Source organism: Numenius arquata, chromosome 9 (assembly GCF_964106895.1).
Source record: "Numenius arquata chromosome 9, bNumArq3.hap1.1, whole genome shotgun sequence".
Lineage (NCBI taxonomy): Eukaryota > Metazoa > Chordata > Aves > Charadriiformes > Scolopacidae > Numenius > Numenius arquata.
The window spans coordinates 61,629,615-61,693,296 of NC_133584.1; the positions used below are offsets into that span (position 1 = coordinate 61,629,615).

At 68.6% G+C, this 63,682-nt stretch overlaps 5 protein-coding genes and 3 non-coding genes across 10 annotated transcripts in view; 6 read left to right on the forward strand and 2 right to left on the reverse strand.

Annotated features, from left to right (window-relative positions):
- The first annotated feature begins 5,225 nt into the window (after positions 1-5,225).
- On the forward strand, positions 5,226-17,468 carry DPYSL5 (dihydropyrimidinase like 5). Its single transcript, XM_074154099.1, is given in 14 exon segments — positions 5,226-5,266; positions 9,372-9,636; positions 10,618-10,776; positions 11,520-11,699; positions 11,800-11,868; positions 12,112-12,156; positions 12,318-12,393; positions 12,746-12,902; positions 14,095-14,236; positions 14,615-14,757; positions 14,852-14,967; positions 14,970-15,058; positions 16,216-16,384; positions 17,383-17,468. Coding segments are annotated over 13 exon segments (1,692 nt in total). The 5' UTR covers positions 5,226-5,266; positions 9,372-9,375.
- Positions 17,469-21,192: 3,724 nt separating this feature from the next.
- MAPRE3 (microtubule associated protein RP/EB family member 3) lies at positions 21,193-28,205 on the forward strand. Of its 3 annotated transcripts, none has more exons than XM_074154047.1 (7): positions 21,193-21,278; positions 25,963-26,090; positions 26,195-26,340; positions 26,428-26,629; positions 27,262-27,413; positions 27,529-27,681; positions 27,981-28,205. In XM_074154047.1, exons 2-7 carry the CDS (start codon positions 25,970-25,972, stop codon positions 28,047-28,049), a joined length of 843 nt encoding a protein of 280 aa, XP_074010148.1. In that variant the 5' UTR covers positions 21,193-21,278; positions 25,963-25,969; the 3' UTR covers positions 28,050-28,205. The 3 variants fall into 3 exon arrangements, with proteins under 3 accessions (XP_074010148.1, XP_074010147.1, XP_074010149.1); XM_074154046.1 differs by lacking the exon at positions 21,193-21,278 and adding an exon at positions 23,272-23,279 and having other exon boundaries at positions 27,981-28,049; XM_074154048.1 differs by lacking the exon at positions 21,193-21,278 and having other exon boundaries at positions 25,970-26,090; positions 26,428-26,584; positions 27,981-28,049.
- A 991-nt stretch (positions 28,206-29,196) lies between these two features.
- On the reverse strand, positions 29,197-29,360 carry LOC141468932 (U1 spliceosomal RNA). The gene has a single exon (XR_012463385.1). It is a non-coding gene; the product is annotated as a U1 spliceosomal RNA (small nuclear RNA).
- A 1,938-nt stretch (positions 29,361-31,298) lies between these two features.
- On the forward strand, positions 31,299-31,462 carry LOC141468933 (U1 spliceosomal RNA). Its single transcript, XR_012463386.1, has one exon. It is a non-coding gene; the product is annotated as a U1 spliceosomal RNA (small nuclear RNA).
- Positions 31,463-33,496: 2,034 nt separating this feature from the next.
- On the forward strand, positions 33,497-33,660 carry LOC141468935 (U1 spliceosomal RNA). The gene has a single exon (XR_012463388.1). It is a non-coding gene; the product is annotated as a U1 spliceosomal RNA (small nuclear RNA).
- Positions 33,661-34,003: 343 nt separating this feature from the next.
- On the forward strand, positions 34,004-44,451 carry GTF3C2 (general transcription factor IIIC subunit 2). Its single transcript, XM_074153672.1, has 18 exons — positions 34,004-34,118; positions 34,813-35,194; positions 36,077-36,380; positions 36,818-36,912; positions 37,190-37,267; positions 37,666-37,764; positions 37,930-38,157; positions 38,349-38,460; positions 38,602-38,719; positions 40,360-40,391; positions 40,624-40,753; positions 41,054-41,198; positions 41,482-41,643; positions 41,987-42,074; positions 42,334-42,462; positions 42,870-42,983; positions 43,570-43,677; positions 43,761-44,451. The coding sequence occupies exons 1-18, from the start codon at positions 34,004-34,006 to the stop codon at positions 43,965-43,967; spliced, it is 2,646 nt and encodes an 881-aa protein (XP_074009773.1). The 3' UTR covers positions 43,968-44,451.
- An 816-nt stretch (positions 44,452-45,267) lies between these two features.
- SLC30A3 (solute carrier family 30 member 3) lies at positions 45,268-49,310 on the reverse strand. Its single transcript, XM_074154045.1, has 8 exons — positions 49,228-49,310; positions 47,459-47,625; positions 47,242-47,388; positions 47,010-47,163; positions 46,263-46,473; positions 46,006-46,111; positions 45,544-45,678; positions 45,268-45,413 (listed from the first exon to the last, which is right to left on the reverse strand). The coding sequence occupies exons 1-8, from the start codon at positions 49,308-49,310 to the stop codon at positions 45,268-45,270; spliced, it is 1,149 nt and encodes a 382-aa protein (XP_074010146.1).
- Positions 49,311-51,725: 2,415 nt separating this feature from the next.
- LOC141468831 (uridine-cytidine kinase-like 1) overlaps positions 51,726-63,682 on the forward strand; it is a 12,184-nt gene continuing 227 nt past the window's right edge. Inside the window, exons 1-14 of the mRNA XM_074154038.1 lie at positions 51,726-51,969; positions 52,316-52,422; positions 52,506-52,676; positions 53,215-53,286; positions 53,532-53,721; positions 53,829-53,890; positions 54,324-54,340; positions 55,542-55,640; positions 61,706-61,799; positions 61,896-61,958; positions 62,153-62,275; positions 62,424-62,531; positions 62,622-62,778; positions 62,918-63,682. The exon at positions 62,918-63,682 is cut by the window's right edge and continues 227 nt beyond it. Of these exons, the coding sequence (XP_074010139.1) occupies positions 51,726-51,969; positions 52,316-52,422; positions 52,506-52,676; positions 53,215-53,286; positions 53,532-53,721; positions 53,829-53,890; positions 54,324-54,340; positions 55,542-55,640; positions 61,706-61,799; positions 61,896-61,958; positions 62,153-62,275; positions 62,424-62,531; positions 62,622-62,778; positions 62,918-62,991 (1,581 nt within the window). The 3' untranslated portion in view covers positions 62,992-63,682. The remainder of the gene's footprint in view (positions 51,970-52,315; positions 52,423-52,505; positions 52,677-53,214; positions 53,287-53,531; positions 53,722-53,828; positions 53,891-54,323; positions 54,341-55,541; positions 55,641-61,705; positions 61,800-61,895; positions 61,959-62,152; positions 62,276-62,423; positions 62,532-62,621; positions 62,779-62,917) is intronic.

Here is a 63,682-nt window from a genome sequence, read left to right on the forward strand (position 1 = left end):
GCTGGCTGCGGATGCTGCGTGGCGCTGCAGCGCCGGGCGTAGGTGCTACGTGACCCTGCAGCTCTGTCTGCGGGTCCTGCACGGCCCTGCAGCGTCGCATGCGAGTCTCACGCAGCCCTGCAGCGCTGGGTGCGGGTTCTGGATGGCTCTGCGGCACCGGCTGCAACTCTTGCGTGGCCCTTCAGTGCCGTCTGCAGGTCCTGCGTGGCCTTGCAGCATCTCGTGCAAGTCTTGCAGAGCCCTGCGGCGCTGGCTGCAACTCTTGTGTGGCCCTGCGGCGCTGGCTGCGGGTCCTGCGCAGCCCTGCAGTGCTTGCTGCAGGTTTCGCAGGGCCCTGCAGCGTCGCATGCGAGTCTCGCAGAGCCCTGCGGCGCTGTCTGCAGGTGCTGCGTGGCCCTGCAGCGTCACACACGAGTCTCACCCAGCCCTGCAGCGCTGGCTGCGGGTCCTGCGTGGCCCTGCAGCACCGGCTGCAGCTTGCGTGGCCCTGCAGCGTCGCATGCGGGTCTCGCCCGGCTCTGCAGCGCTGGCTGCGGTGGCTGCATGGCCCTGCGGCGCCGGCTGCAACTTTTGCGTGGCCCTGCGGCACCGGCTGCGGGTCCTGCATGGCCCTGCAGCGTCGCATGCGGGTCTCGCCCGGCCCTGCAGCGCTGGCTGCGGGTCCCGCGTCACCCGCAGCGCCGGGCGCGAGCCCTCCGTGTCCCCGCGGCGCTGGGTGCTGGTGCTGCACCATCCTGCGGCACCCTCTGCGGGTCCCGCATGGAGGGTCTGGGGGTCCCGGCGGACCCCCCCCCACACACACACCCCCCGCACCGGCCCGGTGCTTCCCGGGGCCCCTCTGGGGTCCCCGGTGCCGTCCCCGGTGGGATGCGGTGGGGTCGGTGGGGCAGGGGGTTCCCGTCCCGGCAGAACTGGAAGGGGCTGGGGGGGGGGGGCCGGGCTCCCCGTCACTGGTGGGGACCGTGGGGAAAAAAAAAAAAGAGTTCAGTTTTTAACGTACCCGACTCACATCTTTGCGTTCTGTTTTGTTTTGTTTGTTGTTTTTTTTTTTTTTTTAAAAAAAAAAGAAAAAAAAACCGAATAGAGAAAAAGTTTTGTTGCACAAACCCTGGATGAGGAGGAAAAAAAAAAAAAAAAACAAAAAACACAAACAAAAAAAACCCACACACACACAAAAAAATAAATAAATAGATACACAAATAAATAACTAAATAAATAAACTAAAAGAAGCCTAAATTCCTTAAGATCCGCCGAGGGAGTAGGTGACAAAACACGGTGCTAAAAAAAAAAACAAAAAAACAAAAACAAAAAAAACAACAAAAAAAAAAACAAAAACATTTTATTAAAAATATATATTGTTAAATTAAGTCTGCTGTCTGGACAATGACTGTTTGTTTTGTTTTCTTGTAGTGGAGTTTCAAAGAGCACTATTATTTTACTCTTATATATTATTATTAAAAAAAAAACAAACAAAAAAAAACTTTAAAAAAAAAACAGACAAAAAAAAAAAAAAACCAACGACAAAAAAGGCATTTTAACTTTGTACTTGAAAAAAAAAAAAAAAAAAAAAACCTAAAAGGAGAGATTTCATGTGTTTTAGCCTAGACATTGAAGTAGCTGACGCTTAACTATTTGTGGGGAAATCATGTACTCTCATACCGAGGAATTCAACGCGTAGAGTTCGGTCCCCCCCCCTCTCCGTGTCCCCCCCCGCTATGATTTGCCTCAGCCCCTGCCCCACGGCCCCCCCCCCGCCCCCAGACCTCCCCCCACCCCTCCCTCCACCCCCTTTTTTTTTTAATTTTTCTACTTTATTTTTTTTTTTCCTCCCCCTTTTTTTTCCTCCCCCCCCCCCCCGGTTCGTTCCTTTCGTTTTCTGTCGGTTTGTTTTTGTTTTTGTTTTTTTTTTTTTTAGGGTCGCTTCTCTATTTATTGCCGCTGAAAACTGTGCATTTCACCGTATGGTTCTGGCCCGCGGGGGGGGGCCACCCCCCCCCCCCGGCGCTCGTTGTGTCTGTGTAAGTATTGCTGTGACATAGCTGTGCTCAACTAATTAAAGGTCTGTTCTCAACTAATTAAAGGTCAATGCGTGCAGCAGATGTAGAAAGTCTGTCCGTTCCGCTTCCATCCCATCCTCCTTTTTTTTTTTGGGGTTGGTTTTTTGGGGTTGGGTTTTGGTTTTTTTTTTTTGGGGGGGGGGGGTGTTGGGTTTTTTTTGTTGTTTTGTTTTTGTTTTTAATTTTTATTTTTTAAAAATTTCTTTGGTGCCCAGAAGAGTATAATGCAGACGAGCTCCTTTCTAATGTACTTGTGCTGGAGAACACTTGAATAAATGTACTGTTTTTGTGCAAAAAAAAAAAAAAAAAAGAAAAAAAAAAAGAGGAAAAAAAAAAAAGAGACAAAAAAAAAAAAAACCAAACCCACCTCCGTGCGCTTCTGTGCTCTGTGTCCCCTCCGCGCCCCCCGGGAGGGGAACCAGGGGGCAGAGGGGTCCTGGGGGTGGGAGGTGCGTGAGAGGTGGGGTCCCAAGTGGGTGGTGGGGTCCTGGTGGGTTCGTGATGGGTGATGGGGTCCCAGTGGTTGGTTGGGTCTTGGAAGGAGGTGGGGTCCCCGTGGATTTTGGGGTTCTGGTGCGGGTGGGTGATGGGTCCCAGTGGGTGGGGGGGTCCAGGTGATGGTGGGGTCTTGGTGGTTGGTGCGGTCCCGGCAGGCGCTGGGGGCCCAGAAAGTGGTGGGGTCCTGGTGGGTGATGGGCTCCTGATGGGTGATGGGGTCCCAGTGGGTGGTGGGGGGCTCCTGGTGGGGTCCCAGAGGGTGGTGGGGTCTTAGCAGGTGATATGGCTTCAGTGGGTGGTAGGATCCCAGTGCAGGTGGTGGTGTCCAGGTGATGATGGGGTCCCAGCAGGCATTGGGGGCCCAGAGAGTGGTGGGGTCCTGGTGGGTGATGGGTTCATGATGGGTGGTGGGATCCCACTAGGGTTCCAATGGTTGGTGGGGTCCCAGTGGGTGGTGGGGTCTTGGCAGGAAGTGGGGTCCTCATGGATGGTGAGGTCCTGGTGCAGGTGGTGGGGTTCCAGTGGGTGATGGGTTCCTGATGGGTGATGGGGTCCCAGTGGGTGGTGGTGGGGTCCTGGTGGGGTCCCAGATGGTAGTGGGGTCCAGATGATGGTGGGGTCTTGATGGTTGGTGGGGTTCCAGCAGGCACTGGGGGCCCAGAAAGTGGTGGGGTCCTGGTGGATGATGGGTTCCTGATGAGTGATGGGGTCCCAATTGGTGGTGGGGTCCCAGTGGGTGGTGGGCTCTTGGCAGGAGGTGGGGTCCCAGTGCAGGTGATGGGATCTCTGTGGATGGTGGGTTCATAATGGGTACTGGGGTCCCAATGGGTCCTGGTGTAGGTGGTGGGGTCCCAGTGGGTGACGGGTTCCTGCTGGGTGGTGAGGTTGCAGCAGGCACTGGGGTCCCGGTGAGTGGTGGGGTCCAGCTGATGGTGGGGTACCGGTGGGCACTGGATCCCAGTGCAAGTGGTGGGGTCCCAGTCGGTGATGGGGTCTCAGTGGGTGGTGCGGTCCCAGTCCCGGGTGTGGGGGGTCCATGGGCTGAGCCCAGCTCCCGGGGCAGGTCACTGGGGGCATCGCTGGCGCAGCACCGGGCTGTGGGGGTGCAGAGCCCCCAGCAAAGTGGGGACACCCCCCCCGTTTCTGCCCCATGGTGGGTCAGGAAACTGCCTCAGTTTCCCCTCCAGCTGGGCGGCGCCGGGTTGGGGTGTCGAGGGACCCCCAGGACCAGGGACACCCCCCGCCCCCCACACTCGGGGGCTGCCCCGGGGATGGAGAGAGCCCCCCCCCCCCGTCAGGGACACGGGCTGGAGGTGGTCCTGGCAAACACAACCGGAGCCCCCGGTGTCACCGAGGAGACACCAGAGGCGGGGACGAGCCCAGCCCAGGGCCCCCGCGATGCGAGGAGACCCTGGAGGACTGGGGGGGTGCTGTGGGGGTGGGGGGGTGGGGGGAAAGGGACCTGATGGGGTGGCACGGAAGGGGGGGGACAGGGGACGGGATGGGGATGGGCCACCAGATCCCTCCAGCACCCCCGACCCTGCCCCAGGGGGCACCAGTGTGACCAGTGCCACCAGTGCCCTAGGCTGTGCGCGGGGGGGGGGGGGCGAGGGGGAGGACAGCATCGTCTTGTCCTCCTGTGCCCCCTCCCCACAGGCTGGGGGGCTGGGGACAGGGAGATGGGCTGTGGCGGGGGGGGGGGGGAGGTGACTCGGGGGGTCTGAGGATACTGGGCTGTACTGGGCACCACTGGGTGTTACCGGGAGGGGCTCATGGGGCTGTCATGGGTGGCCGTGGGGGGGCGATGTGATGCCATGGGGGGGGGTGTCATGGAGGGGAAATGGATTGTCGGGAGGGGGCACGGTGGGGGGGCTGTGTGGGTGCCCTGGGCAGGCAATGGGGCTGTGCCGGGGGACCATGGGGAGCGGCCGGGGGGGGCCATGGGGCCCGTGGGGAGGTGCCGGGAGGGGTGGGGGGGCCATGAGGAGGTGCCGGTGGACCCGGGGGGGGGGGCCATGGGGAGAAGCCGGGGGGGGGCCATGGGGGGAGTCCATGGGAAGGTGCCGGGGAGGGGCAAGAGGCGTCCCATGGGGGGGTCCGGGGGCACCGGGGGTCGGGGGGTCCGGGGTTACCCGGGGCCGCCCCCGCGCGCCTTTGTGCCGGCTCCCGTCGCCATGGCAACCGCGCGGGCAGGTGGCGGCCGCTGGGCGGGGCCCCGGGCTCAGGCCCCGCCCCCTCCGCCTGTCAGTCAGCCCGCGCGCAGCCCACCCTGCTGGGGGGCGCCCGGCCCCGCCCCCAGCGGGGAAGGCGGGCGGCGATTGGCCGAGGCCGCGGCCGGGCCCCGCCCCCACCGCGCAGGTTTGGGTGAGAGGCGATCGCGCACCGGGCGCAGCCGGAGCGGGAGCGGAGCGGAGCGGGAGGTACCGGGGGGAGCACGGGGGGCGGGAGCGGGGGGGCCGGGATGGGTCTTCCCGCACCTTCCCGCACCGGCGGGACCTGACTTGTGGCGGCCGTATCGCGACGGGTGGGATAATCGCGGCAGGTGCGTGTATCGCGACAGGGCGGTGGTGTCGCGACAGGCGGGGAGGGACCCTCCTCGGCGGGGTGTGGCGGCGGGGCTGCTCCTTGCCCCCCCCCGCCCCCCCACCTCCGCCCGAACGGGCCCCGTCTCCCTCGTCGGCGCCGTGTCGCGACCGGGTGCGGAGCAGCAGGTGCCGCGGGGCGCGGAGCACCGGGAACCCCGGGGCGGTGCGGGGCGCGGGGGGGGGGGGGGGGGAAGGGCGGCGGGGGCGGGCGGGGGGTCCCGCCGGGCCCGGCCCATTGTTTGGCGGGGGCTCCCGGGCGGCCCCGCCCCGGCTCGGAGCATCCTTTGTGCTGGGCGGCACCGGGCTTTGTCTGCGGGGCCGCCCCGGGGCCGTCGGGGCCGGCACCCCCGGCTCCGCGTCTCCCCGGCACCCGGGCACCGGGACCCCCTCCCTCTGAACACCGCCGCCGCCCCCGCACTGGGGTTGCGCCCTGCCCAGCGCCCCCCGCACCGGGGGCGGGCAGCCCGAGGACACCCCCCCCCCCCCGGCAGCTCCGGTTTCTGCCCGGTCTCCCCCCCTCTCCGAGAGGTGCGGGACCCCCGGGCGCGGTGCCCGCCGTGCCGCAGTGCCGGGGACCCCGTGGCGGGGTGGGGGGGGACCAGCCCGGCCCCCCGCCGCGGTGGCGGGTGTGGCCGCGCTGACAAGGTGCCCGCGGGGACCGGGACCGGCTGCTCGCGGGCCCGCAGCACCCCGGGATCGGCGGGACGGGCGGCCCGAGCACCCCCGACCCCTCCGCCCTTGCAGCGTGGTCCCCCCATCACTGCGGGGCATACCGGGCCTCCCCCTCCCAGACCCCATATCCCCCTCCAAACCCCATCCTGACCCCTCCCCCGACCACAAGGCGCTCTCCAGGACCCCCACCAGACCCCCAGCACCCCCATATTCCCCCTCTCAACCCCATCCTGATCCCTCCTCAGACTCCAAGGGTCCCCCCAGACCCCCATATCCCCCCCCAAACCCTACCCTGGAGCTTTTTCAGACCCCAGGACCCCTCCTAGATCCCCATCATCCCCGTATCTCCCCCTAAACACATCCTGACCCCTCCCCAGAGCCCAGGAACCCCCACACACACAGCACCCCTATATCCCCCCTAAACCCCATCCTGACCCCTTCCCAGACCCCAAGGATGCCCCTAGGCCCCCCCCTAAGGCCCCTCCCCAGACCCATCATGGCTGGGGGGGTGGTCGGTGGGACCCCGGCAGCGGGGCAGGGCAGCACGGGAGCAGGACATCGGCCCCCAGCCTGGCTGTGTCCCAAACGGAGCCGGGGAGGGGTCCCGGAGGGTCCCAGGCAGGGCGGGGTGGGTGCTGGGAGGGTGCGTGCCGGGGGTCTCACCAGCAGAGACAAAAGCAGGGGGTGGCGGGGGGGGGCCGAGGGTGCGGGAGCAGCCCCCCGCCTCGCCTCCCCGCACAATGCGGCTCTGCGCCGCAGCCCCGCCACAAAGGCCCAGCATCCCCCCCCCCGCCCCAGACCCAACAGGTGGCCCCCCGGCAGCCCCCCGCCGGGGCAGGGGTCCTTTTGTCCCCACCAGGGTCACAGCTGTCCCCGTGCCCCAGCCCAGCAGCTGGGGGGGCCGCCAGCCCCCCACCATGGCCGCCCTGCTTTGTATGCCGGCGAGCGCCGCCGCGGCCCAGCACCGGCCAGGCCACCGGCAGCGCCCAAGGACGGCCGAGCGGGGGGGGCTGGGCGAGGGGGGCTCCCCGAGGATGATTGTGCACCACCCCCCCACCCCCCCCAGCACTGATGCTGCATTTCTGCCCTGCCCAGGGAACCTGTTGTCCGGCTGTGCCACCGCGGCTGTGCCACCGCATCGCGGCCACTCGCCGGCCAGAGCCCTGGGGGGCTGCCAGGGCTGGGGAGACAGGGGGGGCAGAGCCCCTGGGGGGTGCTGGGTGTGAGGGGTGGGGGGGTACTGGGTGTGAACTGGGAGGCACTGGTGTGCCAGGCAGTCCGCGGTGGGACCAGAGTGGCAGCGATGTCACAGTGCTGGGGTGACAGGGCTCTCCCGGGGCTGGGGGTGGCCGGCAGGGTCCCCGAGGAGGGAAAGGGGGTAGGAAAGAGGGTTGGGTCGGGGGGGCGCGGTGGGGGTGGCGTGGGCTGCTCCATGGTGGCCGCAGCCACGGGCGGCGTGTCCGGCTGCCAGCCCTTGTCTGTCCATGGTGGCCAGCCCACGCCGGGCTCGCCCTCGCCCCTGTCCCCAAGCCATGCTCTGTCCCCTCTGCCACCCTCCCCCTGCCCCCCCCGGGCTGTGGGGGTCCCCAAGGCGGGTCAGGTCCCATCCCCATCTGTGCAGCAACGGGCACGGTGACTTTTGGGGGAGCACAGTCACCCCCTCCCCAATCTGTGGGGGGAGCAGGGCAGGCTGTGGCTGTGGGGGCATGTGCCATCCCCTCCCGTGTCCCACCCATGCCGGGGGGGCCCTGCATGGTAAGGGGGGGCGGGGGGGGCTGCGGCACCGCTGGGAGCCGGCGCTGGATGCCGTGCTCCAGATCTGTCCGTCACAGCAACCCGCTTTCATCTCGGGGTGCCAGGCGCCACCTCCCCCCGACCCCGCACCCCCATTCCTGTGCCACGTGAGCAGCGTTCTGCCCAGCCCAGCCCTGCCCGGGGGTCCTGGGGCGGGTCGGGAGGGGGTGAATGGGGACCACCGTGGCTCCTGCGGTCCCTTACCCCACCAAGGTTGGGCTGAGCCCCGACGTCTTGCCCCCCATCCTCGGGGGCTCAGCAGGTTTCCGGGCTGGGGTTGTCCCCGCCTCGTCCCCCGTGGGGCAGCCGTGGGTCCCGGTGCCCCCCAGTGCAGCCCTTGCAGGGGGCAGCAGCTTCCCCAGGAGCCTGAGGCTGAGCAGGGGGCAGGTATGTGCAGGGGGCCAGTGCCCAGCGTGCCATGGTGGCCCAGCACCCCGCACGAGGGCTCGCTGCCGTCCCACCGTGGCCCCTCTGGGACCCGTTTTCCTCCACTGTCCCTCGCCGGCAGCATTCCCTGCAGGTGGGGGCCGTGCGTCCCATGGGGGCGTCCCCACGGTGTGGGACCACCGGCAGGACCCCCCGGGTGTGAGCAGCAGGACGAGCCATGGGCTAGCACCAAGCTTGCCCACGGCACTGCCATCGTGGAGCCGTGCCGGTGCCGGTGGTGGCCCTGGGGTGGGCACGGCCACCTGCCCCCTTTCCCCCCCACCCCGGGCAGCTCATTCCGGCAGCGCCGGGAATGCTCAGCTGCCGGTGGGGCCTGGCTCGGCCCCACTGGCCACCGCGGCTCCCTGGTGGCCCCGGGAAGCCATTTGCCACCCAGCCGGCGTTCCGATGGGCAGCTGGGAATCGCTGGCACGCGCTGGGGACAATCCCTCCGGACCGTGTCCCCACCGCAGCATCCTCTGCCCCACGGCCTGGTGCTGGCCCCGGTGACACGGCAGGGACAGCCCATCCGGGGGGGCTGGGGACACGGCGGGGGGTGCTGGGGGAAGGGGTGCTGGGGTCCTGATCGCCCCACTGCCCACGCACCTGCCCTGGCCTTTGTCTGCAGGAGGGGAGCCATTCCTGGCCCTGGGGGGGTCCCTGCAGTGGGGGCTCTGGGGTGGGGGCTCTGGTGGGGTCCCAGCCCACCTCATGCCCGGGGGGGGTGGGACACGCAGCCGTCGCGTCCCTGCTCAGACGGGTCGATGGCGCTTGACCTTCATCTCCCAAATTAATTATAGATCGTGTCTGGGGCACCCCTCGCTGCCGGGAAGGGGGGGGGTTGTCGAAGGTGGCACTGGGGCAGCGTGGGGGGGCTCTGGCAGAGCTGGCACCACGTGGGGCAGAGCCCCCGGGGACAAGGCGGGCAGCCGGCCCCAAAGACAGGGGCTCGCACCCCGGGGAGAAGCCCCAGCACCGGCAGCCGGGGCTCGGCCCCCTCCCTCGCCGCGGGGTCCCTGCCCGCAGCCAGCTCAGGTTGGGAGAGCAGGGGGGGGACTCGGGTGCCCCCCCTCTCTGCGGATTTTCCAGGATAATCCAGTGTTGACACGGCCCGGGGTGGGGATGGGCATGGCGGACGCGCAGCCGCGGCGCTGCCCCTCTCCCCGCGCCGGGAAGGGGCGCTCACCCCCCCGCAGCGGCAGCAGCGCCGTGCCAACCCGGGACCCCCGGGGGTGGGAAATGGTGGTGAACACCCCCCGCCCCAGCCATTCCCCGGGGTGCTGCGCGGGACGGGGGCACCCTGCATCCACCCCTGGGGGCTGACGCTCGCCCCTCGCAGCGCCATGCTGGCCAACGCGGCCACCATGCGGATCCTCATCAAGGGGGGGAAGGTGGTGAACGACGACTGCACGCTGGAGGCCGACGTCTACATCGAGAACGGCATCATCCAGCAAGTGGGGCGGGAGCTGATGATCCCCGGGGGGGCCAAGGTCATCGACGCCACCGGCAAGCTGGTCATCCCCGGCGGCATCGACACCAGCACCCACTTCCACCAGACCTTCATGAACGCCACCTGCGTGGATGACTTCTACCACGGCACCAAGGTACACCCCCCCTCCCTGCGCCCCCCGAACCCCCAGAGGGTGGGCTTCTCCTGGCTCGGCGGGGGGGGTGCCGGGGGTCCCCGTGGAGCATCCCCAGCCCAGGGGGGATGCGGGACGGGGCCACAGCGCTCGGTGGCCGGGAGCATGTCACCCTCTGTCTCCACATCCTGTGCCATGCACCGGGTGCCACAGCCCCGGGGGGTGTCGGGGGCTTGTCGCGGGCAGCGCCGGGGCCGGCACCCTGCACAGAGTGGCCATTGTGCCGGCGCTGGCCGTGCCTGGCCCCAGGGTGGCCGGAATCCCTGGGTGGGGGGCTCCGCTCTGCGGCAAAGGGGCTGGGGGGCCGGGGCAGTGGCCACAGACCCCCCCCCATGCCATGCCTGCTCCCCGTCCCACCGTGCCGGCGCCAGCGGCAAAGGCCAATTGGCAAAGGAGCTTTGGGGATTAGCCGGGGCTGGGTGAGCCGGGGACGCCGCCGGCTGCAACAGCGCCCACCCTGCTGCCCACGCCAGCCACGGAGGAGGGGGGGGGTCTCCCTGCAGCCCCCACGCTGCCAGGGCTGGGCAGCCCCATCCTGGACGGGTGGTGCATTTGGGGGGGCTACGGTGCCCAGGCAGGGGGTCCCCCGTGCACCCCAAATCCAGCGGTTGGCACTGGAGGGAGCGGGAGGGGAGGGGGCAATCATTGCCCCGGCCGGCGGCAGGATGGGGGTCTCCAGATGTGTTGTGCGCCCAGATGTGCCGCTGCAAAAGGGTGCTGCGGGGGGGGCTGCTTGCACCCCAGGGTGATGTGGAGGGGGGGGGGTCCCTACCCACCCCAGGGCAACACCCTGCCCCAAATGTGGCTCTCCCAGCCCGGCCGCCCGGTAGCCAGCCGGGATGAGCGGGCAGCACCAGGGGGTCTCGGTTCCCCAGTAGGGTGAATCCTGCCCCCCTCACCCCCAACCCACCCCCCCCCAACAATAACTTGTGCCGCCCGCAGGCAGCCCTGGTGGGAGGGACGACGATGATCATCGGGCACGTCCTGCCGGAGAAGGAGACCTCGCTGGTGGACGCCTACGAGAAGTGCCGCAGCCTGGCCGACCCCAAGGTCTGCTGCGACTACGCCCTGCACATGGGCATCACTTGGTGGGCACCCAAGGTGGGTCCGGCGGCTACGGCGCGGCTACGGCGCGGCCAGCCCCCCGGGAGCATCTGCTGCGGCCGGGGGCTAATTCCTGGCCCCGCTGATCCCATTAGCTGCTTGTGGGGGTGGGCTGGGCTGAGCCCCCAGGCTGCCTTTTGAGCTGCCTTGATCCTGGCTCAGCAGGGCAGGGGGTCTCTGTGGGGCTGAGCCCCCCGGCGGGGTGGGGATGGAGCTGCTGCTCCGTGGGGGGGACCGGGCACAGCGGTCATAGCCTGGGGGGGACACACCCCATCTTGCAGCATGACCCCCATGGGGGCTGGTCCTGTGCGGCGCTCGGACCCCGACCCACGGCACGGCTGAGCTGCAGGGAGACCCCCACACGTGTACCCCGGGCAGAGCAGGGGAGGGATGGGGATGGAGTGGGGGCACCCTGGGGTGCATCCCAGACCCAGCACCCCGGGATCCTGTCAGATCCCAGTGCGATTTGGCTAGTAAAATCCACACACCCCCCGCCCCGGCATCTGTCATTCCCCGGATCCCCCCCAACTCAAATCCCACATCTCACCTCCCAGGGGGAGGGGGGCAAAGTGTCCATCCCTGCCCCGTGGCAGGGGACATCTCACCCCACACCTGCCCCATGGCGGAAGGGAGCACGTCCCACTCCCACCCACGCACCCCAGAGCTGCTGTGTGTGTCCCCCCAGCCATGCTGACACCCACCCCCCCGTGTGTGTGTGTGTGTCCCCCTCCCCGTCGCAGGTGAAGGCGGAGATGGAGACGCTGGTGCGGGAGAAGGGGGTGAACTCCTTCCAGATGTTCATGACCTACAAGGACCTCTACATGCTGCGGGACAGCGAGCTCTACCAGGTCCTGCGCGCCTGCCGCGACATCGGGGCCATCGCCCGCGTCCACGCTGAGAACGGCGAGCTGGTGGCCGAGGTGAGTGGCCCAGGGGGCCACCATCCCCCCGTGTCACCCCCGCCTTCTTCCCAACCCTGACACCCCCCCCCCCCTTCCCCTCTCCATCATTTCCCCCCAGGGAGCCAAGGAAGCGCTGGACCTGGGCATCACGGGGCCGGAGGGCATCGAGATCAGCCGGCCCGAGGAGGTAGGTGGCCACTGGGTGTCCCCAGGTGGCCCCGGTGGCTAGGATCCTCCCCGGGGGGTGGGGTGGGGCATCCTTATAGGCTGGCACCCACCCCTGTGCCCCATTTTCACGCTCATCCTCGCTTCTGGGATATCATGACATCATGTGAGGTGGTATCACCCTCGCATATCATGATGTCATGTGTCATCACGTGTCGTCACGTGTGTCCCACTTGCCCTTCTTCCCCCCCCCCCCCCCCCCAAGCTGGAAGCCGAGGCCACGCATCGTGTCATCACCATTGCCAACAGGGTGAGTGGTCCCCAAATCAGGTCTTACCCCCCCCTCAACAAGCTGGGGGTGGGCGCCCCGGTTCCATGGGGGGTCCCCGTGCCCCCAAAGGGGGCACGGGGACCCCGCCATGGAGCCGGGGCGCCCCAGGAATGGTGGCACTGACCCCTCCCTCCCCGCAGACCCACTGCCCCGTCTACCTGGTGAATGTCTCCAGCATGTCGGCGGGAGACGTCATCGCCGCCGCCAAGATGCAAGGTAGGGGTCCCCCAAACCCCAGAGCGGGATGTGCCCCCCCCTGCCCCTCTTCTTGGGGTGGGATGTGGGGAAAAGTCCTGTCTCCCCTCCCCGCCCTACCCGGGGATTGTGGCTGTGGGGTGGGATTTGTGGCATGGGGCAGGGGTGCAGGGACACACGTGCGACATGGACCTGAGCACGCGTGTGCACAGGGGGCATGCGTGTGGACATGGGGCTCAAGCCCAGATTGGGGGGGAAACACAGCCCACCGAGACACCGACAAGGGCAGAGCTCACGCAGGTGCCCCTTGCACACTCGCCCGTGCACGCCCTTCCCTCCTTGCACGCCCGCCCCACGCGTGTTGCCTCTGCAGGGAAGGTGGTGTACGCGGAGACGACCACGGCGCACGCCACGCTCACGGGGATGCACTACTACCACCAGGACTGGTTCCACGCCGCCGCCTACGTCACCGTGCCCCCCCTGCGCCTGGACACCAACACCTCCGCCTACCTCATGAGCCTGCTCGCCAAGTGAGGCGCCCCCGGGTACCCCCACAACCCCCCCTCCCCGACTGTGGGGTACCCCACACCCAGGGCATGGTGCTGTCCGGGCATCCCTGGTGCCCATCGTGCGTTCCTGGCATCCTGCTGCGCTCCCCAGACACCCCATCCTTCGGGTACCCCCTTCCTCGGGCCAGCCTCTGGGCACCCCATGCCCTGGGCACCCCCCTCTGCAACTGTGGGGTACCCCACATCCAGGGCACGGTGTTCTCCAGGCATCCCTGGTGCCTGTCTTGCATTCCTGGCATCCTGATCCCCTGGTGATACGCTCCCCAGACACCCCATCCCTTGGGTACCTTGCTCCTCAGGCCAGCCCCCCAGGCACCCCCATTCCCTGGGCACTGAGCTCCCTGGGCACCCCACTGCATGGGGACCCCCCATTCCTCAGGTACCCCATTGCTTGGGTGCTCCATTCCCAGGGCACCGCATTCTCCAGGTGCTGAGCTCCTGGGGCACTCCATTCCCCAGGCACCCCATTCCCTGGGTGCTGAGCTCCCTGGGCACCCCACTGCACAGGGACCCCCCATTCCTCAGGCACCCCATTGCTTGGGTGCTCCATTCCCTGGGCACTGAGCTCCCCAGGCACCCCATTCCCAGGGCACCCCATTCCCTGGGTGCTGAGCTCCCTGTGTACCCCACTGCATGGGCACCCCATTCCCAGGGCACCCCCATTCCCTGGGCACTGAGCTCCCTGGACACCCTGCTGCATGGGGACCCCCATTCCCTGGGCACCCCACTGTATGGGGACCTCCCATTCCCCAGACACCCCATTCCCCAGGCACTGAACTCCCTGGGCACCCCATTCCCAGGGCACCCCCATTTCCTGGGCACTGAGCCCCCCAGGCACCCTTCTGCATGGGGACCCCCATTCCCTGGGTGCTGAGCTCCCTGTGTACCCCACTGCATGGGCACCCCATTCCCTGGGCACTGAGCTCCCTGGGAATCCCGCTGCATGGGCACCCCCCCCATTCCTCAGGAACCCCATTCCTGGGGCACCCCACTCCCTGGGCACTGAGCTCCCTGGGCACCCCACTCCCTGAATGCTGAGCTCCCTGAGCACCCCACTGCATGGGGACCCCTCCATTCCCTGGGTGCTGAGCTCCCCGGGCCCCCTGTTGCTGGGTGCCCTGGGCAGCGCCGCCCCCTGTGTCCCCCCCCGCAGCGACACGCTGAACATCGTGGCCTCGGACCACCGGCCCTTCAGCACCAAGCAGAAAGCCATGGGCAAGGAGGACTTCACCAAGATCCCCCACGGCGTCAGCGGGGTGCAGGACCGCATGAACATCATCTGGGAGCGAGGCGTGGTACGGGGGGAGGCCTCCCACACCCCCTCCCCACCCTCAGGGACCCCCGGGATGGGGCTGACCCCTCCATCGCTTTGGGGGACATTGGCAGGGGGTCCCTCTTGGGCTGAGCTGGCTTCAGGTGTGGGGGTGTCCTTTCCCCTCGGCTGTCCTGTGGGGGGTTGCCCTCCAGCATGGGGGTGGGCGGAGGGCTCCCCAGCGGGGGGCATGGCCCAGCAGACTCCCCCCTCCCCCCGAGGTGTTTGGGGGGGTTTAGGGTGGGCAGCATGGGGAGGGAGGGATGGAGGGAAGGGGCACAAGCCCCTGGGCAGGCTGTGGGGAGGGGGCAGGATGTGGCCCCAACACATCCTCACCCCCCCCACCCCGCTCCGTCGGCAGGTGGGGGGCAAGATGGATGAGAACCGCTTCGTGGCCGTGACCAGCTCCAACGCCGCCAAGATCCACAACCTCTACCCCCGCAAGGGCCGCATCATCCCGGGGGCTGACGCCGACGTCGTGGTCTGGGACCCCGAGGCCACCAAGTAGGGCTCGGGGGCCAGCGGGGAGGGGGCTCCCCGTGCCACCGGGCCACCCCCTCACCACCCTGTGTCCGTCCCCCCCACCTCTTCAACCCAGGACCATCTCAGCCAGCACCCAGGTGCAGGGTGGGGACATCAACCTGTACGAGAACATGCGGTGCCACGGGGTGCCCCTGGTGACCATCAGCCGCGGGAGGGTGGTCTACGAGAACGGGTCTTCATGTGTGCTGAGGGCACCGGCAAGTTCTGCCCCCTCCGCTCCTTCCCCGATTCCGTCTACAAGAAGCTGGTCCAGCGGGAGAAGGTACGGGATGGGGGGGGGGGGGATGACATGGGGTGGGCCGTGGGGCAGGGCTGAGGATGGGTCTGTGTCACCCCGGTGGGTACCACCGTGGAGCATCCTGTGGTGGGAGCGCAGGGATGAGGAAGAGGGTGTGAGTGCCGGTGGTGGGTGTCCCTGTGGGTGGGTGTAGGGTGGAGGACACCACCACCACCACCACCCCCCAGCTCCTGCCCGTGCCTGGGTATTGGGGACGGTCGCTGCGGTGGCCCAGGGTGGTCCCCACACGTGTATGAGGTGCGTGCCAAGCGTCAGGACACCCCCCCCCCCCCGACCCGGGGTCTCTGCCTTTTGCCCGGTCCCCACCTCTGCGCCCCCACCTCCGCCGTGGTCCCTCAGCTCCCGGTGACCCCACGTGCACCAGGGGCAGGGACACGGGTGGCTGGGACAGGAGGGGACCCCGGGACACACGACCCCCCTGGGGCTGCAGGGCAGGTCTTGCCTACACTCGGTGGGGGTGCAGAACCCCCCCTCCTCCTCTCTATTCCTCCCCCCCCGCCCCCCATCCACAGTGCTGGCCCAGCACCCCACTGCTGACCCACTGTGGGTGTGGGGCCCAGGTCCCCAGGGCTGTCCTGGTGTGACCCCAGTGCCGGGGACCCCTTGTGCCCCCCCACCTTTCACCAGCCTGGGTCTAGGGGATGCTCTGGGGGGGGCTCAGCATGGTGCTGAGAGGGGAAGGTTCGTCGGGGGGGTCTAGCACCATCCCAGGTGGTCTGGGAGCTGATGCTCAGTGCTGGGGGGGGGCATGGGGCAGGGTCCTGATGCTGTGTCTTGCACCGAGCATCACCTCACTGCGGGGGGGTCAACTTGGCATCGCCGGGGGCGAGGGGCTGCGTCACCGGGGTCACCCGCCTCCCCCCAGCCCCTGCTTCTGTCCTGGCACCACTCCCCACCAGGAACCCTTCAGTACCCCCCTCTCCACACCACAGCCCCCTCCCCACACCACAGCACACCCTTGGCCCCCTCCTTTCTGCCCCCCCTCCCCCCCCAGCCGATCCACACCCCGCTCTAAGGCAGTGACACCCCCAGCCCCGCTCCTCCCACAGGGCACCCCGCTGCAGCCCCCCCAGGCTGACACAACCCCCCCCCCTCTTCTCTTTCTCTCTCCCTCCCGGCAGAGTTTAAAGCTGCGGGGGGTGGATCGCACCCCCTACCTGGGGGACGTGGCCGTGGTTGTGCATGCCGGGAAAAAAGAGACGGGGACGCCCCTGGCCGATACGCCCACCCGCCCGGCCACCCGCCACGGGGGCATGAGGGACCTCCACGAGTCCAGCTTCAGCCTCTCCGGTAAGAGCTGGGGGGCGTCCCCCCAACCCCCCCACAGCCAGCCCCCCATGGGGCTCCCGGTAGCCCCGCATCCGGCGGCTCTCCGGCACCGGCTGTCCACTTGCCCCCCTCAGGGTCTCCCCACCACCCCCCCCCGGGTCTCTCACCACCCCCCCAGGGTGTCCCCACCACCCCCCCGGTGTCTTACCACCCTCCCAGGGTGTCCCCGTGAACCCCCCAGGGTCTTACCACCCCCACAGGGTGTCCTTGCTACCCCAGGGTGTCCCCCTTTCCCTCTCAGAGTGTCCCCATCAGCCCCCCCAGGGTGTCCCCCCGCCACCCCCGCGTGTCTCACCACCCCCTCAGTATCCCCATCACCCCCCCCTCCCAGGGTGCCCCCCTGCCACCCCAGGTTGTCCCAAACCCTTCCTAATGTGTCCCCACCACCTCAGGGTGTCCCCCAGGGAGTAACCCCCCCCTCTCCCGGGCAGGGGGCCGTGCCACCCCAGTGCTCCCACAGCAGAGCAGGGTCCGAACCCCGTCCCCGCAGCCCCCCCAGCCCTCGCCCGCCCCTCCATGCACCGTCCCTCACCGCTGCGCCTGGCCGTGGGGCACACTGTGTCATGCCCGGGGGGACCGTGCCGTGCTGGGGGGGCCGGGGCGGGCAGAACTGAGCCGGTGCATGCGTTGTGTTTGTCCCCGGTGGGTGCCGTTGTCCCCCGGGACCGGGGCTGGAGGGATGGGGGACATCCCCCCCCCCCCCCGGCGCAGCCCCCGTGGCACTGCCCCGTGCCGCACAGGACCGAGCCTCGGGAGTGGGGCTGAGGGGCCGGTCCCGGTACCGGGGGGGTCGTCGGGCACTGGCCGAGGGGGCTGTCGGGGGCCGGTCCTGGTGCTGAGGACGTCGGGCTCTCGCCGCGGGGGCCATCGGGGGCCGGTCCCGGTACCGGGGGGGGGGCCGTCGGGCTGTCACCCCGGTACCGTGGGCCCTGACACCCGTCCGTCCGTCTGTCCGTCAGGTTCTCAGATCGATGACCACGTTCCAAAGCGAGCTTCGGCCCGGATTCTCGCTCCCCCCGGAGGCCGGTCGAGCGGCATTTGGTAGAGCCGGGGACCTGTCCCCCAACTGAGGACCGCCCCCCCGCCCCCGGGACCCCGGCTCCGGCGGGGCTCCCCTCGCCGCGGGGGGCCCCTGCCCGGCCCCCGGGTCTGCCCGCGGGGCCCTGCCGGCAGCGGGAGCCGGTAGCCGGCGTGCCGGGGGTGGGGGGCCGGGGGGGCGGCGGCACGGCCGGCGGGAGGGGGCCAGCCCCGGCCCTTTTCTGTTTGCACGTTGGGTTTGGATCCGTGAATTTTTGACTTGTCTGTGCATCCCGTGGAGGTTCTCTGAAGTGGTTTGTGTCACTAGCGTTAGGGGAGACAGGGACCCCCGCCCCGGCCCCCCCCATCACTGCACCCCCCACCCCTCGCACCCTCCCCACCCACCCCCAGCCCCACACGGGACGCATCAGCCCTTCCCCACACCCCGCAGCATCGCGGCGCCCACACGCCTGCACACACATGTGCGTGGTCCCAGTGAGATGTTCACTACGCACGCATCTGCATCCCTCTGTGCACGGTGCCAGCAGGCTCCTCACTGCCACGTGTGTGTGTGTGCACACGTGTGTCACACCCTGTGTGGTCTCAGTGAGATGTTCATCACACACACGTGTGCACACACGTGTGCGTCCCTCTGTGCAAGGTGCCAGGAGGCTCCTCATTGCCGTGTGTGTGTGTTCACACGTGTGTGTCACACCATGCATGATCTCAGTGAGGTGTTTGTTGCACACACGTGTGCACACCCCCATGCCAAGTGTCAGGAGGCTCCTCTCTGCTCTGTGTGTGTGTGTACACACGTGTGTGTCACACCATGCACGGTCTCAGTGAGGTGTTCGTAGCACACGTGCACACACATGCATCTCTCCATGCCAAGTGCCAGGAGGCTCCTCACTGCTCTGTGCAGTGCACTGCACACGTGTGTCACACCATGCGTGGTCTCAGTGAGGTGTTCATAGCACACATGTGTGCATCTCTCCATGCAAAGTGCCAGGAGGCTTCTCACCGCCATGTGTGTGTGCAGACGTGTGTGTCACACCATGTGTGGCCTCAGTGAGATGTTCACTACACGCACGTGTGCACACACATGTGCATCCCTCTGTGCAAGGTGCCAGGAGGCTCCTCACTGCCACGTCTGTGTGTGTGCACAGTCACACCATGTGTGGTCTCAGAGAGATGTTCATTGCACACACGTGTGCACACACATGTGCATCTCTACATGCAAAGTGCCAGGAGGCTCCTCGCTTCTTTGTGTGTGTTCACACCCTGCGTGGTTTCAGTGAGGTGTTCATTGCACACACGTGTGCAAGGTGGCCTCCTCACGGCCGCGTGTGCAGGCATACATCGCACCCTGCGTGGTCTCAGTGAGATTTTCACTGCACACACGTGTGCACACGTGAACTCGGCATGTGCCCCCGCGTGTGCACGCATGTCCCCATCCCTCCGTGCCCCCCGCCGTGCCGGGAGCACCCCCTCCCTCTGCCGTGGGGGGGGGCGATGCTCCGGAGCACGAGTGGCAGCTGCGTGTCCGTGTGCGTGTCCGGCAGCGTGTCCCCATCCCCGCGGGGTCCCCGTCCCCCCGGCCGCGCACTGGTGCTATCGGGCGGGCACCCCGCTGTCCCGTCCCATCCCGTCACACCCCCCTCCCCCCCCGCCGTCCCCCGGGGTCGTGTCCCCCATGTGAGTTGTTCCCTGTGCACTTTTTTCCCCTGGATGGTCCCTGTAGGTGTGGGGGGGCCGGGGGGGGCGCAGCCCGGCGCGGGGGTCCTGCCCCCCCCCGGGAGGTGCGTTCTGGCCGGTTTAGGACCCCGCAGTTCGTCTCTGTTTGCTCATTAAAGCCCCTTCACCACACCCGGCCTCTGCGCCTGCTTTGGGGGGGGCCAGGGGGGTGGTGGGCTCTGTGTCACCCCCACACCTGATGGGGGACGAGACCATCGCTGTGTGCCCTGACAGCCCCCACCTCGCTGCCCCCCAGGGCAGGGGGTTCAGCCCCCCCCCCCGAGCGTGGCGGGGGGCAAGATGGGGCACGGGGAGAGGGTCACACACGGGTGTGAGGACACGCATGTGTGAGGACACGTGTGTGGGCACAGACATGCCAGGACAGCCCCAACCCCGGCGGGACGCCCTGGGAACACGCGTGGCACCACTGGGTCCAGCGTGTGGCCACCGGGACGGGTCCCCACGGGGACAAGCGGGGGCCCAGGAGGGTGCTGGGGGCAGACACGGGGACACGGGGTGTGGGGACATGAGGGCGTGGGGACATGGGGACATAGGGATGTGGGGGACTTCAGGGCATGGGGACACGGGGACATAGGGGTGTGGGGGACATCAGGATGTGGGGACATAGGGGTGTGGGGTTAATGAGGACATAGGATAACGAGGTTGTTGGGACACAGGGATACAGGGATGTGGGGACCTGAGGACACAGGGGTGTAGGGATGTGGGGACACGGGGTTGTGGGGACAAGGGGACACCAGGGTATGAGGTCATGGGGAGAAGGAGGTGTGGGGACATGGGGACAACGAGGACATGAGGGTGTTGGGACATGGGGGAATGGGGGTGAGGGGACAGGGGGACATAGGGGTGTGGGGGACATCAGGGTGTGGGAACACAGGGACAAGGGGACACCGGGGTATGAAGTCATGGGGACAAGGGGACAAGGAGGTGTGGGGAAACGGGTACAGGGGGACAATGAGGGTGTCAGGACATGGGGACACAGGGTATGGGGACACGGGGGAATGGGGATGTGTGGACATGGGGACATAAGGGTGTGGGGACATGGGAATAATGAGGCCATGGGATAACGAGGTTGTTGGGACACAGGGATACAAGGATGTGGGGACATGGGAATAATGAGGCCATGGGATAACGAGGTTGTTGGGACACAGGGATACAAGGATGTGGGGACATGGGGATGTGGAGACATGGGGAAAACAAGGATGTGAAGTTGTGGGGACATAGGGATGTTGGGGACATGGTGTTGTGGGGACACAGGGACAAGAGGACACCGGGCTATGAGCTCATGGGGACACAGGGACAAGGAGGTGTGGGGACACGGGGACACGGGGGCGTGGGGACATGGAGATATGAGGACACACGTGTGTGGGGACACAGGGGGGGATGGTGGGAATGGGGTGCGGGGGGGGGTGTGGGGAGTGCAGGGGGGTGCAAAGGCTCACAGGGGTCCATGGGGACTGTGGGGGTCCCCAAGCTGCCGGGGGTGGGGGTGTCCCAAATGTCCCAGGAGACTCGGGGGCTGCAGGAGGCCACGGGGGGATCCCAGAGCTCTGGGGGGTCCCAGGGGGTCGGCGGTGTCCCGAGTGGGTCCCGGGTGGATCTCAGGGGGGAGGCCCGGGGAGGGGGTGCTGGAGGTCCCGGGGGCTCCCGAAGGCGGGGCCGGGTGGGGGATCCCCAAGGGGTCCCGGGGGAGGGTCTCGGGGGTGGGGGGTCTGGTAGGGTCCCAAGGGGTGCTGGAGTGGGTCTCGGGGCATGGCGAGGGGTCCGGGGGAGTCCCGGAGGTCTCTGGTGGTCTCGGGGGGCTCTCGGGAGTCCCGGGGGGGTCCCGGTGTGGCGGAGGCCGCCGCCAGGGGGCGCTGTGGGGAGAGGCAGGCCGGCGGCCGGCGTTGCCAGGGTGACGCGAGGGGGGCGTGGCCACGGCGCCGTTGCCATGGCGGCGGGAGCGGGGCGGAGCTTGTCGCGGCCCCGCCCTCGGTGAGCGGGGAGGCGGCGGCGGCGCATGCGCGGGCGGCCCGTGCGGTCCCGGCCCGGTCCCGGCGGTCCCGGCGCGGTGCGGAGGGAGCGGAGCGGCCGCGGGCCGAGCGCGGTGAGTGCGGGGCAAGGCGGGGGGTGGGGGGCGGGGACCGGGTCGCCGACATCGCCCGCATCCCGGCCGGCGCCGCCCCCCGGGACCGGGCTTGATGGAGGTGGGGGGGGGGGGGGGTAACCGGGGGATGGAGCGGTGAGGGGGGAGGACGCCGGGGGGTGATGGAGCGGCCGGGGCGGGGGGAGGGTCGTGCGGTGCTGGGGGTGGTGGGGTCCGGCCTGACTCAGCGGCGGCCGCCTCTGCGTCCCGGTTGCGTCTCCCGTAGGGCCGCGGCCCCGGCACGGCACGGCACGGTACGGTACGGTACGGCACGGCATGGCACGCCGGGAGCTGTAGTCCCGCCACCGCCGGGGCTGCCCGGCACCACGCAGCACCGGTCTGGGCATCAGCGGTTACCGAGCATCGCTGGTTACCGGGCATCGGCGATTACCGGGCATCACCCCGGAGACCCCCGGGCTCAGCGGGCCCCGCGTCGCCGCCGGTGTGGGGTGATGCTCCCGGGGCGGCTTGGGCAGAGGGGTGCGGGCCAGCCCGGTGACCGGCCAAGCCAAGCCCCCCCGTTCCCCATCCTCACGGCGGCGCGGCGGCGGCCCCGGCCCGGAGACGGTGGCCCCGGCCTGGCCCCGGTGGCCCCGGGACGGCGCGGCACGGACGGCCCTTGGCGGGCAGGACGGGAGCGCCCGCACCGAACGGCACCCGCCTCCGTGTGAGTCAGGGTGAGGGGGGACGGTGCCCGTCCCGGTGGTCCCCCCCCTCCCCGCGGGGGGGCGTCCGGTCCCGTCTCCCGCCGGTGACCTCTCAGGTCCCCAAAGTTGGGGCGTGCAGACCCCCCCGGTGCTACCGGGGCTCCCCGGGGACGCCACATGGGGGGGTCCCCACGCACACACATCCCGGGGGGGGGACCCATCTCCTCGGGGGGCTGCGCCGCCACCGCCGCGCTGACACCCCCCCCGCTCGCCCTGGGTGTCCCCGGCCTTGGCGCGGGGGGGGATGGCGAGCGTCTCTCCCTTGCGCCGGCTCCGGTAACCGGCCCGGTTTTGGGTTTGGATGATTAAAAGGCGCCGTCATTAATATTTCAGGGACGCTGATGCAGGATGAGGACGGGGGGGGGGGGGGGGGGGGGGCGCTGCCGGCAGCACCGCGCTCTGCACATGCTCCCGCCGCTGCTTCTCCCGGTTATTTAGGTTATGGAGAGCGGAGCGGGGCGGGGGGGGGACACCCTGCCCGTGTACACCCCCCCCACACACGCCGCACCGGCTCCCCCCGCCGCCGGCCGGACCGGGCGCTGCCGCCCGCGGAAACCGGGAAAGGTGCCGGGGGGGGAGACACGGACCCGGCGAGGGGGGGCTGGGGGGCTGGCCTGCGCCCCCCCAAACCCCTCTGCCACGCAGGAGCTCCGGCGCGGCGTGGGGGCGCTCCCTGGGGACGGGGGAGGGGGACACACACATCTGCAATGGGGGACACGGGGGCGAGTGGCCACCCGGTGGTCCTGCCCGGTTGCCAAATGAGCCGGGCCAGCGCCGCGGCGGCGGCTCCGTGCCACGCTGGGCTCGCCGCCCCCCCCCCGCCCCTCCTCGCGTTTGTCTGCCACCCCCCCTACCCCTCCCACCCCCCCACCCCCCCCTCCCGCGGGATTTGTCACTTGAGAAGCCACCGGGACGGCTCCCAAAAATAGCAGCCGCCAGTCGCAGCAGCCCCAGCTCGCCCCCGGCCACCACGGTGCTTACCCCCCCCCCGGCGCCGCCGCCCGGCCTTGGCACCCGGTGCTGGCACCGCAGACCCCCACACCCCCCCCCGGCGGGGCCACCGGGCTCATTCCCCTCCCGCTTTGTTTGCCCGGAGCGGCGAGGGACGGCCGCCGGTGCCCGCCGTCGGTGCTGGCCGGCCCCCGGGGTGCCCCGGCGGGGGAGGGGGGGGGAGGGGGGGCAGTCGCCCCAGCGCTTTGTTCGCCGGTTGGGGCCGTGATTAACAGCTCGGCGGCCGGACAATTAAAATGCAGCGGTAAGCACCCACCCCCCCCGCCCCCGTCCTGCCCCGTCAGCGCGGCCGGGCACGGGGCGGGGGGGCTGCCCTGCATGGAGTTGGGGGGGGGCACCCCCACATCCCCGGCAGGACCGGTGCCTGACGCCGGAGCCGCCCCCTCTCCCCGCGTTTGGCCGGGAATCGGGGCTAAATGGCTAAATTGGTATTTTTATTAATTTTTTGCGGGGGGGGGGGGGCCGCAGAGGCAGCGTACGAACGTGGGGGGGGGGGGGGGAGGTGCGCCCATCACCCTGGCGTCGGGGCGGGGTGCCCGGGGGGGTGCCGCCAGCCTCCGCGTCCCTGTCATTAGGCCGGGGTGTGCTCGGCGCGGTGGCCCCCAGGGCTTTGAAGCCCCCCGGGCGAGCGTGTGTCGTGTCCCCCCCCCCGCCCCGCTGGCTCCGGTTGCCCCATCTCGGCGCCGGGGGTGCCGCGGTGGTAATGCGGGGTGACAAGGGGTGTGTGGGGGGGGGTCACCTGGGGGTTCACCCAGCCGGGCTTGGGGTGCCGGCAGCGCGGTGGCCCCCTGCGCCGGGATGGCTCCTGCCGGGGCTATTTGGCTAGTGCGTTCCCACATTCCCCCCCCACCCCCCCGGCTTCCCGAGGGTCTGGGGTGCTCCAGCCCCCCCCATCCTGTGCGCCCCACGGGACGGAGGGCTGCCGTGCGGGGTCTGCGCTCAAGCGGCGACTGAAGTGGTAGCCACGGCTCGTGGTGGTGGCCAGCGCCGGCCGCAGCTCCCGGCGATTTCGGGACAGGATGGCTACGGTGGGGGCGAGTGGGGGGGGTCATCTGGCCGCTGGCTCCTCGCTGGGCCAGGCCGGCAGCCCCCCTACCCCTCGGCACCCCCCTGGCCACCCAACCCCGGCAGTGGGCAAGTGCGGCGGCGTTGCCGGTGGCCGCACCGCAGTGCGCGTGGCTCTGGCTCGGTGCCGCGCGTGACTCAGCGCTGCCGGAGGGAGGGGGGGGGGACACCCCCTGCCCGCACCCCCCAACCGCCGCCGGGGGGGGGGGGGGGGGGTGTCGGTGCTCGCCGGCCACCAGGGAGTGGGTCGGTGGCCACCGTGCCGCGCCGGGGGCTGCGGGGGGGACTCGGGGGCTAAAAATACCGACATCCGCTGCGGGGTAGGAGGGGGTGCTGGGGGTCCCGGGGGGGGGTGTGGGCTGGCTCGGCTCCCGGGGGGGGGTCGTACAGCTGTGCCGGGGCCGGCATCGCCGGTGCTGAGTCACGGCAGCACCGAGGCCGGGGGGCGGGGGGGGGCTGCGGTTGCCGGCACCTTCCCCCCCCCCTTCACAAGCCCAAGGAGGTGGCAGCACCCCGGGGTGCAGCCCCCCATGGTCAACCCGCTATTCCCCCCGGGACAGGGGGTCCTGGACCCCCCCCCATGCCCAGGGTGCAGGTGTGGGGCAGGCAATGACATCCCCCCCCGCCCAGCCCCACACAATGTTGGGGGCTGCAGCAGGAGGACAGAGGGACCATGGGGGTCTCGGGGGTGTGGGGATGGGGGGTGCCCGCTGGCCCCCCCCTAGCCCGCTGGCAGCTGGGCTCAGCTGGGCCTGAGCCCCCGGGAGTGGGGAAGCGGATTAACACTGCCGCTGCCGCTGCTGTGCGGGGGGGGGACGGGGAGACGAGGGGGGAACAGGGACCCGGGGAGGGGTGGGGACGCCCCCCTCTTGTGGAGGAGGTGGGGGTGGGGACCCCGCTCTTGCAGCAGGGGACGCCCCTTCTCTTCTGAAGCGGGAGGTGGTGGCGGTGTGTCTGGGTACACACACACCCCCCCCCAGCGCTCAGCCGTGCTGGGGCAGTGGGGAGGGGTCCCCGGTGCCCGGGGAGAGCCCCCCCTGCCATCTGGGAGCGGGCAGATGTTGCCCCTCTAAGCCCTGCTCTAATGGACCCCGATCCCGGCCCCGGCAGATTAGGAAGCCAGCGAGGGCTGCGAGGGGGGGGCCATAAGCCGCTTACGGGCCGGCAATGGCCCCCGGGAGCCCCGTGGCCACTGCCCCCCAGCACGGGGGCAGCACCAGTGTCCCCCCATGTGCCACATCCATGTCCTGTAGTGGGTCCCGCTCCTGGTGGCAGCCCCCAACCCGGCTCCACCGGGGCTGCGTCCCCCCCGCCTTGGGGTGTCTCTGGCCAGTTGGGCCACCACGGGGCCACCAGGGACCCTCATGCCCCCCCTCACTGTATCAGGGGGTGCAGCCAGGGCTGGGGGTCCCCTGTGGCAGCACTGGCACCAGCGTGGGGCTGGGTCGGGGGGCTTATGGTGGCTCTGGCACCAGCGTGGGACTGGGCTGGGGGGCTCATGGCAGCACCAGCACTGGTGTGGGGCTGGGTTGGGGGGCACACGGGGGTGCCAGCACCGGCGTGAGGCTGTGTTGGGGGGCTCACCACAGCCCCAGTGCCAGTGTGGGGCTGGGTTGAGGGGCACACCATGGCACCGGCATGGGGCTGGGCTGGGGGTCTCGTGGCAGCACTGGCACTGGCGTGGGGCTGGGTTGGGGGGCTCATGGGGGTGGCAGCACTGGCATGGGGCTGGGTTGGGGGGCACAGGGGGTGCCAGCACTGGTGTGGGGCTGGGTTGGGGAGCTCATGGGGGTGCCAGCACTGGTGTGGGGCTGGGTTGGGGGTCTCCCTGCGGCCCCGTGGGTGACGCCCCTCTCTGGCAGCTGGGGCATGGCCGTCAATGTGTACTCCACCTCGGTGACCAGCGAGAACCTGAGCCGCCATGACATGCTCGCCTGGGTCAACGACTCCCTCCAGCTCAACTACACCAAGATCGAGCAGCTCTGCTCAGGTGGGGGACACCGGTAGGGGGGGACACAAGGGGGGGAGCGTTGGGGGTGCTGCTATCCTCCCCCCCCGACCCCCCGCTGACGCCGCGGTGTGGGTCGGGCGCAGGGGCTGCCTATTGCCAGTTCATGGACATGCTGTTCCCCGGCTGCGTCCACCTGCGGAAGGTGAAGTTCCAGGCCAAGCTGGAGCACGAGTACATCCACAACTTCAAGGTGCTGCAGGCCGCCTTCAAGAAGATGGGGGTGGACAAGGTAGGGGCCATGTTTTTGGAGGGGGGGGGGGGAAGGCTGCCGGGAGACCCAGCCCCCCCCAACCCTTCCGTCTCCCCCCTTTCCCAGATCATCGCGGTGGAGAGGCTGGTGAAGGGCAAGTTCCAGGACAACTTCGAGTTCATCCAGTGGTTTAAGAAGTTCTTCGACGCCAACTACGACGGGAAGGAGTACAACCCGCTGCTGGCGCGGCAGGGCCAGGACGTGGCGCCCCCCCCAAACCCAGGTGATCACATCTTCAACAAACCCAAGAAACCCATTGGCACTGCAGGTAATGTCGGGGTCCCCCGGCGAGCGCTGACCTCCCACCCCACCCCGTCCTCCTGCCTGGCCTCCTGCACCCCACATTGCTCTGGGTGTCCCCCCCTGGCTCCTGTGCCTCCTGCACCCTGCTCTGCTGCCTGCCTGCCAATGGGGGGGGCGAGGGGGTCTGTGGGGACACCCCCGGGACGACGGAGGGACCTGTGGGGAGCTGGGCAAGGCCCGGCTGCCTCCATCATCCTGCTCACCCTGGGTCTGGGGGTGGTTTGTCCCCCCCAGACCTCCCCTGTGGCTGCCACCCCCCCCCCCATGCTCTGCTACCACGGTGCCCGAGTGCCACCAGGCTGCTCCATGGCCACCGTGGGCTCCCTGTGCCGCCCCCACGGGAGCATCTCGAGGGCTGGACCCCCCCATCCCACCACAAAGGCCCTGAGCACCCCTCATTGTGGGGCTGGGGGTGAGCCCCACCTGGGGAAACCGAGGCAGGGGAGGAGGCTGAGGGCAGGGACAGCCCGGAGCCGCGGCTCAGCCCCCCCCAGTGCTCTGCCCTGCCCTTCCTGCCCCCTGCCCCACGGGGGGGGCCCTGCCAGCAGCCCCCCCAGGCCGGCATTAACCCGTTGGTCCCCGTCTGCTGCTGTCAAGTCCCCCAGAGGACCTCCCCCACCGGCCCCAAGAGCACGTCGAACCCGGCCCGTCTCAGCAACGTCCCCAGCAGCATCCTCCGGAAAAACTCCCCCGCGGCCCGGAACGGGGGCACCGAGGCCGACGCGCAGATCCTGGAGCTCAACCAGCAGGCAAGGGGGGTGATGGGGACCACCCCAGGGGGGTAAAGAGGGGGCTGAGACCCCCAGGAGCATCCCTCTCCCGGCCTGGGGCTGATGGTTCTGTGTGTCCCCCCACCTCCCGCAGCTGATGGACCTGAAGCTGACGGTGGACGGGCTGGAGAAGGAGCGGGATTTCTACTTCAGCAAACTGCGGGACATCGAGCTGATCTGCCAGGAGCACGAGAACGAGAACAGCCCCATCATCACCGGCATCATCAGCGTCCTCTACGCCACGGAGGTGAGGGCTGGGCACCGCTGTTGTGTTCCCCCCCACCCCTGGGGAGCCCCAGGACCCCATCCTGCTCTCTGGGCTTCCATGGGACCCCCCCCTTTTCCTGTGACCGCTCCCATCCTCTGGCTTCGTTCCCTCCCTGGGGTGCCTGGGGGCAGGGTGGTGGGGTGGTGGTGTCTGGGCTTTGCTGAAGCCTTTCCACCATGCCGGGAGGGTCTGTGGGGACAAGGTGGGACCCCCCCCCCCCCACGTGCCCCCCCCCCCCCATGCTGACGGCCTCCTGTCCCATCCCGTCCCCGTGCCAGGAGGGCTTCGCCCCACCGGAGGACGACGAGCTGGAGGAGCAGCAGCCAGAGGAGCAGGACGAGTACTAGCCCCGGCACGCTCCCCTCGCCCCGCGCCGTTCCCCCACCATAGACATTGGAGGCCCGAGCCCTGCACCGTCACACGCCATCGCCGGCTCCGGCGGCCTCGGCCTCCAGCGGCTCCGCTGGGGAGCCACCGTCTCCATAATAAACGGCTGTCCCTCCAGCGCGGAGCACGGCTCTACCTACGCCGGGGGCCGCGGGGGGGGCAGTGGGGACGGGCTCTGGCCCCCGCGCCCGGGCCCCGGCCCTCGCCACCCCCACCCCATATTTATTTCCGTTGTGTCCCCCCCCCAACTCCGGTGCGAGTGCCGCAGCCCCCCCGGTGCCCCCCGCCTGCCCCCGCTGCCTGAGAGACAGAGGGAAGGACAGAGTCCTGGGGAGGGGGGGGGGGTTTGCCCGGGGAGGGGGGGGGGGGGGGAGCGTGCTCGCCTGCTGCCTGCGCTGCCTGCACCCTGCCAGCCCCCGGGATGGGGCCGGTGGTGGCCCCGGGACCACTGCAGGGGGGTCGGTGGCCAGCCGGGGGGATGGGGCATGGAGGAGGGAGGTGTCGCTTCAGGTTCCTGGGAAGATGAAAAATAGCCCCCGGCTGAGGATGCGGCGGAGTTGGGGGGGGGGGGAGGGGGGGGAACCTGGCCACCACAGGCCAGGCCAGAGGAGCCCAGGGTGGGAGCCTGTCCCCGCTGCGGCCCCCTCCCCTCGCCCGTGGCCACCGAGGAGCATCCGCCGGGGAGAGCGGCCCGCAGCGCCAGCCGTCGCCCCCCTACCCCCCCCCCTCCCGTCGCATCGCTTGTCTGGTCCATCACTCCGGTTGCAAAAAAAAAAAAGCCTGCATCTGTGTTAACGTTTTATTTAAAATAAACTCGTGTGGTAAAACCTTGTCCTGCCCTTCTCGGGGGGGCGGGGGGGGGGCGGGGGGAGCTGTGCCCTGAGCCGGGGAGGGGGGAGCGGAGCGTTTTGGGGGGTGACAGCACCCGGGGGGGGGTCGGAGGGTCGGTCCTTGGGCCAGGTTTTTAGGAATCCCCAAACCCAGGAGCGTGAAGGGCGGATGCGAGGAGGGTACGAACCGGGAGTGCGGAGAGATCCCGTACCGGGAGAGGCGGGAGCCGGATCCAACCACCCTCTGCAGCCATCTCTGTCCTTGAACCAGCGTCACCAGGGGAGAGCGCGAACGCAGTCCCCCACTACCACAAATTATGCAGTCGAGTTTCCCGCATTTGGGGAAATCGCAGGGGTCAGCACACCCGGAGTGCAGGGGATGAGCCTCGCCCTGGGAAAACCACCTGCCTGATCATGGTGTCTCCCCTGCCAGGTAAGTATGCTCGCTACAACCCACCCGCACCGACACACACCGCCGCACGCACACATAACGCACGGACAAACGCACCGACACCGACACCCGCACCCGACGCCGCGACGCCTCCCGCGCCCCGCCGTCCCTCGCCCGGTAAGACCCCCGCAGCGCCCGCCTTCCCCCGCGCCCGCCGGCGGCTTGTCGGAACGGGCTCCCGTGATGCCCGGCGCCGCGTCTCATCTGCATGGACACGCCCCTGACGCACCGACGCGCCCCGGAGCGGCTCCGCCGGCCGCGGCGCGCGCTGCATGGCCCCGCCCCCTCCCGACAGGCCCCGCCCCCTCCCTCCCCTGAAATTCCCCGGTTCGAGCCCCGCTCCCGCCGGGGCAAACGCGCGGCCGCCACCGCGGCCGCCGATCCACAGACCCGCACCGGGCGGCGGAGCCCGCGCTGCCGGGACAGGGGTGCCGGGGGGAACCAGCGGCGCTGCCCCGGGACGGCACCGGGGGAAACGTCCAGCCCCGCGGCTCCGGGCCCCAGCGTGGCCATTGCCCCGCGGTCGGTAATTCACGGGCAGCCACGTCCCGGGCCCGGAGCGTCTCCGCCCCCGCCGCGGGGGAGGGCTGCCCCGGACCCGGCCAGCGCCCGCACGGACCGAGGCTCGCTCCGGGCTGGGGGCGCCGGGGCTCTGGGGACACCGGGGCTCGTCTCCCCGCCGGTCCCGGGGCTTCGCGGATATCAAGGCTCGGCCGGTACCAGGGTTCGTCTCCCCGCGGCCCCCGGAATGGCGGCACCGCAGCTGCCCCCTCCCGCGGCAGCCGGGACGAGCAGGTCATGGGAGTCCCGGCGGTGGCTCTGGTGGCGGTCAGTCCCGGTGACAAGCGCCCCGGGGGCCGGCGGGAAGGGGCCCTGCCCGCCCTTCCGCGCCGGGGAAGGGCTCGGGGAGCCGGGGACCGAACCGTCCACGGGGGACCCCGAAAGGGCCGGTGTTCACGTTTTGGGCACAAAGAGCCGCAGGGGCGGCAGCGAGCGGCTCCCCGGGGAGCGAACCTCGAGCTGCTCCGGGACCCCCCGGCAGCGTCCCCGGGGAGCCGCGGGAGCGGGGCGCTTGCGGGAGCCGCCGTTACAAGCCCCGGGGGCCGGTGAGCCCGGGGTGCCCCGAGTCCAGCGGGAGCCCGGCTGGGCTGAGCAGGGGCCTCCTGGCGGGGCTGGGGCCGGAGGAGACGCACGGGCCGAGCGGTGACCCGAGAGACCGGGACGCGCCGCGGCGTGGCCATCAGCCCGGCGGCTTCGCTGCGGCTCCGCCGTGCGCCCGCCCGCCCCGGGAAGGTGGGGAGGGAGAAATGGCCGGGAGAGGCCCCTGGAGCGGAGCGTCCTCCCCGCCAAGAGACCCCTCTCCCCCGAGAGGCATCGGGAACCCCCGCCCTGTCCCCCTGCAATGGCCACGCTCGGGCCCGGAGCCGCGGGGCTGGACGTTTCCCCCGGTGCCGTCCCGGGGCAGCGCCGCTGGTTCCCCCCGGTACCCCCGTCCCGGCAGCGCGGGCTCCGCCGCCCGTTCCCGCCCGGTGCGGCTCTGTGGGTCGGCGGCCGCGCGTTTGCCCCGGCCCGGCGGGAGCGGGGCTCGAACCGGGGAATTTCAGGGGAGGGAGGGGGCGGGGCCTGTCGGGAGGGGGCGCGGCCATGCAGCGCGCGCCGCGGCCGGCGGAGCCGCTCCGGGGCGCGTCGGTGCGTCAGGGGCGTGTCCATGCAGATGAGACACGGCGCCGGGCATCACGGGAGCCCGTTCCGACACGCCGCCGGCGGGCGCGGGGGAAGGCGGGCGCTGCGGGGGTCTTACCGGGCGAGGGACGGCGGGGCGCGGGAGGCGTCGCGGCGTCGGGTGCGGGTGTCGGTGTCGGTGCGTTTGTCCGTGCGTTATGTGTGCGTGCGGCGGTGTGTGTCGGTGCGGGTGGGTTGCAGGGAGCATACTTACCTGGCAGGGGAGACACCATGATCAGGCAGGTGGTTTTCCCAGGGCGAGGCTCATCCCCTGCACTCCGGGTGTGCTGACCCCTGCGATTTCCCCAAATGCGGGAAACTCGACTGCATAATTTGTGGTAGTGGGGGACTGCGTTCGCGCTCTCCCCTGGTGACGCTGGTTCAAGGACAGATTCATGCTATTGATGGGCGTCTAATATCGACTTTTTCTCTCCGCGGCCCTTTTCCACCCCCCGGACCCGGCGCGCTCTGGCCGCTGTCAGTTTGTCCGGTTCGGACAACGATTTGCCGAACTCCCCCCTTTTTGACCTCCGAGTGGATCTCCCGACCCCACCAGTTCCTGGCTGGGGGACGGTGCCAATGGAGGGGCGGCGGCCATCCCCCCCTCCCTGCCCTCTCACCGAGCGCAGACCCGCTCGTGTCATCGCCCCTGTCCCGGCGGCAGCGCGGGGGGGGCCCTTAGCAACGGGGGGGGGGGGGACGGGACCGCGGCGACGGGCACCCCCGCGCCGGGACGAGGGACCTCACCGACGGCAGCAGCGACAGCCCGGTCGCTTCTTTCCTTCGACGACAGACGCCGGCTTTTCGCCGGCTTTGCCGGGGAGGGGGCGAGGGCGGTGCGGACCCTGCTCGGCACAAGTTCAGCCGTTGCTGTCCCCCCCGGTCCCCGCTCTGCTCTGCGGGCGCCGGGGTTTGTCTCTCCGCGCCCCTGAGGCTGGAACGGCATCACCCGCAGCACCCACCCACCCCCCGGCCCGGGGCCGCGGCGGCAGCTCCTCCCGCGGCCGGTGCTCCGTGCGGGGAGGGGGGGCTCCCGCAGGCGGGGGAAGAAGCAGCGTGCCTGAGCCCCCCGACCCTGTGCTTGTCGGGCTCCGTTTCATCAGCCGGCGGGTGCGTGAAACGCCTCCGGGGATGCTTTGGGCTACGAAGGCACCGGGGACGACGCGCCGAGAGTCCCGGGGCGGGGGCGAGGTTCCCCGGCCCAACCAGCCGTGCCCGGGCAGCAGCAGAGGGACGGGAGGGGGGACGCGTTTGCCGAGGGGGCGCGGGGGCCCGTGGGGTTCCGGGCAGGGGTTGGGGGAGCCGGTGGGGCTGCGGTGCCGCCAGCGCCGGCCTTTACCAGCCCCTCTCCTTCCCCGGGGAGGGTGCCCGGGAGATTTCACGGCACCGTGTGCCCGTGGGCCGGCTCCTCGGTGAGGCCCCGCTCTCGCCGTGCCAGCGCCCAGACCCCCCGGTCCAGCACTGGTGTTACCGGGCTGTGAGCGCTTCATAGATTGGTCCAGGCCAGAAGGGACCTCCAAAGGTCATCTAGTCCGACCTCCCCGCAGTCAGCAGGGACACCCCCAACTAGACCAGGTCGCCCAGGGCCTCGTCGAGCTTCACCTTGAATATCTCAAGGGAAGGGGCCTCAACCACCTCCCTGGGCAACCCGTTCCAGTGTTCCACCACCCTCATGGTAAAGAACTTTTTCCTAATATCCAATCTAAATCTCCCCTTCTCCAACTTAAAGCCATTGCCCCTCGTCCTGTCACTGCAGGCCTTTGGAAACAGACCCTCCCCAGCCTTCCTGTAGCCCCCTGCAGGTACTGGAAGGCCGCTATGAGGTCTCCGCGGAGCCTCCTCTTCTCCAGGCTGAACAGTCTGTCCTCGTAGCAGAGGTGCTCCAGCCCCCTGATCATTTTAGTGGCCCTCCTCTGTAGCCCTTGCAGGTGCCGTTGTGTCGGCCCGTACCGGAGCCCAGTACAAACCAGTACCACCCGATAGGGTCCTGCCGGCCACCGGAGCCCAGCCCGACGTGCGGGGACCGGGGTCTCCCCGAGTGGGCGGGGCGGGAGCGGGGCCGGGCGGGGCCTGTTTGAAGGGGGCGTGGCCTAACGGGAGGGGCGGGGCCATGCGGAGAGCGCCGCGGCCGGCAGAGGCCGCTCCGGGGCGGCGGGGGCGCGTCGGTGCGTCAGGGGCGTGTCCATGCAGATGAGACACGGCGCCGGGCATCACGGGAGCCCGTTCCGACAAGCCGCCGGCGGGCGCGGGGGAAGGCGGGCGCTGCGAGGGTCTTACCGGGCGAGGGACGGCGGGGCGCGGGAGGCGTCGCGGCGTCGGGTGCGGGTGGCGGTGTCGGTGCGTTTGTCCGTGCGTTATGTGTGCGTGCGGCGGTGTGTGTCGGTGCGGGTGGGTTGCAGTGAGCATACTTACCTGGCAGGGGAGACACCATGATCAGGCAGGTGGTTTTCCCAGGGCGAGGCTCATCCCCTGCACTCCGGGTGTGCTGACCCCTGCGATTTCCCCAAATGCGGGAAACTCGACTGCATAATTTGTGGTAGTGGGGGACTGCGTTCGCGCTCTCCCCTGATGATGCGTGTTCAAAAACAGCTAAAATCACCCTAAATCCCTGTGTTTGAGTGTCGTTGCTCCCGCGGACCTCACCGTCCCTCCCGCTGCCGCCGCGACGCGCATCAATAATATCCCCGCCGGGTCACATCCCCCTTCCCTCCCCGTCTCCCTCACGCCCCCTCATTTCCTGGGTCCCGCGGAGCCCCTCACCCTCCTTACGCCCCCGTCTCCCCCCCCGCCCCCTCCGCCTCCCGGTAATGACGTTTCCGGCGTGACGACATCACCCCGCGCCTTTCCGCTTCCGCCCTGTCGGCGGCGCGGCTCCGCAGCCGCCCCCCCCACCCCCTACCCCCCTCCGTGGATGGCGTCTAACGCCGCCCGCCGGCCGCGCTGCCGGGAACGGAGCCGCCGGGGCCGGTCGGGACGGGGATCGGTGACCACCGGGCGCAGCCGAGAGCGGGAGTCCCGGGAGCTCCGTACGTACCGGGGGGGGGTGGGTACGGGGCTTTCCTCGGGGCACGATGCGGTGCCGGGGCCCGCAGCCCGGCCAAGGCGGGCTGCGGGCCCCGGCACCGCATCGTACCCCGGGGGGGAGCACATGGGGGGCTGCCGGGCACGGGTGTCCCCACCCCGTGTCTGTGCGTCCCTCACTGTGTCCGTGTCTCCGACCCCACGTCGATGTGTCCCGTCCCCCCCCGTGTCCGTCTGTCCCCACCTGCATCCGTCTGTCCCCCCCCGTGTCCGTGTCCCCCCTCCCCTGTCTGTGTCTCTGACCCCACGTCCATGTGTTCCCCCCACCCCCCATGTCCCTCTGACCCCGTGTCCGTTCTGTCCCCACCTGCATCCGTGTGTCCCACCCCGTGTCTGTGCATCTCCCCTGTGTCCCTCTGTCCCCCCCCCGTGTCCGTGTCTCTGACCCCGTGTCCGTGTGTCCCCCCATGTCTGTATGCCCGGCCCCATATCTATATTTCCCCTTCCCCCCTCCGTGTCCTTATGTCCCCCTCTGTGTCCGTACGTCCCTCTGTGCCGGTCCCCGAGCCCCGCTGTGACCTGGTGCTGCTCCGGGCTGGGCCAGTGCCCGGCTGGGTGTTGGTAGCCCGGTGGGTGGCCACGGCCAGGGCTGGCAGAACCCTGCTGTGTGTTTGTGATGACTCCGTTCTTTTCCAGCAGGAGGAGCGTCGCCGCCGGGAGATGTGGACGCTTCGGGCCACTCTGAGGAGGGAGGCGAAGCCACCAAGTCCCAGAAAAAAGCTGCCCGAAACCAAAAACCGAAAACTAGTCCCAGTGGCCCCAATGGCCCGGCCCCTGCGGAGACCGGGGCTCACGGCGAGCCCTCGAGGACCTCGGAGAACGGGTCCGTGCCGCCTCCGAAGGCACCCGGGAAGCGCGGTCGGAAGTCCAAGACGGAGATGCTGCTGCTGAAACTGTCTCAGGACCTGGAGTGCCCGACCCCGGAGCCCATCTGTGTGCAGAAGATGCTGGGGAGCAGCGAGGCGGCCGAAGGCCTGGAGACCCCCCCCGGTGGGCGCCCCAAGAGGCGGGCAGCCAAAGTGTGAGCAGGGGCGGCGGATTTGGGGGTCGGGGGGGGTTGGAAGGGTGGGCAGATGCCACTCTCCAAGTGGTTCCTCAGGTGGGTTCTCTCTTGTCTTGAGGGGTCTCAGTGTCTTTCCCGAAGGGCTTTGTCCCACATCGGTGGGACAAACTGGTTCCCCAGGGAAGGGTCTTTTCCTGCTTTAGGAGAACGTGTTTGGGTCCCAGAGCGCGGGGCTGTGGGGCAGAGCAGGGGCTGTGGGGCAGAGCAGGGGCTGCAGATGAGCTTGCCTGTGGCCGGTGTTTGATGGCCAAGGGCCGTCTGCGGTGGGTTAGAGGTTCCCTTGTCCCCTGGTGAGGCCGAGAAGGTGCTTCCCTGGGGGGGGAGCTGAAGAAGCCGTGCGAGCCAGGTGCTGCTTAAGGGGCAGCCCGGCTATGGCGCCTCTGGGGGCAGGTCGAGCGGTGGCCACGCTCTCCCAGTGCCCGTGCGAGCCCTGGGTTTGCAGGGGCAGAGCTGGTGGGGTCGTGGTGCCCCGGTCCCCTTGCCCCACAGCGCAGAGGGAGGGCGCCCGGTGCGGGAACCCCCTTTGCTGAGGGCGCTTGCGGGAAGATCTCTGGCTTTGCTGCTTTCTGGCTGGCAAAGGGCCTTGCTCTGCCTGCTGGACACGATCCCCCGCGGGCTGCCAGGGACCGGGGGGGGCTGGTGTTCCCCGGGGAGGGGCAGGGGGTGCTGGCTGTCTGAGGGGCCGAGCTGGAGGCCGGTGGTGCATCCGGACAGGCTCTGCCGCAGCCTGGGCAGGAGCGAATCGCTTACCCAGACCCTGCCTGGTCCTGGATGCGGGGGGCTGGCTGGTCCCTGTGCGCTCCCCCCACTCACCTCCAGGCGATGCCTTTGGTGTCCCAGGGCTTTGCTGTACCTGCAGGAGCTGGCGGAGGAGCTGACGTCCGTGTACCAGCCCCCGGCTCCCACCCAGGGGGCCCAGGAGCCGGAGCTCGAGCCTATCCAGAAGAAGCGTCAGAGCCGGAGGAGGAAGGAGGAGGAAACGGATAGCGATGATCCGGCACGAGACGCTGACTTTGTGCCCTCGAAGGAGGTGCTGCTGCAGGCGGAGGAGGAGGAGGAGGGGAGCGATGCGCCACTCAGCGAAGCGTCAGAGCCAGAGCTGGAGTCTCTCAGAGGACACGGTGGGAAGACGTCATCTGCAGGGGTAAGGGCAGGGTCTCTGCCTTGGCCACTTCTTACCTTTGGCCCCCCATGAGCAACACAAAGCATCTGAGCCGTCGTGTGGTGTCCCCGCCTCCGGCTCTTTGGGACAGGACTCGGTCAGGGATGGCGTGTCAGCGCCTGGCAGCCGTGAATCCAGGCGTGAACTCTTTGCGTTTAACAGCTCGGGGTGAGGGTGGATGGGGACAGGGTCCTGGAGACTGTCCCGGAGTTCACAGAAGTCCCCAGCACGGGACTTTGTGTCTAGCCCAGCGTGACGTGCTCTGTGTGACTGCTGCTGCCGAGGCCCGAGCAGAGCTCTCTGCCGGTGGGCTGCATCGGTGCCGTTGGGGACAGACACGTCCCCCCCCCCGTGGGAGCGTTTGGGCAGGCGGGGGCAGCCCAGGCCAGGTGCTCCTCTCGGTCTGCTCTTGTCCCCAGAGATCCAAGCCCCAGTGCCGAGGCCTCGCTCCCAACGGCTTCCACAACTCCATCATGGCCCCAGTGGAGAAGTGCTCCAGCCTCACCTGCAGCCTGTGAGTGGGGGCGCGGGGCTGCTGGGGGCGGGGGGGTTGCGGTGGGCTGCAGGGACCCTGGGTACCATTGCTGTCACAGGCGTGAGCAGGAAGGAGCATGTGCCGTGGGGAACGTGGGGATTCTGCTGTTTGATGGAGTCCCATGGCCCGCGGGAGGCACGGGGGGTGACAGATGGGGCTGGGCCAGGCCGGGGGGTGAGGGCAGGGGCTGAGAGCCCGCGCCGTGGGGCTGCCCGCGCCGTGGGGCTGTCACTGAGATCCATCGTCTCCACCACAGGCGGGATCAGAAGTACTCGCAGTGGGAGTTCCCTGACTGGATCCCTTTGGTGCACAAGTGGACGTGTCTCTCGGAAAGGTACCGCGGGGGCAGCGCAGGGAGGGGGGGACGCGTGGGTCGGGCTGCGCCATGGGGCAGGTCCTGGCAGCACCGGGCCGAGAGTGAGCTGGGGAGGGGAAAGCGGGTGACCCCAGACATCGGGGGCGAGGGCACGGTCAGTGCTGTACCCCCCTCCCCCCGTCCCTCTGGTGGGATCAGGCCCCAGTAGGAAGGATGGGGCTTTCTTGGCACGGGCTTTGGGGATCTCAGTGGGTTTGGCTGTGGAGTCCTAGTAGCCCCCAGGGTGGCCAGCGGCAGGGCGTGCGGGGCTGTGCGGAGGCTGGGTGGGTGGCTGGGTGCACAGTCCTGTGCCAGGGGGTCACTGGGTGAGGAGTTGGGGTGAGGAGATGTCCTCTCACCTTCTTCTGCCCCCCCAGCGAAGCTGCCCCGTACCTGCCGGCGGAGGAGAAGTCTCCCCTCTTCTCCATCCAGCGGGAGGGCATCGAAGACGACGGTGTCTTGTACAGGGTGAACAGGTCCGTGAGGGACGGCCGGGGTGGCGGGTGTTGTGCCTGGGACAGGCAGTAGCCCCCAGGGCTGCTGTCCCGGCAGGTCTGGGGACCGGGTGGCCGCCCTGGGGCAGCAGGAGCGTCCTGGGGTCCCACCGTCCCCCCGTGCCCTTACCCACGTCCCCGCTGCAGGTTCGACTCCCTGCAGCCCCACGAGGAGCGCCGGGACGTGTCCTTCTTCGTGGGCGGCCCCGTGTGGGCCATGGAGTGGTGCCCGTCCCCGGAGGGCTCGGCGGCCGCTCAGTACGTGGCCGTCTACTGCCACGGCAGCATGGAGGAGACGCACAGCGTGGCCGGGCTCCACGGGGGCCCCGCGCTCCTGCAGCTCTGGGGCCTGGGGACGCTGCAGCCGGAGCAGGGGTGAGTGGCCGGAGGGGACTGTGTCCGGCTCCCGGGGACGGTGGGGGCGGGGGGGGGGGTGTCCGTACCTCTTGTCCCTCCGGGGGCGGCGAGGTTCATCCTCCCCCAGAGCCGCCTCCTGGGCCCCCACGGGGGCCGGGCTGGTGGCCAGCTTGGCTCGCCGTTCCCTCACGGCTCGGCCCTGCCTGCAGCCCCGCCGAGGCAGCCGGGCTGGCCTACGCCATCGCCGCCAACCACGGCTGCGTCTGGGACATGAAGTTCTGCCCCAGCGGGGGCTGGGAGCTGCCCACCGCCCCCAGGAAGGTGGGTGCTGCCCGAGGGGCCGCCTCTGCTCTCCCTGCCCACCCTCCCCGGGGTTCCGAAGTGCGTGCCCCCCCGGGCAGGGGGGGGGGGGTGGGGTGGGTGGTGGTGACCCCGGGGCTGACGCCGCCTGTCGTTCCGCAGCCCCCGCAGATGAGCCGGCTGGGCCTGCTGGCCGTGGCCTTCTCGGACGGGAAAGTGCTGCTGTACGCGCTGCCGCACCCCGGCGCCCTGCGCCGCGCCAGGGACACACAGGTAAAAGGTAGGAAGAGCGGCCGTGCCAGCCCTGGGGACCCTGCTGTGCCGGGGGGAGGGGGGGGCGCCGGGGGGCAGGCGCCGGGGGCCGCGGGACCGTGCCCCGGCTAGCACCCGCCTGCAGCGAGCCCCCGGGCTTGCAGCCTGCCGCCGGCGGAGGCAGGGGAGGGGAGCATGGCTGGTTTTTGATGTCGGAGGGTGCCAAAGCGCCGCCGCCCCTGAGGTTCGGTCTCGGGGGACGCTGCCGCAGCCCCAGCTCCCTGCAGGAGCGGGGACCTCGACTGGGCAGACTGGGAGGGCGCTCTGGGCAGCGCTGCTGTGGCTGGAGAGGGGCCGCGGGGCGAGCTGCGGCCACCATAACGTGTTCCCGAGCCTTCCCCCACCTCCTCGCTGCCGGGAGCGTGTCCTGTTGAGGCGGAGCTGCTTATTCCAGCCCGGCCCGAGCTGCCTGTCGTAGCAGGGACGTGGGGCTCCCAGCTCCCGGGTTAATGGTGCTTGTAATAGCCTCATCTGCCGGGTGCCCAGCGAGATTGATGACCTGTGCGTGCGGCTCGTGGCCGCTCAGCCGTGGCCGGCAGCCTGCGGGTCCGGGGCTGACAATGGGAAATGGGTTCCCTGCACCCCAGCCTGGCTGCCGGCCCCCCACCCGGCACGTCGCTGCCTTTCCCACCCCCGTCTCGGCGTTCCGGCTCCGGCGCCGGATGGTTTGTGCCGGTGCCGCAGCCCCCACGTGGGGAGCTTGCGGCAGGCGCCGGTCCATCCTCCCTCCCTCCCCCCTCTCCCGCGTCGCTCCGGCATCGCCCGGGTCCCGGCTGCGGCTGCTCCTGCCGTCCCTGCGCCTCCCAGCCGGGCTGGGGGTGCTGGTTGGCACTGCAGGATCGGTGCCAGGCTGCGGCTCAGCATGGCCCTGCCAGCAGCTCCCGGCTCAGCGTGGCCGTGCCGGCTTTCCCTGGGGCTCCGGGGACCCCCACCCAGTGTTTCCGTGCCCTGGCTGTCACGGAGGTGCCGGAGAAGACGCATGGCTCCTGCGTATCTCGGCACGGCACCGCCTCCGCCTGCGGCTGCCGCGCTCCGGGCTGCAGACGTGCTTGTCTGGTGCTCGCTGTGCCCCGCGCTGGGGGACTGGGGGGTCCTTCTGGCCCGAGAGGTGGGGAATGGAGGTCCCCGCAGTGTTGTGGGTCGTTGGTGGGGGAGATTCTCCCTGGACACAGCTGATGCGTGGGGTCCTGTGGGCACGGAGATCTCTGCGTGGTCTGCCCTCCCCGCATGGCTGCTCCTTCCCTCCCTGCGGCAGTCACGGTCTGGGCTCTCCTCTGTGTGCCACCGTGTCCCCCTGAGTTTGGTGAGGGCATCCTCCATTGAGGTGGGCAGCTGGTGGTGGTGGGGTGCAGCCTTTCCGGGGGGTGCTCCTGGAGGTCCTGCCGGTGCCTGCCCTTGGCTTTGCTGCCCCATGGGCTCTGTTTTCTGCTGCTGGGTCTGCTCGGCTGCGGTGGGGATGCTGCTCCAGGCGGTGGCAGGATGGACGGGGAGCCCCTGGCCAGGGCGGTGGGGAGCACCGAGCCAGGCTCGGGGCTGCTGAGCAGCTCCCGACGCTGGGGGCTTCTAGGAGAGCTGTGCCCGTCCTCACCCTCCTCTGCTCTCTTCTAGATGGGTCCCTCCACAAGCACGTTATCTGCAAGGTCAGTGTCCTCTTCTGCCGTGGTCCCCGGTTGGGGCTGGCACCCAGCGACCTCCCGGCTGGTGCAGGTGGGAGCGCTGGGGAGGGGGCCAAGACCCCCACAGAGCTCACCGGCCGTGGGGCGCTGGGGTGGCGGAGCAGAGCCGCGCTCCCAGCCCCGGGCGTCCCTGTCTCTCGGGACGTGGATGTCACCAGCCTGGGGCTGTGGCCGATGCCTGTCCCGTGTCCTGCAGGTGCAGTGTGTCGCCACGCTCCAGGTGGGCTCCATCCAGTCAGGGAGCGCCTCCGAGTGCGGCCAATGCTTCAGCCTCTCCTGGATGCCCTCCAAGCCCCACCATCACCTCGCAGCCGGGTTTTATGATGGTGAGTCCCCAGGCGGGGACTGGCACGGAGCGTTGGGCTCCCCTCAGCCTGGGGCAGGGGATGGGGGGCTGAGGATGAGGTGCAGGGGGCAGCAAGTGGCAGACACCGTGCAGGAACCTCTCTGCCCATCCCTGGGATGGGGGGATGGCTTATCATGGGCTGGCCACAGGCAGCCTCACGTGCCTGTGGGTTCCGGGAACTCTGGCTTAGCCCACAGCCCATCCCCAGCCCCATGGGTCCCACGCTGGCCCCGGCACAGCCATGGGGCAGCTCCTGAGGGGCACGGGTCTCGTCCCCCAGGCACGGTGGCTCTCTGGAACCTGCTCACCAAGTCCTTGCTGCAGTGCGTGCACCAGCCCGACGGCTCCCTCAAGCTCTACCCGTTCCGGTGCTTTCTAGCCCACGACCACGCCGTCCGGAGCATCGAGTGGTGCAAGGCCGATAGGTGAGGGGGAGGTCGGTGCTGGTGCGGGGGCTGCCGGGGAGAGCGGGGTGGCAGATCATCGCTCCTGCAGATCAGGCTCCTTTGCCAGGGTGGGCTTAAGAAGGACCCAGTGCTGATGTCCCTCTGAGGCACCGAAGAGCTTGGGTTGGGCTTTCTGAGACGAGGCGGGGGCTTGAGCCACGGCCTGTGCTGTGGGACCAGGGCCAGCCACCCGGTCCCTGCAGCGGGGACGGGGCACAGCCCGGTGTGGGGGTCTCAGCACTGCCTTTCTCCTGGTTCTCAGCAACTTCCTGGTCACGGCAGGGAGCGACCGTAAGATCAAGTTCTGGGACCTGCGGCGGCTCTACGAGCCCATCAACAGCATCAAGCGGTTCCTCAGCACCGAGGTGGCCTGGCTGCTGCCCTACAACGGCGTCACCGTGGCCCAGGACAACTGCTACGCCTCGTGAGTGCCGGGGACCACCCTGCTCCTGGGGTCTGGTCCCATCTCCTGGGTGTCCCCAGGGTCCCCTCTGGCCTGTCTCTCCCTGGGAGCGTCCGGCTGTGCCATGAGGGGTGTCGGGGGGCCGGGAGGATGCTGTTCCCTGGCACGGGGAAGGACGAAGCCCTTGGGCAGTGCAAGGGATCTGGGGTCTTGGTGTCCTCTCAACCTCCGGGAGCAGCCATGTGATGTGACATGCCACCAGGGCGAGGAGAGCCCCCCCTCCATCCCCCGGGGTCTCTGGGGGGATGGGCCGCTGCCTGGCTCTTGCGGAGCTCACTGCTCATCCCTTCCCTTTCCCTTGCAGTTACGGTCTCTGTGGGATCCACTACATCGACGCCGGGTACTTGGGCTTCAAGGCTTATTTTGTGGCCCCTCGCAAGGGCACCGTGTGGGTAAGAGGCTGCTGGGGGGCAGTTCCCTGCTGGGGGGCAGTTCCCTCCTGGGGGGCAGTTCCCTCCTGGGGGGCTGTGTTGGAGGGGTGGGCGCCTGCCTCAAACCTGGTGCCAGCTGGTGGGGCTGATGCCGCCCAGCCGTGTGAGTCCCTGAATCTTGGAGACACCCTCTGAGCAGGATGGTGGGGAGCTGCTGCCTGCCTGGGGGTGGTGGGGAGCCTGCCGGGACCCCCCACCCCACAGCCCTCCATTCCCACAGAGCATCTCCGGCTCGGACTGGCTGAACACAGTGGCCGCAGGAGACATCACAGGCGAGCTGTTGGCTGCGGTGCTGCCCGACCTGGCCGTCAACCCCCTCAACGTCAAGCGTTCCTCCGACCGCAGATTTGTAAGAGCCCGTTGATCTCTCCAGGGACCGTCTGTGGCACACAGGGGTGGGCAGGGCGGGAGCTGAGCTCTTGGGCCACTGGAACAGTGTCCTGAGCCGGCCACGGGTGTCTGCTGCCCCGCACACTCGTGTGTCATGTGTGTGTCATGTGTTGTGTCCGTGTCGTCCCCTTCCCGCCCAGGCGAGGGCTGTGTGGTGGGCAAGGGTGATGGCAGCAGCCTCAGCCCTGGGGTTGGGACCTTCGGGGTCAGGCTCAGGCGTGGGGCAGTCCTGCCCCTCTGTGCCCTGCCCCAGACCCACCGTGCTGCACGGCAGGGCAGGACCCTGGGGGTCCCAGCCCCACTTAGCCCCTGGTGGTCCCTGCGGGGGAGCCCCCGGCCCTGTCCTGAGCCCCATCTTGCCCACAGCCGGTCTACAAAGCCGACCTGCTGCCGGGGGACGGGGAGACGGCGCTGCCGAAGACCAGGCGCTACAGCGAGATGGTGACCAAGAGCTACATCCGATTCCGGGACACGGACCTGGTAGGAGGGTGGGCGGCAGGGCTGGGTGGTCCCGACCCCAGGTGGGACCCATGGGAGCAGGGCCAGGGTGTTGAGGGGGGTTGTGGCAGCGTCAGGGTGATTTTGTGGCAGTGTCAGGGTGACTTTGTGGCAGCCACTCGCCTCTGGTGGAGCCCAGGCTGGCCTCTGGTGCCATACCCGCAGCCTGGGCTGGGTTCCCCCAGGCAGGGACCCCCGTTTGCCTGCTCACGGTGCTCGGTGTCCTGGCTGTGGGAGCCGTCTGGGGTGCCCAGCCCTGGGAAGGAGCCTGGGGGGGTCACAGCCTGCCTGGGCCCGCCTCCCTGCTGTGCCAGGCTGTGTTTGGAGGGGTTGGCATGGGGCGAGTCTGGGTCCCAGCTGCTGGAGAGGCACCGGGGTGGTGGGCTGGGGTCTGCCACGCTCCAGCCACCCTGCCCAGGGGGTCCGGCTCCTGCTCCCCTTTGCCATAGCTCTTTGGTGACCTGTGTCCCCTGGCCAAGTGGCGCCTCCCCCTGCTGCCAGCCTGGTGCTGTCCTGGTGCCCCAGGGCCACCGTGGGCGCAGCTCATGGTGGTGCTGCCGCCCCACAGCGCAGCTTCAAGAACTTCCCCAGCCGGGAGCCCATGCGCAGGATGCACACGCAGGAGGCCAAGGCGGAGCTGAGCCTCGACCGCCTGCAGCTGGAGTCCCTGCACAAGGTGAGGGGGCTGCCCGTGCCCACCCCTGGGGTGCTGCCGCCTCGGCCCCCTCCCTCCCTCCTGACCCCCTTCTCCCCCCCCAGGTGCGCTTCAGCCCCAACCTGGACTCTCACGGCTGGCTGGTGTCAGGCGGGCAGGCAGGCATCGTGCGGGCACACTGCCTGGCCGGGCTGGCTACCGCCGTCAGCCACCGGCTACTCCCCGAGCGCCGTGCCCGCTTCAGCTCCCTCTTCGGGGACCGGCCCGGCAGCCCCAGCCCCAACGGGAGCCCCCCATTGCCCACCGAATAGTGCGGGGGACCCCTCGTGCTGCTGCCACATGTGCTTGCCCCCGGCAGAAGCTTGGGCCAGGCTGCACTGGCCGGGGATCAGGGGGGGCTCTGTGCCCCCTCTTGGTGCTTCTTGCTCCCTGGGCCCCCACTCTGCGGGAGAGATGGCTTCTCCTGGCCGTCACCTGGGACGCTGGGGACACTCGTCCTCGTGCTCCGCGTCCAGGAGGATCCTTTTGCGCTGTTTGGTCTGAGGTGGTGCAGGGAGGGTGGTGGGACCCTGCGTGTCCCTGGGTTGAGCTGTGGGTCTTGGGGCCTGTCGCCGGGGGGAGCATCCCCCTGGGCCCCCACCTGCGTGGGGCTGTGCTTGTTCTCGCCTCCTGCCCCCCGTCGCCGGCTGAGCCCCCCATGGAGGGGACAGACGGGGCTGGCAGAGGTGCCAGGAGCTCTGAAGTCGCTCACATTGAGCCCGTGTTTAACTGTGCATTAAACGTGGTTTGTTTTGTAAAGGCTGGTTGTGGTGCTGGGGCAGGGGCCGGTGCCGGGGGGGTGGTTGTGTCGGTGCTCCCCTCCGCCCATGGCGGGGGGCTGGGGCCGTGTACCCCCTCCCTGCTCCCCTCCTGGCTCCCTGCGCCGCTGCTGCTGTTCTCCAACACGTTTATTGGTGGCTGCGGGCTCTGCCGGGGCCCGCTGGATTCCTTGCACAAAGAGACAGACGGACGGACGGACACTCCACGGGTGCGACAGACACGGACTCACAGCGGTGGGAACGGATCGGGTCCAGGCACGGCGGGGAGCGAGGCCAGGGCAGCCGGCGGTGGGCGCTATGGCCGCCCTGTCCCCCTGCTCCCCATGGGAGCAGCAGCAGCCCCCTGGGACCCCCAGCAGCCCCGGGAGCCCATGGCCATGGGGGTGGCAGGGCAGCCTCTGGGGGCCCAGGAGCACTGGGGGCCAAGGCTGGGTCTGGGCTCCTTGGCCCCCCCGGGACATCCCCTCCCTTAGACTCTTTAGCGGCTCCCTCCTGTCCCCTCTCCTGTGGGGGACAACAGGGCTCCTCCATGGGGGTCTGCATGGTGGGGCAGGGTCCCCCTCCTCTGGGGTTGGTCCCAGCAGCCGGGGGCTGTGGCAGGCCTGGTCCCCTCCCAGGGGTGGGTGTTCCCTGGGGAACCCCTGTGCTGCGGGGGCCGGACTGTGTGTGTCCCCTGGGACCCCGCACGCTCGGGGGCACCGTCCCACCCTGGGGCTCCGCAGCAGCAGGGTGGGTGCAGCACAGGGTTGGGGGCCCAAGGGCTGCAGCTCCTGCTCCCGGCGGGGCCGGGGTCTCAGGCGTGGGGGTCCTGGCAGTGGGGGCAGGCTGCCATCTCCTCCCGGTACCGCTCCACCTGCACCGTGCAGGAGGCGAAGCCGAATTTGCTCTGCAGCTGCCTGGTGGCTTCCCACAGCACCGTCTCGGGGTCGGCGCTGGCCTCTGGGGACAGCAGGACAGCGCGGCTCAGCCCTGGCTGCTGCGTGTCCGTGTCCCCCCCCTCCCGCCCCCTCTCCCCCGGTGCGTGCCGTGCATCCCCCTCCTCGCTGCGTGCCGTGCACCGGGCACTCACCAACGGCCACGTGCACCGACACGGCGTGGTGGCTCAGCGTCAGGGCCCAGAGGTGCAGGTCGTGGGTGCCCTTCACCCCGCTCACCCCCAGCAGCGCCTCCTTCACCGCCTCGAACGCGACGCCCCGCGGCGCCCCTGCCAGCAGTGACCGGTCACGGGGTGGGGGGCTGCCACCCCCACCCGTCCCGGCCCCCTACCAGAGTCAGAGCCCGTGGTGGGAGCAGCTGGAGACGGGGGCTTCCCCAGGCTGTGACCAGGGGACAGTGGCCATGGGCCAGAGGGGAGGGACAGGCTGGGGGGGCTCGGGAGCAAGGGAAAGACAGAGGGGTGGGCTGTGGGGTGGGCTGGGCGAGAGAGGTTGAGCTGCTGCGTGAGAAAGGGACTGTAGCAGCTACAGCCCCCAGGAGCCCCTGTGCCTCCCCCTGCGCCCGTGGTCCCCCACCCTCCTCGCCTGCCGCAAACCTTCCATGAGGACTCTGAAGACATCCTTGAGGATGGTGAAGGTGGAGCCGAGGACGAAGACCGAGAAGAAGAGGGTGCTGATGGGGTCTGCGATCTTGCACTGGGGCTGCAGAGAGCAGGGGACGTGTGGGGCTGGGGGCGACAGACCTGGGCACCAAGGTGTGGGGGTGCCAGAGCCCCGTGCCCACCCGCAGCACCCTGTGTGGGGCTGAGGGAGTCGTTCCCTGGGGCGGCAGAGGGAGGTCCAGCCTGGGCACCTTGAAGTAGATGATGGTGGCAGCCACGAGGACGCCGACGCTCTGCAGGAGGTCACCCACCACGTGGATGAAGGCGGCGCGGACGCTGGTGCTGCCGGGCAGGGGGGCATGGCCGGGCAGGCACCCCCCGCTGCTCTCCAGCTGCTCGTAGCCCCCTGTGCCGTGGCCGTGGCCGTGGCCAGCGGGCGACTGGTGCAGGATGTAGGCCATGCTGGGGAGAGCAGGGGGGGCTCAGCGCTGCGCCAGGTGGGGGCCTCCATGGCGGCCCTGGACCCGCATGCGGGCGAAGGGGGCACGGGCAGGCCCAGGAGGGTGGGGAGGTGTGGGGCAGAGTCTGACAGTGGGGCAGGGCTGGAGGCACAGCAGGGATGGGGCAGCGGCAGCTCTGCAGGGAGGCGTGTGGGGCCAGGGCACGTGTGGGGCTGGGACAGGGATTCGGGCTTGTGCCGGGGCTCAGGCTGGGCAAGGGGGCAGGGCCGTAGGGGTGCTGCTTGTTGGGGGGCAGGGGGTGTGGAGCCAGGGGATGCACGTACACGGGCCGGGAGCATATGGGGGACAGGGAACAGGGGGAGGCAGGGCCTGGGGACACAGGAGCTGGGGATAGAGGGACAGAAGGTGACTGGGGGATCTTGGGGCACCAGGGGCACAGGTGGGGCAGGGGTACAGGAGGCCAGGACTCGGACTGGGGGGTGGGGGGCAACGCGGGGCCAGGGGACACGGGCACACACAGCTCTGTGTGGGACATACACCAGGTTGACGCCGACGGCGCTGGCGGAGGTGGCCAGCATGGCTCGCGCCTCGATCTCGTAGTCATTGCTGACGATGCGGGCGGCCGCCAGGTAGACGAGGGCCCCGGTCACCACCCAGATGGAGAGGACGGAGGCCAGTGCGCCCAGTGTCTCTGTGGGACGGGAGCCATCAGCATCCCCCCCGGCCATGGTGCTCCCGTGGATCTGTGTCCCCCCCCTCCCCGGCTCACCCGAGCGGTGCCAGCCGAAGCTCATGGTCTTGGTGGGCGGTCGGGTGGAGACCCAGAGGGAGAAGAGGCTGACGGACATGCTGCCCACGTCCGTCAGCAGGTGGGCTGCATCCGTCATGATGGCCAGGCTGTGCGCCAGGTACCCCCCTGCGGGCGCAGAGCAGCTGGCACCGCGTGCCCCGCCGGCCCCCCGGCCCCCTCCCCGTCCCCCCGTTACCTATCACCTCCCCGACCATGAAGACGCAGCAGACGGCGCAGGCGACGCTCAGCTGCCGGCGGGCCTGCAGCCCCCCGGGGCCGGGGCTGGGGGCTCGGGGGCTGCAGTGGCAGCGGGGAGCCTGGGGGGGCGGCGGTGCCGGGGTGTCCTGGGACCCTGCAAACAGACTGGGGACGGGGGTCACTGCCGGCCGCACCGGCTCCCGGTGCCCCTGCCCGGCACCCCCGGGGCTCCCGGTAGCCGCAGTCTGGCCCAGCCGCCCGGGGCTCCCGCCGGCCGGGCCACCGCAGAGCACCGGCCACACGCTGCTGCCTTTCCCGGCGCCGGCTCCGGCTCGTCCCGTGCGATGCCGGCGGGGGTGCCCGGGCCGGTCCCGGGGGCCGGCGTCGTGTGCCCGCCCGAGCCCCGCCGCCCCCGGCCCCGCCGCCGGCGGTAACAAAGCCGGGGCACCGGCAGGGTGCGGGGGCGACGGGCCCGCCGCGGCCGAGCGCCCTCGCCGGGACGGGCAGCCACGGGGCTGCGGGCGGCGGCGGGGAGCTCCCGGCGGGCTCGGGGGACCGTCCGGCCCCGGCCCCGCATGGTCGGAGCTGCCCGACTCACCCCGGCTGCGCGGCGGGGCCGAGGGGAGCCCGGACCGGGGCGGGGGTGGCGGGGCCGGGAGCGGTGCGGGAGGCTGCGGCGGAGGTGCCGGTGGGACCGAGGTGTCGCGTCTGGGGCCGGTGCGGGGACGGGAGGGGTGGGGAGCGGGGCTCAGGGCGCTGATGCGTGGAGCACCGGTGCGGGGAGGCGATGGATGGACGGTACCGGTGTGGGTGGGTGGCGTTTGGGCGCCGGTAGCAGCCGGACAGAGCGCCGAGGAGGGAGCGGGGCTGGCGGACGGGGAGGGGGTGCTTGTTCCGCTGGGATGGAGGCGCCGGCCCCGGGGAGGGGGGGTGCCGGTGTCTGGGGGTGCCGGTGTCGGGGGGTGGGTGCCGGTGCACGGACGGTCAGGGCTGGCCCGGGGTCTGCGGGGGTGCCGATGCTCGTGACAGATGGATGAAGGCGCGGGGGCCGGGGGGGGGGGGGGCATGGACGTGCCGGGGGGTGCCGGTGTCGGGGGGGGGTGGGAGCTGGCAGTGCTGGAGGCGTCGGGGGCTTGCAGGACTCGGGGGATGGGAACTGGCGCTGCCGAGGGGTGCCGGGGAAGCGGGGGGAGAACGGGGGGCGATGGGGAGTGATGGGGATGCCGGGGGCGACGGGGGAGGCTTTGCCGGCGCTGCGGGTGCGGGGGGGATCGAGGGTTGCAGATGCAGGGGATGATGGAGGTGGCGGTCCCAGGAGATGCCGGGGGCAGTGGGTGGTGGGGGTGCCAGGGGGTGATGGGGTGCTGGGGGTGGCAGTACTGGGGTGGCGGGGGTGCCGGTGATGGAGGTGCTGGTACCGGGGGTGATGAGGGTGGCGGTGCCAGGGGTGCCGGGGCTGATGGAGGTGCCGGTGCTGGGGTTAATGGAGTTGTGGGTGATGGAGGTGCCGAGGGCGCCCGTGCTGAGGATGCTGGGGTGATGGAGCTGCTGGGGTGCCGGTGCCGGGGTGATGGAGGTGCCGGGGATGGAGGTGCTGAGGGTGCCGGGGTGATGGAGGTGCTGGGGTGCCGGTGCCGGGGGTGATGGAGGTGCCGGTGATGGAGGTGCTGAGGGTGCCGGGGTGATGGAGGTGCTGGGGTGCCGGTGCCGGGGGTGATGGAGGTGCTGAGGGTGCCGGGGTGCTGGTGATGGAGGTGCCGGCGGTACCTCTTGAAGCGCAGGCTGCCGTCGGCACGGCCGCACCGCGGGCTGACCAGGCGGGCGCTCTCGGTGCCGGTCCGGGGCTCCATCGCCGGGGCGAACAGCACCGCGGCCACCGGCCGCCGGCCCCGCCCCCCGTCTAGGCCCCGCCCCCCGCCTAGGCCCCGCCCCCACAGACCCACTGGCCGGAGGGAGAGTGGCGCCGGGGCTCCAGCCACGCCCCCCCCGCGCCTGGCCACGCCCCCTCCGGGCCACGCGCAAGAGCGCGGGCGGGGGGGCTGCAGGGGGAGCGGGGGTTCCGGGTGGCCGGGGGGGAACGGGGGTGAGCAGAGACGGTCCAGGGGTGCTACGGGGGGCCGGGGAGAGCGGGAGGGAGCGGGGCCGGGCCGAGGGGGCTTACGGGGGACGGGGGGAGCGGGGCCGAGCTGGGGGGCCGGACCGGGAGTGCTGCGGGAGGAGCGGGGGGGAGCGGGACCGGGCCAGGAGGAGCAGGGCCGGTCCGGGGGTGCTACCGGGGAGTGGGGCCGATCCGGGGGGCTCGGGCCGGTCCAGGAGCCAGGGCTGTGCGGGGCGCTCTGGTTAACTGGTGCCGGGGGGGGCTGATTGGGTATGGGGGGTCGGTTCAGGTGTGGGAGGGCTGCGTGGACAAGGGGGGGGCTGTTCGGGTACCGGGGGGCTGCTTGGATACATGGGAACTGTGTCTGTAGGGGGGCTGCTCTCACTGGAGGGGGTGGTTGGGGAGGGGGGGCTCATGAGGTCCGGGGGGGGACAGTCTAGGCACGGGAGTCCACCTCGCCTCTGTCCCCGGGAAGGTGATGGGACAACCAATCCCGGGAACCGTTCCTAAACACGTGGAGGAGACGTCAGCGCAGCTCCCGCCATGGGCGGGGGGGGGGGGGGCATCCCCCACCAGCCCGGTGACCCGCGATGGAGTGAGGGGCTGGTAGAGGAGGGGGCGCCCGGACCTCGGGAAGGGCTTTGACTGGGTGTCCCCGGGACCCCCCCGGAGACGCTGTGGCAGCCTGGGCTGGCACCGAGAACTGGCTGCGTGGCCGGGCCCAAAGGGGGGAGATCAGTGACACAGCGTCCAGTTGGAGGCCAGTAACGACCAGTGCACCCCAGGGTTAAATACTGAGTCTGGTCTCATTTAACACCTTCATTAATGATGTGGAGGATGGGGCAGAGCGTACCCTCAGCACGTCTGCAGGGGTCACCGGGCTGGGGGGGCGGCTGTACCCCAGAGGGTTGAGCTGCTCCATCCTGCAGAGGGGTCTGGATGGGATGGAGAAATGGGGTGACAGGGACCTCCTGGAGTTCAGCAAAGTCCTGCCCCTGGGGAGGAACAGCCCTGCAGCACCAGTACCTGCTGGGGGGCACCCAGTTGGAGAGCAGCTCAGCAGAAAAGGCCCCCGGGGGTCCTGGTGGACACCCCGTTGACCACGAACCAGCTGTGGGCCCTTGTGCCCAGCTGGAGCGGTGCCACGTGTTGGGTTTGGGATGGGGTGGTGTTGGAAGCGCACTGGTGGCTTTGGTTGGTGCTGGGTTCTCAAGGGCTTTTCTGCTCCTCACCCCCCCTGCCAGCAAGTACAGTTGGGGGGCACAAAAAGCTATGGGGGACACACAGCCAGGACAGCTGACCCCGACTGACCCAGGGGATATTCCATGCCGTGTAACGTCACGCTCAGCATATAAATCCGGGGAGGAAGGGGGGGGACATTCAGAGCAATGGCGTTTGTCTTCCCAAGTCACCATTTCCCTGACGGAGTCCGGCTGAGCCCCCCCCGCCAAGGGCAGCAGTGAATGAATTCCCTGTTTTGCTCTGCTGGCGTTTGCGGATTCCTCTCCGCCGATTAAACTGCCTTTGTCTCAACCCACCAGTTTTTCCTCACGTTTACTCTTCCGATTCTCTCCCCCCATCCCAAGGCGGGGGGTGAGCGGGCGGCTGCGTGGTCCCGGCTGGGGTTGAACCACGGCGGGTCCCCAGTCCGGGAGGGACACGGACAGGCTGGGGGGGCCACCAGGGCGCTGAGGGGCCGGAGCACCTCTGCTGTGGGGAGAGGCTGGGGCAGCCGGGGCTCGGGGGGGTGAATCCACGCGGATAAACACCCGCAGGGAGGGCGATAAGGGCACGGGGCCCCCGGGGGTGCCCAGTGCCGGGACCAGGGGTCCCTCCGGACCCCGGCACACGCTGCTGGGTGCGAGGGTGACGCGGGCAGGGGCTGCCCAGGGCGGTGCGGGGTGCGGGGGGGTCTCCGTCCCTGGTTGTGCTCCCGGGCAGCGGCTCCGGGGGGCTGGGCCGGGGGGACCCCCGCGGGGCCCGGCCCTCACCGGCTGTCGGTCAGCGGGGCCGCGCTCGGGGTCCCGGGGAGACCCCCCCCCCCCCCCACTCCCCGAGGGGCGGGGCTTCCAGCGGGGCGGGGCCTCCCGCGGGGGCCGCCGGGAGCCGCGCGCGGCCGCGGCCCGTCCCGGCAGCCTCCGCGGCCCGTCCCGCCCGCGGCGGGGAGATGGCGGCGGCGGGGGCCGAGGAGCGCTGGGGCGCGACGGGCCCCGAGCGCGGCCCCGGGCCCGGCCCGCTGGGCTCGCTGCTGAGCCGGCTGCCGCTGGCCCCGTCCCCGCGGCGGCGGACCGCCAGCCAGTGCCAGCCCGAGCCGCCGCTGCTGCGCACCAGCAAGCGGACCATCTACACCGCCGGGCGGCCGCCCTGGTACAGCGAGACCGGCGCGCCCGTGGACGAGGCCTTCGTCATCGGTGAGCGGCGGGGCCGGGCCGGGGCCCGGCTGGGGTCGGGATCGGGACCGGGACCGGGGAAGGGATGGCGCCGGGGCCGGGGAAGGGATGGAACGGGATCCGGGACCGGGGCTGGGCAAGGGGTGGAACGGGAGCCGGGACCGGGGCCGGGGAAGGGGTGGAACGGGAGCCGGGACCGGGGCCGGGGAAGGGATGGAACGGGAGCCGGGACCGGGGCCGGGGAAGGGATGGAACGGGAGCCGGGGCTGGGGCCGGGGAAGGGATGGCACCGGGGCCGGGACTGCAGCTGGAGCCGGGGCAATGACGGAGCCGTGGCCACCGCGGTGCCCCCCCCGCTCGCCCGCAGGCCTGTGCGGCGGCAGCGCCTCAGGCAAGACGACGGTGGCGACGCGGATCATCGAGGCGCTGGACGTGCCCTGGGTCGTGCTGCTCTCCATGGACTCTTTCTACAAGGTGAGGGCCGGGGTGTGGAGCGGTGCCGGTGCCCGCGGGTCGGGGGGCTCCGGGGTGGCGCTGAGCGGTGCTGGTGTCCACAGGTGCTGGATGAGGGGCAGCAGGCGCTGGCGGCTCGCAGCGACTACAACTTCGACCACCCCGACGCCTTTGACTTCGAGCTGCTCGTCAGCGTCCTCCGCAAGCTCAAGAAGGGCAAGAGCGTGAAGGTGCCGGTCTACGACTTCACCACGCACAGCCGCCGCCGCGAGTGGGTGTGTGCCGCAGGGGAGCTGGGATGGGCCTCCAGAGGGCCGGTGGCGGATGCTGCGGGGAGTGCCCCCGGGAAGGGGCAGGGGACACCTGTGGGGCAGGAGCAGGGAGTGGGGGGGCTGTGGGGTCTGGGAGGGCAAAGGGGTGGAGGGGCTGGTGGCCATCAGAGTTGCTCGGGAGGGATTGGGGGTGTAGGGGCAGGGAGGGAGCATGGAGACACGGAGATGGACCTGGACACGGGGGCCAGGTCAGAGTCTAGGGAGAAGCTGCAGTGTGGAGCGTGGGGGGGTGCAGGGAGGACAGGAGCTGGGGGCAGGTAGGAAGGCGTTTGGGGCTCTGGAGCACAGCTCTGGGCTCAGGGTCAGTGCAGGGGTGAGAAAAAGGGCTCCTAAAGGTTGGGTGATGTAGGATGGGTGTGGGGAGTCCCACCCACGGGTGATGAGAGCCCAGCGTGGGTTGAGGGGTTGTGTGTGCCGGGTGCTGGCATTGCTGCAGCGGGTGGGAGGGGGCAGGAGGAGAACGGCTCTTGTCTGCCCACAGAAAACGGTGTATGGGGCCAACGTCATCGTGTTTGAAGGGATACTGGCTTTCGCCAACAAGGAGTTGCTGAAGGTATCGCTGCCTGATGCGGCTGGTGGCCCGTCTTGGCGTGTGGGGTGGGAGGGGGCGCGCGGTGGTGGGACGGGCACTGTCCTGGGGGCGAGGGAGGGGTCACCCACCACTCACTGGCAGAGCCACCTCCGTGTCAGAGGCTTCAGGGGAGGCAGCAGCGCTGGATGCCATCGCTGGGGCTGGGGAGCGAGGCAGGTCTGACGGGGGGACTGCATAGGAGGTGCTCACCCCTCCCAGTTTTCCAGCTCCTGGACATGAAGGTGTTTGTGGACACGGACTCTGACATCCGGCTGGTGCGGCGGCTGCAGCGCGACATCATGGAACGGGGGCGCGACATCGTGGGCGTCATCAAGCAATACAACAAGTTTGTGAAGCCGGCCTTCGAGCAGTACATCGAGCCCACCGTGCAGGTGGCCGACATCGTGGTGCCGCGGGGTGAGACGGGGCAGCGTGCCAGACCTGGCCCAGGCGGTGGGAGCAGGTCTCCTGGGACGGGCTCGGCTCAGCCTGCGCCTCACCCGGCTCCTCCGCTCTCCCCTCAGGTGGGGAGAACTCCGTGGCCCTGGACCTCATCGTGCAGCACGTGCACAGCCAACTGGAGAAGGTGAGGCACGGGCTGGTTGTGGTGAGCGTGGGTGAGGAGGAGGAGGAGGCTGCTCACAGCCTTGGGCTCCTGGAGGACCCCGAAGTGCCCGGGGTCCCCTCTCTCTGTACAAAAGGTCTTAGTACAGCTCTCGGGGCTGTGACACGAGAGCTGAGGAGATGGGGAGGGGTTGGAGCGCAGCGTCCGCCCTGGAAGTGGTGCCTGGCCTCCTTCACCTGCTGTCCCCCTCTGTCCCACTCAGCTCTTTATGGTCTCTGCTGTCCCCACCTCGCTCATCCCTGGCTCTGCCCTGCTGGCCCACCCTTGCCTGTGCGCAGTGGTGGTTTTCCTGCTCGGGTGGGAGCTGGACTGGGTGGCTGTGCCTGGCCAGTGCAGTGACGATGTCCTTTTTTTCCCCTTCTGCCACACCGGATGACCCTGCTCTGCCACCCAGCGCGAGATCACTGTCAGGTAGGTGGGACCCTGCTAGCCGCGGAGGGGCTGGGGGTGCGGGGCTGCCAGCACCCGCTCTTCCCCGGGTCCTGCCTCTTCTCTGTCCCCACTGGATGGAGCTTTGCTGAGATGCCCGAGCGCGGCTACTCTTCCTCCGCTGCCAAGGCGGCTGCCCTGCCCGCCTTCCTCCAGAGATGCTGGGAGGGCTGGAGCCCCTCTGCTGTGAGGACAGGCTGAGAGAGTTGGGGGGGTTCAGCCTGGAGAAGAGGAGGCTTCAGGGAGACCTTCGAGCCCCTTCCAGTCCCTCAAGGGGCTCCAGGAGAGATGGGGAGGGACTCTTGATGAGGGAGGGGAGCCCTAGGAGGAGGGGGAAGGGTTTGACACTGAAAGAGGGGAGATGGAGATGAGATGTGGGGAAGAAGTTCTTTGCTGTGAGGGTGGTGAGAGCCTGGCCCAGGTTGCCCAGAGAAGCTGTGGCTGCCCCATCCCTGGAGGGGTTCAAGGCCAGGTTGGAGGGGGCTTGGAGCAACCTGTTGTGGTGGGAGGTGCCCCTGCCCAGGGCAGGGGATGGCACTAGGGGGGCTTTGAGGTCCCTTCAAACCCAAACCATTCTGTGGTTCTTTAGGGCTGTCTCGCTATGGCTGCAGGTTCCTGTGTGACCTGTCCCATGGCAGCTGTGCCCCATTGGTGTGACGAGCTCCGTGCGCTGCTCCTGCCCCTTTCTGGAGCGTGGCTCCTGCCCCAGGCCTTGGATTGCCCTGTGCTGCTCCCTTCTGTGGGGGAAGTATCCCCCTGGAAGTATCCTCCCTGCCAGGAGGACAGTCCTCCCTGTTCTCTGGCCCTCTACGTAGGGAGTCCTCAGTGGGACAGTCCTCGTACCTCAGTGGGACCCGGCAGCCCTGGCCCAGGTTGCGTGGCAGGGTCTGGCTTGTGCAGAGCCGCTTCTCCCGCTCCCCAGATGTGGGCAGAGGCTGCTGACAGCTGGATTTGGTTTTTTTGGAGGGGTGGGGTGTTTGCCCTGGTTTTACGGTGTGGGATCTCGTACCTGACGCTTTCTGAGGGACCAGGGCAGAAAGGCCAAGCACTTTCTGGTGTCCAGCCTGTGTGGTGGGTTCTCTGGAGCCTTCCTTTGGTCAGGTGCCACGTCCCACTCCGAGGGGATCCAGCCTGGTGGCTCTCCGTGTGCTGCATGGCTCTGATCACCACTTCCCTGTTGTAGGGCAGCCCTGGCCTCTGCACACCAAGGGCAGCCGCTGCCGAAGACGCTGAGTGTCCTGGAGAACACGCCGCAGGTGCGGGGCATGCACACCATCATCAGGTAGGTCGCTGCTCCTCCGGTGGGGAACACTGCTGTGACTGGCCACCAGCTGGGCTGCACTCCACTCACCACCGCTCTCTGGGCATGGCCTCCAGCTGTTTTTTCTCCCAGCCCAGTTTCTCCAGGGGAACGTTGTGGGAAGTGGTGTCAAAGGCCTTACTGAAGTCTAGGTCGGCAACATCCACAGCCTTTCCCTTGTCCACCATCAGGTCACCTTGCCATAGGAGATCAGGTTTGTCAGGCAGGACCTGCCTTTCATAAACCCGTACTGAGGGGATCTGATGGCCTGGTTGTCCTGTGATGGCACTGAGGATGATCTGCTCTGTAACCTTCCCCGGCACCGAGGTCAGACTGACAGCCCTGTCATTCCCTGGATATTTCTTGTGGACGGGCATCACATTTGCTAACCTCTAGTCAACTGGGACCTCCCCAGTGAGCCAGGAGCACTGGTAAATGGTGGAAAGCGGCTCGTTGAGCACTTCCACCAGTTCCCTCCATGTGCTGGGTTGGAGAATGTGACCTTGTGAGCAGGCTGCGCAACCCTTTGTAGGAAGCAAGGTGTTCCTTCTCCAGGCTTCTCCTGTGACTCCTCCCCATCAAAGTGCAGGCTCCGAGGGGATTCCACAGCAGTAAAAAGCCAGGGGATGTGTCTCACCAGGTGCTGTGGCACCTTACGTGCGCTGGGCAGAGCCCTGTGCTCCTGTCTGAAGCCCACCTACCTCACCTGAGCTGTGGACTGCAGTAGTTCTGGGTTCAGGTCCAGCTATGGGACCTTCAGAGCAGATACGGCCAAGTCCCTGCAGTATCTCCTTGCTCCACTGCTCTGGCGGTGCCTTCGTCATGGCCTGAGCCGATTTCTCCGGCTCATCCGCCGTCTGTGCGGTCAGAGGTGGATGAAGGTGGAAGGGAGATCTTGGGGAAGGGCACCTCCAGAGGCTGAGTGGTGTTTGCCCGCACAGGAGCGGTGTTCCCAGTCCGGGGTCATGCAGGGAGAGAAGAATGAGAGTCTTTGTGCCCTGTCTCTGGCAGGGACCTTCTACCTACGGCTCCTCCCGTTCCCTCGGGAGGGCCACCAGCAGCGTGACGAGGGAGGGGTGTGACCAGCCCTTGTCCCCAGGGGAGGGCACTGCGGCTGGCACCAAATCCTCACTTGTCTGTAGCTGCCGTTCCTCTCTTCCTCCTTGCGGTCTGCGTCCTTTTGCCGTGCTGGGAACGGCCCCTTGTGCCTCCGCCCTTATGCCACAAGCCTCTAATCGCCTTAATCTGCTTAGACTTAGGAGTTTGTTCCTTAGCCCTGGGGAGGGGGGTCAGACCCGCGCAGACCCGTCCCGGTGCTGGGCTCGGAGCCGGCCAGGCTGCGGGAGGGCGGACTTTGCCTCCTCCAGCTGGTAAATGAAAAATAACCACATTTATGAGGGGCGTTGACTTGGCCTGTCAGCCACCCCCTCAAATCCCACGGCAGGCTGAGGCGGTGCCGTTACTGACATCTCCCAGCTGAGGAATTCTTCTGGTAAAAAAGTTCCTGGATTCGGTGACAGCGAGGCAGCTTGTATTTCTGGTGCCTGTAGGTGATACTTGGCAGCGCTCGCTTGCTTCTGCGTGACTTCAGGGCAGTGTGGGACTGTTGGTGGCCCTCACGCCTGGCCCTCTGGGCTTCCCTCTGCTCCAGAGGCACCGCTCCCTGCCTGCTGATGCTCCCCTGGGCTCCCCGGGGACATCCAGACTGGCAGGGCATAAAACGTACACCTTTTGCCAACGTTCCTGCACCTCCTTCTGTGAAGTTACAGTGTCTTGGCAAAGTGATCTGTCATCCCTGTTCTATCTACCGCGGTGCCACCAGCCCCTCTCGGCGGTGGCAGCCCTCCTGGCTTGCTGGTGCTCCCGCCGGTACCGCATTCTGGAGTCCCTCGGCATGGCAAACCCCACATCTGTGGGCGCGCCAGGGAGCTGTGAACCAGGATTCTCCTCCTGCCTTTCCCAGAGCAGCTCCCTCGGAGGCAGACGTGCTGGGCTGCTGCCGCCCAACTGCTGTCGTTTCCCTGTTGTTCAACACTGGGGGCTCCTCCGTGCTCCAGCCGTCTGTCTCCGAGGGACCTCCTGGAAGCTGACGTCGTGGCAGCAGATGAGCATCTCGCTGAGCATAGTCATGGCAAATTCCGGCTTGGCATCGTAGGGAGAAGCGGCTTCCAGAGGGATTTTCTGTTGTTGTGGAGAAGCGGAAACTCAAAAATAGTCCCGCGCTGGAGCGGCTGAGTGATTTTGCTCACGGTCAGGCTGAGGATGGATGGTGCAGTTAAGGGCACGGGTTGTATCCTCCAGCTTACAGGAGGCTTCGGTCTCGGGGCTGGATCACCAGAGTCAGTAGGAGCATTTTGTGCCACAGGCGGGGTCTCCGCAGCACCCAAACGGTCCTTTCTGCCCCCTATCACACCAGCTTCTGGCCCCCCATCGCTTATTGCAGGAGGAAAAGGGGTGCAGGGGTCTCCTGTTAGTGTTGAGATAATCAGCATATGGGGGTGTTTCCTCCATCGCCCCCATAAGTGCCACAGCTTACGCTGCCGGTCCCCCGTGCGCGTCGGCAGAGCGGGTCCACTCTGTGGCATCGGTGGGACCTGGTCCTGGAGCGGCGGAGACGAGGAGACCGGCCTTTCCCCGCGTGGCAGTGGATATCTGGCTGTCATTGGAATTGCTTCCAATTCCATGGGGAATGTGGGGACGAGCCTGCCGTGCCTGCGGAGCCCTGCCCTGCTCCCACCGCCACCGGAGCGCCTTGGGTGCTCTCTGCCGCAGGAGAAGAGCCATTCCTCACCTCTGCTTCCCTCTTGGTGCCCACATACTTGTGGGAAGGCTCTGGGATGTCCCCTGGGTCACCTACCTCTCTGAGCAGGTTTGCTTTGGCCTGAGCCTCTGGACTTTGTGCCCTGGCAGGACACGCTGTCCCGCGCTGGGGCTGCCCTTGAGAAGCCTGGGGCTGGTGGAGCTTCAGCGAGGGCAGAGCCAGGTGCTCCCTGCCTGCCGGGAAGGAGCCAGCGCCAGGGAAGGTGGCTCACACAAGAAACCTGTCCTCCTGGCCCTCTGCTGAGGGGGTGGGCAGCGCTTCCACTGGTGGTCGCTTGTCCCCTCAGTGAGGAGAAGTTTCTCTGTTGTCCTCACCCCTGCATGAAAAGAGAGTCAATGCTCAGGCCTTCGTCGCCCACATAGAGGGACTTGGGAGTTCTGGTGGACACCAAGTTGCCCGTGGGCCAGCAATGTGCCCTTGTGGCCAAGAAGGCCAGTGGTCTCCTGGGGGGCATCAAGAAGAGCATGGCCAGCAGGTGGAGGGAGGTCATCCTCCCCCTCTGCTCTGCCCTGGGGAGGCCACAGCTGGAGCACTGGGACCAGTTCTGGGCCCCCCAGTTCCAGAAGGACAGGGAACTGCTGGAGAGAGTCCAGCGGAGGCTGCGAGGATGATGAGGGACTGGAGCACCTCTCTGCTGAGGAAAGGCTGAGGGACCTGGGGCTGCTCAGCTGGAGAAGAGCAGACTGAGAGGGGATCTCATCGATGCTGAGCAATAGCTAAAGGGCAAGAGGATGGGGCCAGACTCTTCTCAGTGGTGCCCGGTGACAGGACAAGGGGCAACGGACACAAACTGGGACACGGGACATTCCATCTCAACATGAGGAAGAACTTCTTTCCTGTGAGGGTGGCAGAGCCCTGGAAGAGGCTGCCCAGACAGGTGGTGGAGTCTCCTTCTCTGGAGACATTCAAACCCCACCTGAATTTCACTTCACTGAATTTCACTGAATTTTTAGAGTTGGAAGGGACCATAAAGATCATCTGGTCCAACTCCCCTGCCGAAGCAGGGTTGCCCAGAGCATGTTACTCAGGGCTGCATCCAGGTGGGTCTTGAAAATCTCCAAAGAAGGGGACTCCGCACCCTCCCTGGGCAGCCTGTTCCAGGGCTCTGCCACCCTCACAGGAAAGAAGTTTCTTCTCATATTTGAGTGGAACCTCCTATGTTCCAGCTTGTGCCCGTTGCCCCTCGTCCTCTCCCTGGCAACCACTGAAAAGAGTCTGGCTCCCTCCTCCTTCAACCCACCCTTTAGATACTTATAAGCATTGATAAGGTTCCCCTCAGCCTTCTCTTCTCCAGACTAAAGAGTCCCAGCTCTCTCAGCCTTTCTTCATAAGGGAGATGCTCCAATCCTTGAATCATCCTCGTTGCCCTTCGCTGGACCCTTTCCAGTAGTTCCCTATCCCTCTTGAATTGGGGAGCCCAGAACTGGATGCAGTATTCCAGTTGTGGCCTCACCAGTGCAGAGTAGAGGGGGAGAATGACTTCCCTCACCTGGACACGTTCCTGTGGGATCTGCTCTGGGTGACCCTGCCTTGGCAGGGGGCTGGAGGGGGGGGGGGTCTCCAGAGGTCCCTGCTGACCCCTGCCAGGCTGGGATCCTGTGGCACAGGGACCGAGGATGCTCCTCCACCCTTGGGACACCTTTGGGGAGGCTGTGGAGGAACCTGCCCCTGTGGCAGCACCCACGGGCTCATCCCACCCAGGTCAGGGACTGGCTGGGATGGGCGACTGTCCCTGCCCATGGCACAGTGGCCCTGGGGCTAAAGGCCGCTGTGGGGCTTGTCGGGCGGCCCGTGGAGTCAGAGCTGCTGCCAGGCTTGTGTGCCTGGAGCTGGGGCTTCCAAAGCTGCAGTGGGTGGTTGCGTGGGTGAAGCCCACCCGTGGGGGAGCACACGTACTGACAGCCCACGCTAGAGGCAGCAACGCCTGTCCCTCCTGGACCAGAACTGATTTTTCGACTGTCTCTGGGTGTCCCCCCCTGTCCCCAGGCTTGTTGGAGATGTCCACGTCAGTCGGGTGCTCTGGTCCCTGCAGAGCACTCGGGGGCAAGGTCTGGCTGCAAAAACACCTCGGGACAGTAGGGGCTGTTTATCCTTCTCCTGAGAGCTGTTGACTGTCTGTCATCGTGGTGAGATGCGAGAAGCGGCAGATGATGTCCTAAAATACAGAGTAAAAATACTCAATATCCTTCTGCCTCTTCTGGAGTGGTGCCAGTTCCACCCCTTCCATCTGGTAGCTGGCAAATGTCTGCGGGGTTCCTTTGTTCCTGGCGTTCTCCTGAGAATACGGGGGGGTGCACTCAGGAGAACACTGATTTCAGCCGCGGCTTGTTAACCGCCGTCCCCCGGTGTCAGGCGGCCTCGGTGGTGGGGAGCAGGAGCTTGTTCTTGACGGTTCTCCAGTAAAACGGCACGTACGTTACAACCTTGTGCTCCAGACCCCTCACGACCCTCATGGTCCTTCTCTGGCCATGTTCCAGACCCTCAATGTCCCTCCTGTCGTGAGGGGCCCAAAACTGAACGTAATAGTCCAGGTGTGGCCTCACCAGTGCCGAGAGCGGCCATGGAGCGTGAAGGGAATAGCGGGACATCGGGGGATTCTTTGTGGTCGCCTTTTAAACGACAAGGAAGTCTCAGAGACCCCTCCTGGCAGCAGTTTCATGAGCTGGTGGTCAAAACGTTCCCCGTAAGAACGGGCAGCCCCTGGGACCAGCTCCCGGCGCCTACAGTCGGCTCCGCTCCCCTGAGGGAGAAGGGTTGTTTCCCGTGAATTACAACCCCCGTTGTGGTTTTACTCTGTTTATTTTGCTTCCTGCTGCCCTGTCAGCACTTCAGCGTGGCGATGAGGTAACGCCAGGTATTTCAAAGTCTGCCTGGTTCCTGGCAGCTCCTCACGGTGCTGCTCTGGCTGCCCACCGGCAGAGCCAGCGCTGAGCTGTCCCCTGTGTCCCTGGGGACCCAGCGGCGCTGAGGGGTCTCCTGTCATGTCATCCCCCCTGCACGATGTGCTGCAGCCCGGTGTCCCCCTCCCAGGGAGCTGAACACCGTTCTCCTCCATGTGGTCCTTTCTAGACAAGGCCCTAGGTCTCAGCAAGTCCTGGCAGGGTGGTGGGTGGAAACCATCGCCTCCCCAAGGGCTTCCAGGTTCCCACGCGCTGTTCCTTCCTTCGGAGCCCCATTTGCTGCGGGGACTCCGCTCTCCTCTCATGCTTGTCTCCTCCCTCAACAGGAACAAGGACACGACCAGGGACGAATTCATCTTCTACTCCAAGCGCCTGATGAGGCTGTTGATCGAACATGCCCTCTCCTTCCTGCCGCTGAAGGTGAGCCACCGCTCCTCCGCTGCGGCCACGGCCGCATCTCCCCCTCCCTGAGCCCCCAGGGCTTCCCCCACACTCCTCCTCCTCCCCTTTCTGCAGTCAGTCACAGTGGAGACCCCCCAGGGGACAACCTATGAAGGAAAGCGGTTCCACAGGCAGCGGGTGAGATGTTCTCCTGGTCCCTTTCTCCCCACAAGCACGTGGTGGCACAGGCTGGGAAAACCTGCTGGCCCCGGGGTCTGTCCCAGCGCAGACGAGCTGCCCGCTGGGGCTTGTCCCCCCTCCCGCGGTGCGGGACCCTCGGGAGCTCACCGGGGGGGCTGCAAACCCGGCAAACGTTGTCATCCCTTCCCCAGATCACGGGGGTGTCCATCCTGCGGGCAGGGGAGACCATGGAGCAGGCCCTCACTGCGGTCTGCAAGGACATCCGCCTGGGCAAGATCCTCATCCAGACCAACCACGACACGGGGGAGCCCGAGGTGAGCGGGCCGAGACCCCCGGCACCATGGGGCGGGGACCCCCTCCTTCCCCAGAGCCCCCCCAGCACCATGGGGTGGGGACCTCCTCCCCTTCCCTGGAGCCCCCCTGCACCACAGGATGGTGACACCCCCCCCCTTGCCTCCCCAGCTCCACTACCTGCGCCTTCCCAAGGAGATCAGCGAGGACTACGTCATCCTCATGGACAGCACCGTCTCCACCGGAGCCGCCGCCATGATGGCCGTGCGGGTGCTGCTGGTAAGGGCCGGGGGGGTGCTGGTGGCGGGGGTGGGGGTACTGACCCCCCCCCACGGCCGGCCGGGCTCTCAGGGCGCTGTGTTGGCACAGGACCACGACGTGCAGGAGGACAGGATCTTCCTGCTGTCGCTGCTGATGGCCGAGATGGGGGTGCACTCGGTGGCCTACGCCTTTCCCCGTGTCCGCATCATCACCACCGCCGTGGACAAGAGGGTCAACGAGGAGTTCCACATCATCCCCGGCATCGGTAGGGGGGGGCTGTGCCCCATGGAGCCCCCAGACCCCCGCTGGCTGCCCCATGGCCGTGCTGAGGGACCCCCAGCAGGGGGGGGAATGGTGGCGGGGCCGTCATGGCCGTCGCCTCACTCTGCCCCCTCGTCCTTCAGGGAACTTCGGGGACAGATACTTCGGCACCGATGGCCCCTCCGCCTGGTGTGAGAGCGACGGCACGGACTGCTGAGCCGGCTGGCCACTGGGCCACCAGCCAGGCTGGCCACGGGGCCGGACCCCCACCTCCGCCCCCAGGAGGGGCTCCGAGCTGCCAGCCTCTGCTCCCCTCCCCGCAGGATGAGCCCCCCGCTGCCAGCCTGTCCCCCCCCGGCAGGACAAGAGCCCCCTCGTGGGTCCATCTTCCCCGAGGAGGAGGGAGGCAGGGAGTGATGGCGTCTCCTGCAGCCTCGGGGGGACAAGGGGGGTTCCTCGCCTCGGAGCCCCCCTCTGCACCCCAAGCCAGCTGTGGCCCGGGGGGACAGTCACCCCCTTCCCCAGAGAGGGGGGGCACGGGGTCCCATCCCCTCCAGGCTTCCTCCGGGTGCTGGGCAGGCTCCGTGCTGGAATCTGTATTTATTTGTATTTATTTTGCGGAGCTGCCCCCCCCCGGCTCTCCTGCGGGGCAGGCCAGCTACTTGAAAACCATCAGGGATTGGGGATGTCCCCAAGGAACCATCATCCCCCCCCGATTCCACACTCCATCCCCGGCTGGGCCCCGGCAGCGCTGGGAGGGTGGGGGCTGCCTTCGGCCCCCACCTCAGCTGGGGGGTTTTGACATTCAAACACTCCCCTGCCCCGTCCCAGCCTGGGGCAGCCAGGGGTCCATCCCTGGGGACCATCTCCGGGGGACCATCCCTGGGGGGACCATCCCCGGGGACCAT

Excerpts from the sequence above, each read along its gene's own strand:
- SLC30A3 (XM_074154045.1), bottom strand. The coding sequence starts at position 49,310 with ATGGAGCCCCGGACCGGCACCGAGAGCGCCCGCCTGGTCAGCCCGCGG. Across the intron at positions 47,164-47,241 it reads CTTCGGCTGGCACCGCTCGG|AGACACTGGGCGCACTGGCC; the intron begins GTGAGCCGGGGA and ends CCCGTCCCACAG. Across the intron at positions 46,474-47,009 it reads GCCGTCGGCGTCAACCTGGT|CATGGCCTACATCCTGCACC; the intron begins GTATGTCCCACA and ends TGCTCTCCCCAG.
- GTF3C2 (XM_074153672.1), top strand. The coding sequence starts at position 34,004 with ATGGCGTCTAACGCCGCCCGCCGGCCGCGCTGCCGGGAACGGAGCCGC. Across the intron at positions 36,381-36,817 it reads GGAAGACGTCATCTGCAGGG|AGATCCAAGCCCCAGTGCCG; the intron begins GTAAGGGCAGGG and ends TCTTGTCCCCAG. Across the intron at positions 40,754-41,053 it reads CGCAGCCGGGTTTTATGATG|GCACGGTGGCTCTCTGGAAC; the intron begins GTGAGTCCCCAG and ends CTCGTCCCCCAG.
- MAPRE3 (XM_074154046.1), top strand. Across the intron at positions 26,630-27,261 it reads GAAACCCATTGGCACTGCAG|TCCCCCAGAGGACCTCCCCC; the intron begins GTAATGTCGGGG and ends GCTGCTGTCAAG. Across the intron at positions 27,682-27,980 it reads GCGTCCTCTACGCCACGGAG|GAGGGCTTCGCCCCACCGGA; the intron begins GTGAGGGCTGGG and ends TCCCCGTGCCAG.